This window comes from Jaculus jaculus, chromosome 1, assembly GCF_020740685.1.
Source record: "Jaculus jaculus isolate mJacJac1 chromosome 1, mJacJac1.mat.Y.cur, whole genome shotgun sequence".
In the NCBI taxonomy this organism is placed as follows: Eukaryota; Metazoa; Chordata; class Mammalia; order Rodentia; family Dipodidae; genus Jaculus; species Jaculus jaculus.
The window spans coordinates 211,710,257-211,782,345 of NC_059102.1; the positions used below are offsets into that span (position 1 = coordinate 211,710,257).

The 72,089-nt window shown below is 40.6% G+C and overlaps 1 pseudogene; it reads right to left on the bottom strand.

Moving 5' to 3' along the window:
• Positions 1-31,417: 31,417 nt before the first annotated feature.
• On the bottom strand, positions 31,418-32,316 carry LOC101607187 (annotated as a pseudogene).
• Positions 32,317-72,089: the final 39,773 nt, after the last annotated feature.

Sequence of the window (72,089 nt, forward strand, 5' to 3'; positions counted from 1 at the left end):
GGGAGTGGAGAAGACCTCAGATAGAGCAGCTGTAAAAAGACAAGGTGTCCTTGGGCACACTGAGTGCGGAGGAGGTATCATAGTGACTATAATGATCCCCTGTGGTCTCTCAAGATTACAAGGAAAAGAAGCCAAGGATATAGACCAGGAAATATGACTGAAATTCTGGCTAGGGGCAATTCCCTATGATGTGCCCCACTTGCTCGGAACAAGAGAGTATAGAAATGTTGTGGTCTCTAGATCAACGCCTCCACCAATCTAGTGCAAAACCAAGCCCTCCTTAGCTTTCCTGGAGCCCACATTCAGCTATGTGGTCACACTGCAAGATGAAACAGGAAATGAGAAAGCAAAGGGGTCTCTTCTCCAATTGCAGAGAGCTTAATGCAATCATTCTCCCTGTAATGACTAGAGTATTAGCCTCTAAATACATGGGTCCCTGTCTTATTCTGGGAACCTACAATTGAGGCCTTGTTTGAAAAGATGCATGTCTATCTATTCTCTATCTACCTATTTATCTATGTATCTATCATCTATCTATGATGATATTGAGATGAGGCCATCTTGGATTATCTTGAAGATCCTCAAATCTGTAGGTAGGAATCCTTACAGATGTACCAGAGAGGCATATAGAAAAGACATGAAGAAAAGAAGGCAGAATGATGAGGTTTTGCTTTACAAGATTGATTTTATTTTTATCCAGGAGTGGTGAGGCCAACAGGGTTGCCATTAAAAAAGATAGTTTAAGTCAGGCACGGTGGTACACATCTTTAATTCCAGCACTCAGGAGGCAGAGGGAGGAGGATCACTGAGGATCACATTGAGGCCATCCAGAGACTACATAGTGAATTCCAGGTCAGCCTGAGCTACAGTGAGACCCTACCTTGAAAAAAGGACAAAAAGGGATAGTTTATTACCTAATGTTTCCAAGCAGAAAAGGCATGCTAGCACATTTCAGAGATGGCCAGAGGAGAAACCATAGTTGTTTGGAGGTAGAGGGAAGATCTGTTGAAGAGAACATTGGCCATATGAATAATTCCAGTAGTCTTTGGGCCATGGGGATTATCTTTGTTGTCTGGTACTAGAGGAATGGTAGTATTGGAGCAAGTTAGAACTTGGATGCTCTGAATACTGAATTGTATGTAAAAGGCACATTTGTCGGGGGAGGGAGCTGATAAGCCTAGAAGAGGCAGCCCTTACTAATCAACAAGGCCTCAAATGTCAAAGTATCAAACATGGAAACTAGAAAATATGGCTAATACACTCATCTGGCCGTGGAAGCAAAGACAGATCTCGGGCCAGGAGGAAGTAGTGGACACAGGAAAAACTTCTTGGGGAGTAAGGCCCTGCAGATGTGGTGGTTTCAGATCTCTGACCTTTAGAACCAATGTAATTGTACTTTGCTCATATTCACACAGCCATTACCATGTTGTGCCCCTCCTCTCCTCCCCAGCTAGCTTCCTTATGCCCTCTAAATAGTTCCCCTTATGCTTTCATGTTGTATTTAGTCATGGTTCTCTAGAGGAACAGAACCAATAGAATGAACTGTATTTAAAGGGAATTCATTGGATTAGTTCATGGCAGTCCAACAATAGCAGTTTGCAGGCCTAAGATTCAAGGCACCTGGTAGCTGCTCAGTCAATGAGACTGGATGTCTCAGCAGTCCCAATCCAGCACTGAAGGCCTGGAGGTGTTCTGGAGAGATGCTGCTCTTCAGTCCTCACTGGAAAGCAGCAAGCAGCTAGAAGCACCAGCAGCCAAGTGGATAGGCTATATAAACACACAAATAAATCAGCATACCAGTGCAGTTATGCTGCTACCCAAATCCACATGTGGGAAGTCTATCCTGACCATGAACCTTGACTAATTGTAGAATAGGAAAGAAGGTTTGACACTCCTTTTTATAAATGCTAAAGACTGCCACAAAAGGGGGAAAAAAATGAAGATGGTTTTTGAAGTTGACAGGATTGCCTGAGAACTACAAGTATGGCAATGTAACCCTGATTGCATCTTTTAAAACTACAGCTTTTCAGAAGGCCCTGTGCAATTTATGGGAAACTTGAGACTTGTTAATGGAATTTCTCCTGTAATAAATTGTCTCAAGGGAAATTCAATTAATTTAAATTCAATCCCACCAACATTAAATTTCTTTTTAAATTGTATAGAATTTTAAATAATTTTACAGCCAGACATATTAAGCAGAGAAAATATTTGTAACACAAGACAGGCAAAACTAGAATTATTTATGCATTATTTACAAATATTCAAAGCTTCTCATTTATACTATTTTGCTAGTCATAGATTCAATAGTACCAAAGCTAGCTCTTTCTATACTTTGAAGTAGATTTTCTTAAATTATGAAATGTTTCTAATATTTATTTAGAATTCCTAGTCTTGAAAGTAACAATATCTTTAAAATTAATTTTATTGACTTCTACCAAAGAACACTCATATATTTCAACTAAAATGTTAACTTTCTCTTAAAGAATTCCTTGAAAATAATGCTTTTTTGATAAAAATATAATTGGGGTTCTATGTATCTGTAAAATATGTATTAGCAGGAGAGATTGCTCAGTGGTTAAGATACTTGCCTGCAAAGCCTAAAGATCTGGGTTCAGTTCCCCACTGCCCAGATAAAGCCAGATGCACAAAATGGCACATGTGTCCGAAGTTCATTTGCAGTGACTGGAGGTCCTAGTGCGCCCATTATCTCTGTCTGTCTTTTCTCCATTTCTCTCTGCTTGCTCATTAATAAACATATTTACAAATATATATAGTAATAGTTCTCTATATTTATAAGATAGCTAAAATATTTCCAAATGTACACTGAAAATACAAGGTATGTATTCTTTTGTTCTGAAGCAAGATTAACTTTCATAAATGCAAGAACATTGGCATGTTTATTTATAATTTGTATATTGTGTGAGCAAATCTTTATGGGGAAGCAGTGACAAGATAAAATAAAAGAGGGTAAAGCAATTTAGACTTTGAAGGTTCTCACAATCTATTAAGACATAGGTTATTAAATTACAACATATGGGCTGGAGAAATGGTTTAGCTGTTAAGGCACTTGCCTGCAAAGCCTAAGAGCGCATTTTGAATCTCCACGTCCCACTTAAGCCAGACGCAGTGAGGCAAGCATGCAATGTTGCACATGTGCCACAAGGGGGTGCACGCTTCTGGAGTTCTTTCACAGCAGCTGAAATGCCCAGGTGTCCATTCTCTCTCTCTCTCTCTCTCTCTCTGTCTCTCTCTCTCTCTCAAAAATAAAATAATAAAAAATTGTAGCATACTGTGATTCTACTACCTGCACGTTTTTCACATCACTCCCTCCATTTCATCTTCCTGGCTTTCCTGACACAAATACTCACTTTGCACAGCTGACCTGTTCTATCATAGCTTGGTTACTTCTGTGCCTCTCATCAGTTCTGTCATCTTAGCTCCAACCACCAGTGGGCAGAAGGAGTGATTGAAAGGGAAACTGATTGCCTTACTCCCAAACTTTCGAATCACTTAACAGCAGAGCTATTCTAATGGGGATTACAAAAAGGGGAGGGGGCTTGGGAGATGATTCAGCTGAGAAAGGCATTGGCTTCCAAAAGCTTTCAGCCAGGGTTAATTTTCCCAGTACCCACATAAGAACCAGATGTACATAGAGGCACAAGCATCTGTAGTTTGTTTTAAGTGGCAAGAGTTTTCTCTCTCAGTCTCTCTGGCTCTCTTTTTGTCTGTTTGTCTTTCTCTCTCCTCACAAATAAATTATTAAAAAATATTTTAAAACCTCAAGTGAGACGTAGAAGAAAATATTTGAACTTTCATGGTTTTATTTTATTTGACAAAGTGAAAAAATCATGAATAGTTTGTATAGATAATATGTATGCAATTTAAAAAATACTTGTAAAAATAAATTCACATATTAAGGTGACTCAAAACAAATTTGTTTTTGTTAAATGTGTATTTGTGTGTGATGCATATGCATGTATAGCATATGGAGGCACATGTGTGTAGGTGTGAGTACATATATGTGATCATGTCTGTGGAAGCCAGAGGTTGATGCTAGGTGTTTTCTTCAATCACTCTCCAATTTATTTACTGATGCACCTATTCTCAGTTGGGCTAGTCTAGTTAGCCAGTTTGCCCCAATTATATCCCATGTGGTGGTTTGAATGTAAAATGTCTCCCATAGTCTCACATGTTCATTATTAAGCCTTATATTTAATCTCCAGCTGCTGGAACCATTGGGAGGTGAAGCCTTGTTGGAGGAGATGTGTCATTACTAGGAGCAGGCCTTAAGGTTTTACAGCCCAGTCTGTTTTGTTTCTGCTAATGTAGAGATGGAATGTCCAGCATTAGTTCTTGCTACATTTTCCCCATGTTGATGAAATTTATCCTCAAACTACAGGCTGGAAATAAACCCTTTTCCTTCTGTAAGCTGCTTCTGATCAGGTGTTTTGTCCCAACAATGAGAAGGTAACTGCTAGGCCCTGTCTCTGCCTCTTAACTGCTGGGACTATAAATGGGCTGCCGTACCTACCCGGTATCTACATGAGTGCTGGTGATTCAAACTTTAGTCTTTATGCTTGTATGACAAGTGCTTAATTCATTGAACAATCTTAGCCCCTCCAAAAGTTTTACTACATGAATATATAATTTAAAAAATGTGTGGAGGCAACTATCATAAAAAATAAAGCCTGAGGCAGGCATGGTGGCACATGCCTTTAATCCCAGCACTAGGGAGGCAGAGATAGGAGGATCTCCATGAGTTCAAGGCCACTCTGAAACTACATAGTGAATTCCAAGTCAGTCTGGGCTAGAGTGAGACCCTACCTCAAAAAACAAAAAATAAAATAAATAAATAAATAAAATAAAAATAAATATTGAATTATTTAATGTAGCCAGAAAGCAAACTCCCATTTCTACTTCCTGCTACTCCACACAAGGTTTTCAAAACTGCTGACACCAATTTGTTTTGAGTCTCTTGATGACACATTATCTATTTAATACTCCTTGCTTTTGCTTATGTCATCTATTTCCTTTCTTCATTTATCTACATATATCACACTCTATCTCCTTAAAAGTTTCATTCAGGGTACTGGAGAGATGGCTTAGCAGTTAAGGTGCTTGCCTGCAAAGCCTAAGAACCCAAGTTCTATTTCCCAGTACCCCGATAAGCCAGATGCACAAGGTGGCACATGCATTTGGAGTTCATATGCAATGGCTAGAGGCCCTGGAGAGCCCATTGTCTCTCTCCCTGCCTCTTTCTCTCTCAAATAAATAAATAAAATATTTTTTAAAAAAGTTTCATTCCGCAAATGCTCATATGGCTCCCCAGTTCTCCCCACAGTGACAAAGTACTGTCATCACGTGCATGCCATGCTATGATAAATATTTCTGAATGCGTTCTATGTTTTTATATGTCTGTCTCTTCCATTTGTATGATAAATTCTGTGGTCAAAAATTTGGGGGATGTTTAAATTTGGATATTTATCTTTGGATATTTAAGACCTTGCAAAGTATCTGTTAGTAGATTGAGGCTCAGTAAATGTTTGCTGTGGTATTATAAAGATATAATACATAAAAAACAGTACCTATTGTAAACCCCATAATGTGAAATATGAAAAGAAGAAATGAAATCCTGTGTGCTTGGCTCTGCTGTTTTGTGGAAGCAGTAGAGAAACAATGCCAATTATAGAATGCTTGCGGGTTTACTCTGCTCCCAATCTAACAAGTATATCATTATTGCTTCACAGCCAGTGGTATAAAAGGACACAAGACTCTGAGGTCAACAATAGACTGCATTACTCATGGCCCAGCAGCAGCAGGAACTGCCAGCTCACACCAACTGCCCATGTTCCCAGTGTTCTACAGCAGTGAGTGGAGTTGGCCACAGGGATGCTAGGTGCACAATAGATTTTCTTCATAGGAAACCCTATATTTTATTATTGTTCCTGATAAGAAACATTATCTGAATTTTCTCATACAGCAAGTAATCTTGCCTCCACCTGAGAAGGAAATACTGTGTCTAATCTTTAAGGCCATTCACAATACAAATAAACTTGAGAAAATCTAGAACAAAAGCTACCAGAGTTCAGCCATGTGGAAAGATGAAAGACGTGTAGAGAATCATTTCCCAAACACAAGTAATTAACTGCTCTAAAATACTCTGGAAGATTCTTGTGCAGGTGGCTTGGCCATAGATCTGAGATTCTACTTAAACTCTTCCCATCCTTCAATTTTATCTAAATTTTTATTGTTTAAATAGGACCTTTTGTGTGATCCCAAACTAAGTTTAGACATAAAACAAGGTTAATGTATATTTAGTAAACAATATTTTATCCTATCAAACCACATTTTTCAATACCCATATTATTTGTGTATAGATATTTATCCTTGACAACAGACAGGGCTCTTCAGGCCTCTCACCATGTCCTCTTCCCTTTAGTTATTTTTTATTTGTGAATCTAATTTTATAACATAGTTGTAAATTACTCACAAATTCATATGCATGATCCCTTCTTCAAGACTATTTTATGGGCTATGCAGGAATAAGAGTATCCCACCTTAGCATAAAGAATCATGGGAGGTAGTTGATAATATGTAAGTTCCCACACTTCTTATGGTAGTTTGAATGTATGGCCTCTTAAACTTAGGTGTTTTATCAAAATTGAGCTTGCATCTTCAGTCCCTAACAGGCAGATCCCTGCTACAGGGGGTGTGTCACTAAGAGCAGATCTTGGAGTCCATACCTAAAGTGTGTTTGGGGCTGATATGAGTCCAGCCCTACTAGGTGTGTTCAGAGCAGTTTAAGCTCTGGCTGTTCTCGCTTGCTGATGTCTGTGTTTGCTTACTGCAATTATTTCTCCCTACTTGGATCTAAGGAAGTGAACCAGCTTCTTCTGCCATTGATGGTGTTTCCCTGGAATTTGTAACCCTGAAATAAACCCCTGTCTTCCCATATGCTGTGCCTGGTTAGATGTTTGTCCCAGTAATGCAAAGCTGACTACAACACCTCTAAGTTCAAAATTTCCACATATTTAGTGAGGTCTATGCTTTAAATAGTATTTTAATCTAATTCTTAATTAGCCTTGTAGTTATGAGATTGTATGATTATTAATTTTTAAAAACAATTTACTAGCTGGTCGTGGTAGTGCATGCCTTTAATCCCAGCACTCGGGAGGCAGAGGTACAAGGATTGCTGTGAGTTCAAGGCCACCCTGAGACGACAGTGAATTCCAGGTCAGCCTGGGCTAGAATGAGATCCTACCTAAAAAAAAAAAAAAAAAAAAAAAAAAAAAAAATTACTGTTGCCAGTGGAATAAATCAACAGGTTAGCTTTAGTGGAGAAGACACAAGTAGTAATAAAAAAGCTTGAAGTCTTTGGTAGAAAGGATGGCATTCAATTCATGTTTAAAATACCATATTGTTGGCACAAATTTTATATTCAGTAATAAATGCCCTGAGAAAACTTGGAACTTCTGGATTGAATCACAGGACTGAGGTCATGTTGAGCATTCTGACGAAGAGGCCACACATGTAAATGTTACCCTAGAAGGCAGGACCTGTGAGTACGTGTAGTCCTAGATGATAAAGGAAGAGCAGGTGCTGAACAGAATGCATTGAGTGAAGAAAGGGAGCCTGTGATGAGGCAGAGGAATAACAACAGAACTGAGAGAAAAGATGTGACATGTGGTTCTATAGTTGTCAAGAGAGAAGCTACAATGAAGGATGTGTGATAGCAGCCTGTGGTGACTCACACCTACAATGCCAGCATCTGGCAGTCTGAGACAGAAAGATCATGGATTTAAAGCCAGGCTGAGTAAAATGGCAAGGCTCTGTCTCAAAAAAGCAGAACAGGCTGGAGAGATGACTCAGCTGTCAAGGTGCTTGTCTATGCAGCCTAAGGATTCTGATTCATTTCCTCAGTACCCATGTGAGCCAGATACATAAGGTGGTGCATGAGTATGGAGTTCATTGGCAATGGCTGCAGACCCTGGTACACCCATTCTTCCCCTATCTCTTCCCCCCTTATCTCTTCATCCCTCTTTCTCTCTCTCAAATAAAGAACTAAAAAGTAAAAATAATTTTTTAAAAGTGGGGAGAGAAGCAGAGGTAGGACGATCGTCGTGAGTTCAAGGCCACCCTGAGACTACATAGTGAATTCCAGGTCAGCCGGGGCTAGAGTGAGACCCTACCTCAAAAAACCAAAAAAAAAAAAAAGAAAAAAGAAAAAAAGAAAAAAGAAAAGAAAAAAGTGGGGAGATAGTAAAAAAATAGAAAAAAAGTATTCTGTTATTTAGACCATACAAGACATTTATCAGCACATTTTAAAATTACATTTAGTTATACTAAGATAAACAGATGTTAGAAAAAGATAGAGGCATTTCTTTTTTTTCATTTTTATTTACTTATTTGAGAGCGACAGACAGAGAGAGAATGAATCAGAGAGAGAAAGTGAAAAAGAGAGAGAATGGGTGCTTCAGAGCCTCCAGCCACTGCAAATGAACTCCAGATGCATGTGCCACCTTATGTATTTCGTTAACATGGGTACTGGGGAATCAAGCTTCGAACCAGCATCCTTAGGCTTCACAGGCAAGGGCTTAATTGCTTAGCCATCTCTCCAGCCCAAGATAGGGATTTTTCAAATTTACATTCCCATTTCACAGTTTTGGAAACAGAAACAAAGTTGAAATTTAAGTTAATTGTTCATGCATCTAGATAAAAATGTCAGCGATAGGGCTGGAGAGATGGCTTAGCGGTTAACTGTTTGCCTGTGAAGCCTAAGGACCCCGGTTCGAGGCTCGGTTCCCCAGGTCCCACGTTAGCCAGATGCACAAGGGGGCGCACGCGTCTGGAGTTCGTTTGCAGTGGCTGGAAGCCCTGGTGTGCCCATTCTCTCTCTCTCCCTCTATCTGTCTTTCTCTCTGTGTCTGTCGCTCTCAAATAAATAAATAAAAATGCTTAAAAAAAATGTCAGCGATAGGACCACAAATTAGGAAGTATACCTCCAGAGATAGACACTTGATTCACTGGTCTATGTCAGACCTGGTGGTGTTCTCCTGTAATCCCAGTACCAGAGGACTGAGGCAAGAGGATCATCAATTTGAGATGAGCCTAGGTATGCTGGTTTGATTCAGGTGCCCCCCATAAACTTAGATGTTCTGAATGCTAGCTTTCCACCTGATGATTTTAGAATTAATGCCTCCATGAGAGAGTGTATTGTTGGGTGTGGGCTTATGGGTGTTATAGCCATCTTCCCCTTGCCAGTGTTTGGCACACTCTCCTTATGTTAGCCAGGGGGTGATGACCACCCTCTGCTCATGCTGTCATTTTCCACTACCATCATGGAGCTTCCCTTTGAGCCTGTAAGCCAAGTAAACCTCTTTTTTTTTTTTTTTTTCCCACAAGCTGCTCATGGTCAGGTGATTTCTACCAGCAATACAAACTGGTCTGCAATAGTAAAGTGGTTCTGAGGAGTGGGATTGCTGCTAGACACCTGACTGTGTGGCTTTGACCTTTTGGAGCTGATTTACAAGAGAAATGTAGAAGCTCTTGAAGCCTTGGCCTAAGAGATGCCTTGCAGTGCTATAAGTACAGCTTGATGGACTATTTTTGTCATAGTTGAGTAGCTTTCCCTGTTCTTCAATTGTGTGGCACAGTTTTAGGAAGATTGGTTTGAGTTCTTCCATGAAGGTTTGATAAAATTCGGCTGGGAATCCATCTGGTCCTGGACTCTTCTTTTTTGGGAGGTTTTTTATTACTTTTTCGATCTCCATGAGTGTGATGGTTTCATTGAGGTGGTTGATCTGCTCTGAGTTTAGCTTTGGTAGATGATATGCATCCAGGAATTTATCCATCTCCTCCACATTTTCCAGTTTTGTGGAGTAGAGGTTTTTGAAATAAGTCCTGATGATTCTGCCGATTTCACTCATGTCTGTTGTGATCTCTCCTTTTTCATTTTGAATTTTGTTAATTGGAGTCTCTCCTTTTTTTGCTTGATCAAATTGGCCAGAGGTTTGTCAATCTTGTTTATTTTTTCAAAGAACCAGCTCTTTGTTTTCTCAACTGCCTTAATTGTTTCCTTGGTTTCAAATTCATTAATTTCTGCTCTGATTTTAATTATTTCTTTCCTTCTGGAGCTCTTTGGGTTGGATTTTTCTTGTTTTTCCAATGCCTTTAAGTGGATGGTTAGGCTATTGATTTGGGATCTTTCTGTCTTTTTTATGAAGGCATTGAGTGCTATGAATTTTCCCCTGAGGACTGCCTTCATTGTGTCCCATAAGTTTTGGTATGATGTGTTCTCATTGTCATTCAATTCCAGAAACTTTGCAATTTCATTTTTTATTTCATCCACTATTCATTTATTGTTTAAGAGTGTGCTATTCACTTTCCAGTTGCCATTGGGATTCTTGTTGGGTTTTTTGTTGTTGATTTCTAGGAATATAGCATTATGATCTGATATCATGCAGAGAATTATGTCGATTTTCCTAAATATGTGGAGGCAGTCTTTGTGACCCAGTATATGGTCTATTTTAGAGAATGTTCCATGGGCTGCTGAGAAGAATGTGTAGTCTGTGGAGTTGGGATGGAAAGTTCTGTAGATGTCTGTTAGGTTTAAGTGCTCTATGGTTTTGTTGAGCTCTCTTACTTCCCTGTTGAGCTTCTGTTTGGATGATGAAAGACCTGAATGCAGTAAGAACTATGGACTGTGATGTTTGGCTTATGAGGGTGAGAAAGAGCTTTTCTTATACTGGGCTAGCAGTTTGTGTGGGAAGCTTGCTGTTTTGCCTGGGTCCTGAGAAGTTGTGCAGGGTTGCTTTGCATAGAAATGAAATGGTGTGAACAGAGGGATATGGCATAGAAAAAAATGAAATCTTTTGGCCTAAATTGCTGCCCATTCACCTGCAAGTTGTTTGAGAGAATACAACATTTGAGATTCAGCCAGCTGACCTGCACTGGGGCAACAGGAAGAATATAGACTCCTTTAAAGGGGCTGAATGCTCAAGGAGCATCCTGTTCTTCAAAGTCTGCTTTTTTCTCCCCTAGATTAACAAACTGGCACCCTACCTGGTATTGTGGAATATAAGAAATGCTGGAAAGGGGGTCATTGAATTAGCAAAACGGTATTGTTTTGGTAATGGCCATGAGCAATCAGAAGCAGGTTTGCTTGATGCCTACATGGAGACCCCACAGGGCCATGAGGATGAACTATGGATTGCAGTGGAGACCCAGTGAAGATGCTGGATCATGAGATGGCTGCTAAGGAAAGCTGCCAGCCCAATGAAGTTTTCCAGGAATGTGAGTAGCCTAGCTTGAGGGGCAGAATTGGAACTCCAGAGGCTTGTTGCTGGTTAGAATTATCAGACTTGGAGATTTGTCACTAGTGCTAGAGTTGTTGGACTTGATACTACAGAGTTTGATGTTTGCCCTGGTTGTTTTAAATTTTGTATTGGTTGAATATTCCTTCACTATGACCAATGCCATCTTTCACAGTGTGAATATTTATTCTGTGCCATTATGGGTTTTTGAGGCTATTTTTTGGTATTATGATTCAGTTAAAAGATCTTGGACTATGGGGATGTATGAATATCATTGGAATTGATAAAAACTATGGGTACTTTTAAAGTTAGATGAATGCATTGCATTTTACATCATGTATGGTTATCAGTTTATGGGGGCCTAGGGCGGAATGTGGTAGTTTGATTCAGGTGTCCCCCATAAACTTAGGTGTTCTGAATGCTAGCTTTCCAGCTGATGGAGATTTGGGAATTAATGCCCCGTGGATGGAGTGTATTGTTGGGGGCAGGCTTATGGGTGTTATAGCCAGCTTCCCCTTGTCAGTGTTTAGCACACTCTCCTGTTGCTATGGTCCACCTTAGGTTGGCCAAGGTGTGATAACCACCCTCTGCTCATGCCATCATTTCCCCTGCCATCATGGAGCTTTCCCTCGAGCCTGTAAGAGAAAATAAATTTTCCCAGAAGCTGCTCTTGGTTTGGTGATTTCTACCAGCAATGTGAACCGGACTGAAACACTAGGCAAACATAGTCACTTCAACATGAATTTGGACCACATTGAGAGACTGTCTCAAAGGGAAAAGAAAAGTAAGAAAATCTACTTGTCTAGACAGCTAATGTTTTTCTGAGAAGCTGGGTAAAGCTGAGCTTTAAGGGGAACTAGTAGTTTGTGGAAGTCATCCACACTTGGGGCTTCTGCAACAGATGTAACAGGGTAGACTGTTTCATCAAGTTTGTGGCAAGTAGAAAAGAGAAATGTGAATACAATTTTGGATTACAGATTGCTGAATATGCTTTAAGATAATCAAGGATCAGTTGGGCATGGTGACACACATCTTTAATCCTAGAATTTAGGAGGCAGATAGGAGGATTGCCTTGAGTTTAAGGCCACCTTCACACTCACAGAGTGAATTCCAGGTTAGCCTGGGCTAGAGCAAGACCCTAAATTGAATAACCAAAAAAAATAATAAGAAGAAGAAGAAAGAAAGAAAGAAAAATAAAGAAATGGAAGTGTGAAAGTGCAAAGATGAGTTGGAGGAGTTAGCTATAGAAAGTTTTCAAAATTATAAAAGGGAGATTAGAATCCATAGGTGGAGGAGTTCACCTTTAAATGCAGAACTAGTTTCTCTTCCTATCAGTAAGTGGAATACAGAGAATAAATAAAGGGAGTATTCAAATCAAGCAAACATTTTAAAATGTGAAGAAACTAAAAGACTTTATAGGGAATGCCTTTTGTTCTCAGTATTTAAAATCTAAATCATCATTTGCTCTCTAAGACACATATACACTTAGATAAACTAGACAGAGGAGAGATAAACAGAAATATATAGCTACACACATACATAAATACATGATAGACATATAGATGCATATTTAAATACATAGATAGAAAAACAGACATGCAGATAGGCACAAATATATGTAAATACACAATATGCTATCAATTATGAAGTACTACTGACGATCTTTAATTTTAGGAAAAGTATGGCCTTTAGACTCAGTAATTAAGATAATTCAGGGTCAGAGCGATGGTTGAGTGGTTAAGGAGCTTACCTGCAAAGCCTAAGGACCCAGGTTCAATTCCCCAGTGCTCATGTAAGTCAGATACACAAAGTGGCACATGAGTGTGGAGTTTGTTTGTAGTGGCTAGAGGCTCTGATGTGCTCATTCATTCTATCTGCTGCTCTCAATAAATAAATATTTTAAAAAATAATTCAATTAAATAGTTTATTTCTCTCTGTTTGTACTTTAAATTTATTACCTCTAACACTTTGCTATAAAGCAAGTTTAGTTTCTAGGTTAAAAGGTGCCCAACAACCAATGTCAGCCATTAGCTTCTTTTATTTCTTCTGGTACAATTGAGGTTTCACCCATAACACATTGACTAGGACCTTGAAAGTGTTCAGGTAATGAAATTTTAAGTCAAATTTCCTCTGTCATACTGAATCATATAATTTTCCCCTTAAATTATCCAGTTAGATCAAGTGACAGTATTCTTATTCTTTAATGAAAGAAAAACTTTTTCCTAACATCTTTCTGTTTATTTCAAAAGAAGATCATCCTAAAGCTATTTGAAATAATTATGTACACACAGGTACAGGAAATGTATCCCCCTCCCTCACAATGGTGTGCCAAGGCCTTTGAAACCTTACTATCAAAGTTTATTCTTTCATTCTCTTTGCACAAACATAGTTTCCTACTTGGCACCCTCTGTACTATAAGATACCCACACAGTGTAAAGGAACCCATATCTGTAATTTGGAACCAAATCAGAATCCTATGAAGACAAAGATTTTGTTCACCAATGTCAAGCTCCCTTAGTCTTTGGCTAAAATATGGGCTATATACATCAAATTATCCCTAAATTAATAATGCTTATGCCATTTAAACTATGTTGACTTCAGTCTTCATTGGGAAATCTTTCTCAGAAGGTAGCAAGACCAGAGGAGATAAGCTACTCCTCACACTTCAGCCAGCCATAGCTGAAACCACAGAGGAATTGGGGAGATGAGCAAGAGTGCTACTTCCATGCTGAACCTGATAATCAGCACCAGGGTGAAGGATACAGGCACTGAGGATTCTCAACACTTACCAAAATCCAGAGGCTCTTAAGAGCTCATCACTGAAGTAGACCTAAAACTCACCCACCATGGCTCAGAGAATTTTGCTGAAAGGATGTGGAAAGATTGTAAGAGCCACAGATTGAGACATCATGCCCGGAGGCATTTGCTCCCCGCAAAAAATAACTATTTGGTGTTCCTACAAGGTGTAACCCACCCCATGGGGAATTCCTGTAACCCCACTAAGGAGGGTCCTCAGCAGAATGGGGCCAGGGACAAGGGAAAAGAGGGAAACAACACATTATGTACCCATACGGAATATGTTGTTAATATTTTTTAAATGTCAAAAGCAAAAAAAAAGTAAGTGATTCTATGGAAAGTGTTTTCACAGCTGAAGAAAGGTTATTGAAAACTAAAATGATCTTTGCCATGCTGAACCTCTTGAGGAAAGAAGACAGCTACAAAAGCGTTGGAGGAAAAGTATATGCTGTGTGCCACAATGAAATGATTCCCTGACTGAATTATTATGTAATTTTTCTTGTCTTGATGGTCACTGGTTGCGGCGAGCCCCTGACCCGCAGGAGAAGCACGACCACCAGACAAAGATCCTTCTCGATCACACTTTATTGGAGAGCCTCTTGGTTAACAGAAAAGTTGATGGCGAGGGGCGAGGGGCGCAGGAGTGTAGCTGCTTTTATAGGGCAGAATACTATGGGACGCCTGCTGATTGGCTGCCATAGGCTCACCCACCCACAGGAGCCACAGGATAGGCTCAGGACAAGGTGCATCAAGCGCATGCACAACCTCAAGGGAGGTTGCTGCCTAAATGAGGAAGTATTTACCTCAAGACTGGCGGAAAGCCAGCATCATCTTGTAATGGCGTCTGCATTGGCTCCCTACAGTTCCCCCTTTTTTATTAACTTATGGCATAGCTCAGAAAAATAGCCACCTTCCCGATCAGGTCCGCACCTCATGATGTGTTGACCGATCAAGGGAAGAAGTTCAACCTCCCCTTCCACAGTGCAATGGGACAGATCCCCTGAGAGTGCAAAGGCGGCAGTCAAACGAAAGCTACCAGATCCCTGCCCATCCTCGTGCAATGGGTACTCTGAGACCCTGAGGGTGCAAGGGCCAGGGGAGCTATATGCCTTTTAAAGCTGACAGCCAAATTTGGGGGGAGGAACCACTTTCCAAGGCAGCAAGCGCTTGAGAAATGACCACCTTGTCCCTCTTGGTTTGGGTACGCAGGCAGCAAATCAACCAGAGGCAAGGTACGCATCCTCCCAGGCAGCACACTAGGAACATTCCCATTCCTACCCCTTCCTTAAAATGACAGATAGCAGGAAGCATTGGTGCAATTACTAAAAGAGAAGTTACTAAGAACGAACAGAAACGGTGGATGAACACACACCAGCACAGGGGCAAAGGAAGTATTTCTCCCACAGCCATGTCCAATATCATTAACACCCCCAGATGTATTGAGGCGCTTCCAAGATGCCCCTTCATCTTGTGTCCCTTCCTCTTCCACTTGATTCATGGATTCCAGGCACAGGAGGAAGATTATCCACAAGACCTTCATCATCTCCGCCCTGATGAACATCACTGTCTCCTGGACCCTCCTCCGGAGATCGCTTGACTGTCCTCACCAGCCGGGCTGGAACCCAATGAGGGGAATCCTGTTCCTGTGGAAAAACACAAACAGCTCCCCTGGATCTTATCACAACAAGATCCGGTCCTTTCCATTTATTATCTAAGACATCCTTCCACAACACCATCTCACTAGATGATTGAATCACATGTTGACTGTGCCTGTCAGCTGCAGATTTATTATTATTATCCAAGATTAAAAAATTAAGGGTAAAAAGGGCTAAAGACACTCTTTCCTTGGGAGTTGCATTTTCCGTTATACCCCCTTTTTGTTTAAATAAAAGAGCTTTTAGATTTTTATTGGCTCTTTCTACTATACCTTGACCTTGTGGGTTGTAAGGAAGGCCAGTGGTATGTGTAACCTGCATTTGGGCACAGAAGGCTCGAAAGCCACCAGATGAGTACGCTGGGCCATTATCAGTTTTTAGGCGGTGTGGCTTTCCCCAAGCAGCCCAGGCCTCTAGGCAGTGAGTTTTTACATGAGAGACCTTCTCACCTGCCAATGGTGAGGCAAAAATAATACCTGAGCACGTGTCCACTGAGACATGTAGGTATTATAATCTTCCAAACTCTGTAAGATGTGTCACATCCATTTGCCAAAGGTCTCCAGGACGTAGGCCTCGAGGGTTAACGCCCACATGTGGGGAGGGTAAAAAGGTGACACAAGACTGACAAGATTTTACAATGTCTCGTGCTTCATTTCTGGAAATAGAAAATTTTTTCTCAAGGTGTTTGTAGGAACATGATATAATCTGTGGAATTCAGTAGCTGAAGCTTTTGTATCTTCCAGAGAAATCATGGCGAGCCTACTGGCCCGGTCCACGAGGTCATTAGCCTGTGATAAGGGGCCAGGCAGAAGTTAAAAGAAGTAGAGAATGTCTGAAAGACCTCCAAAACAATTAGGCATTCAACAATTTGAGGGGAATCAGGTCTAAACATTCTTACTATAGGCTCCGAGCCCTGTACCAAGTAGGCCCCACGACCAGACTTTGAACCATCAGTAAAGATGGCAGGGGCTGATGTAATAGGCTCCTGAACAGTGATTTTAGGAAAGTAAACCAGATTATTTTCAACAAAGGACAAAATAGGGCTCTTTGGATAATGATTATCTATGACATTTGGGAAAGCACACATGAGAATGCTCCAATCATCCACAGTGCCAGACAAAACTTCTACCTGTTCCTTAGTATAGGGGATGATGAGTTTGTCAGGCAACTTTGCAAAGTGTATTAAACAATACTTAAGCCCAAAAAAAGCCTGTCGAGCTACCAGCTGCGGAAAATATTGGAGAGTGCGGGCTCCCAAGGAGTTTTTTTCCTTTTTTTTTTTTTTTCTCTTGAAGCCATAATAGAAGCCCCTCCTAGCGGAGGCCAGCCGCGACCAGGTTTTTGTTTTAATGAAGCGGCATGTGTCCCCAGGGAGGTTTTTGTTTTAATGAAGCGGCATGTGTCCCCAGGGGTGTTATGGGGTGGGGGTGAGGAAGGCTCTATTGACTGTAAAGGCCTACACCCTTGGCCTTTAGGCCCCTTTGTCTGTTCTCTTTTATAACAGGCGGTGGCCTCCTTTAGTCTTTCCTCTTCCCCTTTAAATAATTCTTCTTCTTCCTCCTCTGCAGAATCGGAGCTAGCCTCCTTATCTGTGTCAAGTACATTTGCATGTGTAAGCTCCTCAATGGGAGGATAGAGCCTGTTAAAGGCTCCTTTTTCCCCCTCAGGGGGGGGCCAATTATAGATTTTACCTGTTTCTCTGAGCTCATCTTGTAAACTTTTTTCTTTGTTTAATCCCTTCTTTTTTATTTTTTTTCTTTTTCTAGGCCTAGTTTTTGACTCCCCATTTGAATCTGACTCAGAAAGGCTATCCTGATGCCTTGAGAGAACTTCCCGTCCCCTTCTAATAAGTTCCATGTGGTTTTCTTTACTTAAGCAAGAGTGAATCAGCCGCCAAAACGGCAGTGTACCCTTACCAATTCTGTCCTCTTGTTTTGCTGCCTCCAATTCTCTACCTAATTTCTCCCAAGTAGGGAGAGAAAGGTCCCCCAAGACCGCAAACCAGGGCGCAATTGTATCTAGGTCTTTAACAATCTTTTTAATTGTTGCAGAGGAGACCCTAATGTCCCTCTGCTTAAGCACTTCCTTTATCGGCTGGACAAAGTCAACAGTCACAAAACTCGCACCCTGAGAATTGCCTCTGTTGCGCTCACAGCAAACGACAAAGACAAAAAACCACACAGGAATGAAAATAAGAAGGACCAGGTAGGGATCTAAGTAAAAAAAAACATTATGACTGGGGATGACTTACCGACGTCTTCCTATCCGACGTCTTCCTCTCCGTGTGTCAAGTTCTGGATCCTCTTCGGCCCCTCGCCCGGTGACCACAAAACACCCGGCGTTCCCGGGTTTTGGCACCACTTTGCGGTGAGCCCCTGACCCGCAGGAGAAGCACAACCACCAGACAAAGATCCTTCTCGATCACACTTTATTGGAGAGCCTCTTGGTTAACAGAAAAGTTGATGGTGAGGGGCGAGGGGCGCAGGAGTGTAGCTGCTTTTATAGGGCAGAATACTATGGGACGCCTGCTGATTGGCTGCCATAGGCTCACCCACCCACAGGAGCCACAGGATAGGCTCAGGACAAGGTGCATCAAGCACATGCACAACCTCAAGGGAGGTTGCTGCCTAAATGAGGAAGTATTTACCTCAAGACTGGCGGAAAGCCAGCATCATCTTGTAATGGCGTCTGCATTGGCTCCCTACAACTTGTGCCATGAAATTGCTGGGTAGACCTAGTAGACAACTGTTGCTTGAAAATAGAAGAGCCCAAATCTCTGTGTGTAGCCAAAGGACCAGGAGAAGCACTGCAACAGTTTCTGGGAAATGGTCACTTGCAACGAGTTTGCAGTTACTGATTTGTTATTGATTTTTAACACTTTACTGACAGTTGTCATATATGTACATAATGTATTTTGATCATAATTTCTTCCCATTGTCTTCTTTTGACCCCTTTCTCTCTCCCTCATCCCCTTTCCATGGAACCCTTTCTTCCTTCCAACTAGTGCCTCCTTCTATTTTGATGTCTTTAAAAGTCATCTTTTGAAAATTTTATATATATTTCATTTTGATCCCCCACTTACCTTCTCTCTTCCTCTTTCTACTCCCACTAAAACTTGTCTTCCTTTGCCAGATTCTTACCCTACTTTCATGCCTTGTGTATTTTGTTTTATTTTATTTTACTTTTTTTGGGGGGGTTTGGTTTCAACCAGGATTGGCTCCATAATCATGACTTCGCTATTCCACACAACAAAGGGAATAGCAGGTATTGGTCACACTGTCTAAACAGGATTCCATTGCAGGGATGGTTTCCTCTCAGAGACCAAAAACAGAATAGAACCCCTTCCTCCCCTGGCAATCCTCTTCCTCCTCTGAAGGTTGGAACATTATTTATCTCCTGCCTTATATCCTATAAATCTACAGTTTCATGAAAATGCTGGCAAGAAATTATCTCATGTAATCACATGACAGACCTACATGGGGTTTTGAATCTGAAACTCTGCACAGGAGTGAAATCATTTCAAGCTGTCACCAATAAAAAGCCTAGAACAGAACAAAATGAAAATTGAACTATAAAAATGAAACTCCACAAGATCCAGAATCATAGTGAACTTTTAGGCTAGAACAGTACCTGAGGTAGGAGAACAAGATCATAGAAAACTTTCTGTGCCTGTGAGAGACCAAAGAGCAGATTTCGCACTGTTGTAGGGACTGAGTGACAGTCTTAGGAAAGAGCTGCTCATCCACAGGATAGAAGCAAGGGCCATTCAGCCTTCATGGCAAATAACAGACTTGCAGCAGCTAAACACAGGTAGTGTCATGAAATGCAGGGCAGGGAAGCTAGACAGATCTAGAAGATTCCCTACTATGGCCAATTCAATGGCCTCTGCTGAAGAAATAGCTCCTTCTGCATGCTTTGGAGAAGTCACTGTGATGGCATGCCTGTTTTCATGCTTATTTGCCTGTGTGCTTGCCCACCATTGAGAAGGAGTTAAGAAGTGCTTTCTAAAAGGCATGAGAGAAACTAGAGTATTAACTAAGAGGAGTTTATTCAGAGTGTTAGTTGCATGGACGGTTCTGAAGGGAAGAAAATAGATTACACCACTTTATAAATTAAAAAATAAAAGGTAAAAAATGAGTATACATCGAAGTGCTGGGTAGTAGCAGTTACATGCACAGCACCAAATAAGATGTCTCTCTCACACCCTCCTGAGTTCAGGGAACATTGCAGAAGAGATGGCAGAAAGAATGTAAGAGCCAGAGGAAGAAAAATGTCATGCCAGCTCTTTTGGATATGAGGTGCCTGTTGCATTCATGACTTCACTGTGGCTGTTGTTTACCTTCACAACACTGGATTCATCAGCATGTCACCATGGCTGATGGAAGAACACAAAACAAAAAAAAAAAAGAGAGAGAGAGAGAGAGAAAGAGAGAGAGAGAGAGAGAGAGAAATCAAAATAGAAGATGAAAAGAAGAGGTTCAGTGGAAGGGGTAGGGGACAAAAGAAAGTAATGAGGAGATTATGATCAAAATACATTATGTACATATATGAAAATTGTCAATAAAAATGTACAAAAGAAATTAGTCTGGTATACAAGTTCCTTGTTAGGAGAAAATATGAAGAGACCAACATATACTGTGGGATTTGAGTTCTAGAGTACAGAATGATAATGTGTGAGGAATATCTCTGGCTCTCCCTTATTGCTGTGCTTAATTATCACCCTCCTTCTCCTCCTCCTGACCATGAAAAGTTTAACATCCCCCAGACTGAGCCTCTGGAATAGTGTATCTATACTCCATGTGGATGGATGCCAGTGTTTAGATTATCCCTTCCTGTCTCCCTCCCTCCCTTCCTTCTTTCTTTCCTTCCTTATTCCTTCCTTTCTTTTAGATTTTTGAGATTAGGGTCTCATGTATCCTGGGCTGGCCTTTAACTTCCAGTGCTCCTGAGTCTATTTCTGAGTGGTAAAATTGTAGATTAAAACCATAGAACAACTTGTCTGTCAGTATCTTAGCTACTCTATACATTCTATATATTTGAAATGGTATACCTTGGGCGTCACTTTTGTTGTTGTCAGAAAGGTATATTAAAAGGTCAAAGTGGGCTGGAGAGATGGCATAGTGGTTAAGCACTTGACTGTGAAGCCTAAGGACCCCGATTCAAGGCTCAATTCCCCAGGACCCACGTTAGCCAGATGCACAAGGGGGTGCATGCGTCTGGAGTTCGTTTGCAGTGGCTGAGGGCCCTGGCGGGCCCATTCTCTCTCTCTCTCTTTCTCTTTCTCTCTCTGCCTCTTTCCCTCTGTTTGTCATTCTCAAATAAATAAATAATTGAATAATAAAAAATATTTTTAAAAAAAGGTCAAAGTGACTCAGGAACTGTAGTAGTGGGGCTAGAGTGACGGCTTGGCAGTTAAGGTATATGCTTGCAAAGCCTGATGACCTGCATTCAATTCCACAGTACCCACATAAAGCCATGTACACAAAGTGGCCCATGTGTCTAGAATTTGTTTGCAGCAGCAAGAAGTCCTAGATCACCCATTTTCATATTCTGTCTCCCTCCCTCTGTATATTTCTCTCTGTGCTTACAAATAACTTTAAAAAAAAGAGAAACTGTACTAGCATCCATAACATAGTCTTTGGCTGAAGGACCATACAGAGACACAGTACGAGAAAATATGGCTAATCAGATGGGAAGCAGCTGTTTCAGAATTATAGAAAGTGGTCAATAGAGTTAATCCAGCATCATTGTTATTCAGGTTCATGTATGAACCAATGACACCATGATACTCCTGCTCCAAGCACTCCCTCTCCTTCCACTGCACAGACCATTACAAGTATTGATGTGTATGAATTTTGTCGAGATGCCTAAGTTTTAAAACATATTTTATTTATTTATTTAAGAGAGAGAGGTAGATAGAGAAAATGGGCTCACCAGGGCCTCTAGCCATAGCAAGCAAACTCCACATGCATATGCCATCTTGTGCATCTCGCTTACATGGGTACTGGAGAACTGAACCTCAGTTCTTAGGCTTTGCAGGCAAGCGCCTTAATCACTAAACTATCTTTCCAGCCCAAGATGCCTTAATTTTAGGTCCATCTTTCCACTGTGGCTTTCCTTGATTCCTGAGTATTAGAAATGCCATTCATTGTTCATTTACTCATTCTTTCAGGATATATTTGTTAAATGCCAGCTCTGATCTCCACACTGTTATGGGAGCTGGGAGAACAGCAACAACGAAAACAGAAACAGCAGGAAACAGATGTCAGCTCATTTCCCAAATTCATAAAACTCCCCATGACATCCACTTCAATGTGTGATTGCATCTGAATCTTGACTGTAACCAGAGGACATTTGTTATGTCCTTTCTGGCAGAGGGTGAATCCCATAACCACCCCACAGTATCCACCTCCTAATCCGTGAATCTGTGAGAATTATTTTGCTTGGTGGAATGAGTAAACAGGCTCCACTATGTGATGTTTGACTTCTGATAGCCCTTATGCCAAATTCCATCTTAACCCACGGTTTCACTGTCTAGTTTAGAGTTTCTTAATTTTTTTCATTCATAAGCTCTTTCACATGAGAAATTTCTATATGACACTAGGCATGTATATATATATATATTTCATATATATATTATACAAAAACATATATATAATATATATACATATATATATATTATACAAATCAAACATTTGCTGATAATAAAGCATAAAGAATTTTGTTTAAAATAATTCTTTGGTCTGTGTATAATTTTTCCATCTATTTAAAAATACTATGGATGGATAAAGTGGTTTGTTAATTTTTACACAAATAATTGAGTCTTGGAGTACTATTTGACACTTCTTGGTACAAAGCAGCTTAAAAAAAATTCAGTTGGTTAATATTTCCATTTTATGACCCTCAATACTGAGAATGTCATTTTGCATAAAAACATAGTACAATATGGCAAAAGTATGTTTAGGCCATTTCAGAAATTGTTGAAAATTTTGTACTAATTCCAAACAAATATTAATTTAATAACTGTTAATATTTGGGGGTGAGTGTGGGCACATGTGCACCACAGCACACATGTGGAGGTCAGAGGACCCACTCAGGTGTCAGTCCTCACCTTTCACTTTGTGTGAGGATGCATGTTTGCATATTTTATTTTTATAGTTCTGTACACCAGAACATCTGGCCCAGAAGCTTCTCCTGTCCCTGCTTCTCATCTCACTCTACAACAACTGGGATTACAGTCATGCACCGCCATATCTGGCTTTACATGAGTTCTGGAGATCCTAACTCAGGTCCTCACACTTGCACAGCGAGTGCTTGTCCACTCAGCCATTGCCCAAACCCTCATTTCATGGTTTTTTTTTTTTTTTCTTTTCTTTTTCATGAAACCCATTTATCAACTTAAGCAGCAAATTTTTTAAATTTTTTTTGGTTATTTTTATTTATTTATTTGAGAGCAACAGAGGAAGAAAGAAAGAGGCAGACAGAGAGAGAGAGAGAGAGAGAGAGAGAGAGAGAGAGAATGGGCGCGCCAGGACCTCCAGCCACTGCAAAAGAACTCCAGACACATACGTCCTCCTGTGTGCATCTGGCTAATGTGGGACCTCGGGAATCAAGCCTGGAACTGGGATCCTTAGGCTTCACAGGCAAGCGCCTAACTGCTAAGCCAACTCTCCAGCCCAAGCAGCAATTTTTAAAATCAAGCATTCTAACGTAATACAATTCAAAGATATACTGATTTGATACATGTTGAGGAATAATAGTAGGAAAAGAATGTCTCTGCTTTCCACAGTTAACTCTTACATTTCTGTAAAAATCTGCATGTACCATAAAAACACTGCAACCCATAATGTACAATAGTCTCATTCTAGGCAGCTTTCTTTAGCACCGTGTGGCACAACAGAAGGCTCACTGCAGTGCCACGTTACGTTCTCAGAGCCAAGGCTACAGTGAAGTCTCATGATATAACAAAGACAAGTGCTGCCGAAACATCTCTGATTTACTTCCTGTATGAATTTGTTTTGTTTATTTTTATTTATTTATTTGAGAGCAACAGACACAGAGAGAGAAAGAGGCGGGGGGGGGGGGGGCACTCCACAGCCTCTAGGCACTGCAAGCGAACTCCAGAAGCCTGCGCCCCCTTGTGCATCTGGCTAATGTGGGCCCTGGGGAATTGAGACTCAGTGCTTAACTGCTAAGCCATGTCTCCAGGACCCATGTTTTAATTTTTAAAATTTTTAATAGTGTGCATATACTGCCCATATTACTGATTTTCATAAGAACATTTTCATACAAATATATAATGTGTTTGGACTATGTCCTCCCCAGCTCCTCTGCTCTCTCCTTCCTCTCCCTTACCCACCCAGGTAGACCCCTTTGTTCCTCTGGACAGCTTTGCTTCTATTTTCATGACATATATACATACATGATTTCATTTATCTATATTAAACATAGGATCCAGGAATTTTTTTAAAAAATCATGAGGGCTGGAGAGATGGCTTAGCGGTTAAGCGCTTGCCTGTGAAGCCTAAGAACCCCGGTTTGAGGCTCGGTTCCCCAGGTCCCACGTTAGCCAGATGCACAAGGGGGCGCATGCGTCTGGAGTTCATTTGCAGAGGCTGGAAGCCCTGGCGCGCCCATTCTCTCTCTCCCTCTATCTGTCTTTCTCTCTATGTCTGTCACTCTCAAATAAATAAATAAATAATGAACAACAACAACAACAAAAAAATCATGAGATATGTGTCTGAGTCTGGCTTAACTCCCTTAATAGAATAATCTCCAAGTGCAGTCATTTTCCTTTATGACATAATTCTTTTTGGAAGAATAAAATTCCATTGTATATGTAAATTACACTTTCTTCATCCATCCTTTGTTGACAAATACCTAATGTAAGACCAGAATGTAGCTATTAGGGATAATGCTGTAATAATCATTGATGTTCATGTATCTCTGTCATATGGTAATTTGTAGTCTTTTGGTAAATATCTTGGAGTGGTAGTGCTGAGTCATATGGTAAATTTTTCAGTTCCTCTAGGAGCCTTAATACTAATTTGCATAGTGGCTGAACTGGTTTACCACAGTGAAGTGGTAATGAAGTGAATGAAGGGTACTTTTTGTCTATATTCTACCTAATCAGCATTTGTTGTTATTTATTTTTGTAATGCCATTCTGAATAGGGTAAGATAGAAGAATCTCAATGTAGTTTTAATTTATATTTCCCTGATGGTTAGTGATAATGAACATTTTTTCATGCTTATAAACCACTTGACTTTGAATTAACTTTTATTTGTTGCACATTCAGAAACCTCTTCTGTTGCCAAAATTTCCATGGCTCCCACTTCATTTATGTACCCTGTAGCAGACAGCTTCAGGTTCACTGGGATGAATTTCCAGACCAGGCGCAGTTATGGAGGAAGGGATATTTATTGAAGCCTACAAATCCAGGAGAAGTTCCATAATGGCAGAAGAAGCTGGCCTGCCTTCACAGGCCCAAGCAGACAGAGAGAAGCACAAGCCTAAAGGTCAAAAGCCACAGCACACTTCAGGAGCTCCAGCTAAGCACATTTTGCATATCTTTAGATTGAAATCAGAAACCCACCACCATGCCTTAAGATCACCCAGTGACATTGCCTCCAGCCAGGTAGCCAGCAGATGCAAACTACAAACAACTGAATTTATTGGGGGCCATTATTCTATTCAAACCACTACATTCCGCCCCTGGGCCCCCAATAGATTTATAACCACCACACATTGTAAATTGTACTCAGTTCAATTCAAAGGTCCCCCAGTCTTAACCAATTTAAGATATTAAGACCTGTCAAATCAAACAAGTTAAACACTTCTAACATATAAAGGCACAGAGTAATCATTTTCAACTGGTTATAAGGCATAGCAAGGAGAGACTAAAACAATGTAAAATCAACCACCATCAACAAACATCAAACTTATGCAGTTGAAGTCTAAGACTGACAGTCTCCAGATTTTCCGATTCCAACCCTCCAGCTGAGCAGAGTAGCCAGGGAACACTTCCATCCCAGGTCAACCATGCACTCTATGGTAGCCCTTGCACAGTCCTGGTATATACAAAACATCTTCACATCTTCATGCAAACCACAGTACATCTTCCAAAGGCTCTTTCAGCCTATCAGGGCATCATACCCTGCCTCATGCTGCTTCTCAGCAGCAGCTCTGGAACTCTGTGCAATTCATGACCACTCCTCACATTTTCCAAAGGCTCGTTCAGCCCATCAGGGCATCAGGCCCTACCTCACATCAGGCCCTACCTCATGCTGCATCTCAGCAGCTGCTCCTGGAACCTTGTGCAACTCACAAGCATTCCTTGCATTTTTCATGCTTCTGAATCCAATACTAGGTGTGCAAGGCACAGCCATATTCTTAATTCACAGACAAGATAAATCATAGCCTTGAAAAGCACATTCCTTCTCCAATCAACTCTTTCCAAAAGTGTTTGCATTTCTATGATAGTCTTTCCTCAGGCATCCTTCCCATGGTCCTTTAAGATTGCTAATGTGTTTGACAATAGCAGCCTTAGTAATCTAAAGCCAGCCTCTGTGCCAGTAAATTTAACTTGCTTAAAGTTTTCAAGCTTAAATTCTTAAGCCTTTCAGTCCACTATCTCTAGCCAAGCATATCAGTCCATTACAAATTTAACCTTGATCAAACTCTCTGGGCCTGGGCATCGGGATGCAGCCAGCCCTTATGCCAATAGCCCAGTTCCAACAAAGTCCTCTGCAGTCTTTCCTTCCCCTCAGAAAGCTTGTAAGTCAAGCAGCGAAGTTCAATGTTGTCTGCACTTAGCGTTAGACTCTCATCAGAATAGTCCATAAAACTTAGCTTATCACTCCAGAAGACATCTTCAGTTGCAAGCACCAAGTCCATGCCTATTCTTCCAAAACAAAGGTTCCAAAAGATCAACATCCACATAGTTAGGTTCATCTCAGCCCACTCCTCAGTATCAAATTCTGTGGCAGACAGCTTCAGGTTCACTGAGATGAACTTCCAGACTAGGCACAGTTATGGAGGAAGGAATATTTATTGAAGCCTACAGATCCAGGGGAAGTTCCATAATGGCAGAAGAATCTGGCCTGCCTTCACAGGCCCAAGCAGACAGAGAGAAACACAAGCCTAAAGGTCAAAAGCCACAGCACACTTCAGGAACTCCAGCTAAGCACACTTTGCATATCTTTAGATTGAAATCATAAACCCATCACCACACCTTAAGATCACCCAGTGACATTGCCTCCAGCCAGGTAGCCAGCAGATGCAAACTACAAAGAACTGAATATATTGGGGGCCATCTATTCTATTCAAACCAGCACATGCCCTCATGAGAGTTCATGACACAGCAGTCTATCTTAAGTCTCATCTATCAAAATTACTCAATCACAATCACACTCAATTCATTTGTTCCCCTTTGCTATGCCACTCCTGCCTAACAAAACCACGGCAATGATTAAATACAACCCATGCCCCTTCTTGTCAACATGGTTGACCATGAACTTCTAAGGAAATGGGATGAGTCCTTAGGATATATGTCTAGGAGTGCTATCGCTGGGTCATATGGTAGATCAATCTTTAGCTGTTTTAGGAACCTCCACACTGATTTCCACAATGGCTGGACCAGATTGCATTCCCAACAACAGTGTAGAAGGTTTCCTCATTTTCCACATCCCCACCAGCACTTATGATCATTTGTTTTCATGATGGTAGCCAATCTGACAGGAGTGAGATAGAATCTCAATGTAGTTTTAATCTGTATTTCCCAGATGACTAGTGACATAGAACATTTTTTTAGATGTTTATATGTCGTTTGTATTTCTTCCTTTGAGAACACTCTATTTATCTCCATAGCCCATTTTATGATTGGCTTGTTTGATTTGATTCCTTATTATTTAACTTTTTGAGTTCTTTGTATATCCTAGATATTAATCCTTTATCAGATATATAGCTGGCGAAGATTTTTTTCCCATTCTGTAGGTTGCCTCTTTGTTTTTCACTGTGTCCTTTGCAGTGCAAAATCTTTGTAATTTCACTAGGTCCCAGTGATTAATCTGTGGTTTTATTACCTGAGCAATTGGGGTTGTATTCAGAAAGTCTTTGCCAAGACCAATATGTTGAAGGGTTTCCCCTACTTTTTCTTCTAGCAGTTTTAGAGTTTCCAGTCTAATGTTAAGGTCTTTAATCCATTTGGGCTTAATTCTTGTGTATGGAGAGAGAGAAGAATCTATTTTCATCCTTCTACAGATACATATCCAGTTTTCCCAGCACCATTTGCTGAAGAGACTTTCTTTTCTCCAGTGAGTATTTTTGGCATTTTTATCAAATATCAGGTGGCTATTGCTACGTGGGCTTACATCTGGGTCCTCTATTCTGTTCAATTGATCTACACATCTGCTTTTGTGCCAGTACCACACTGTTTTTGTTACTATGGCTCTGTAGTATAGGTTAAAATCAGGTATGGTGATACCACCAGCCTTATTTTTTTGCTCAGTATTATTTTAGATATTTGAGGCTTTTTGCGATTCCAAATGAATTTTTGAATTGTTTTTTCTATTTCCATGAAGAATGCCTTTGGAATTTTGATGGGTATTGCATTAAATGTGTAGATTGCTTTTGGTAAGATTGCCATTTTCACAATATTGATTCTTCCAATCCAGGAACAAAGGATGTTTTTCCACTTCCTAGTGTCTTCTGCAATTTTTTGCTTTAGTGTTCTAAAGTTCTCATTTTAGAGATTCTTTACTCCCTTGGTTAGGTTTATTCCAAGGTACTGCATTTTTTTTTTTTTTTTTTATGTAATGGTGAATGGGAGTGATTCTCTGATTTCATCTTCTGGTCTTTGTTGTTAGCATATAGGAATGCTACTGATTTCTGTGTATTTATTTTGTATCCTGCTACATGGCTATATGTGTTTATCAGCTCTAACAGTTTGCTGGTGGAGTCTTTAGGGTCCTTTATATATAGAATTGTGTCATCTGTAAGTAAAGATAACTTGATCTCTTCCTTTCCAATTTTTATCCCTTTTATGTGTGTCTCTTGCCTTATTGCTATGGCTAAGGCTTCCTGAACTATATTAAATAAAAATGGGGACAGTGGACACCCTTGTCTTGTTCCTGATTTTAGTGGAAAAGTTTCCAGTTTTCCCCCATTTAGTAATATGTTGGCTGTAGGCTTGTCATAAATAGTCTTTATTATACTGAGGTATGTTCCTTCTATTCCCAGTCTCTGTAGGACTTTTATCATGAAGGGATGTTGGATTTTTTCAAATGCTTTCTCTGCATCTAATTAGATGATCATGTGATTTTTGTCCTTCAATCCATTTATATAATGTATTATTATAGATTATTATAGATTTGCATATATTGAACAATCCTTGCATCTTTAGGATAAAGCCTCCTTGGTCAGGTTGAATGATCTTTCTGATATATTCTTGTATTCTATTTGCCAATATTTTGTTGAGAATTTTTGCATCTATGTTCATGAGGGAGATTGGTCTGTAATTTTCTTTTTTTGTTGTATCTTTGTCTGGTTTTGGTATCAGCGTGTTGCTGGCTTCATAGAAGGAGTTTGGTAGAACTCCTTCTTTTTCTATTTCATGGAAAAGCTGAAGAAGCAATGGTGTTAGCTCTTCCTGGAAGGTCTGGTAAAATTCCGCAGTGAATCCATCTGGGCCTAGTCTTTTTTTTAGTTGGGAGATTTTTGATAACTGTTCGGATCTCCATGTTTGTTATAGGTCTATTTAAATGATTAATCTCATCTTGATTTAATTTAGGTAGGTCATATATATCAAGAAAATCATCCATTTCTTTCATATTTTCATACTTTGTGGAGTATATGCTTTTATCATATGTCCCTATGATTTTTTAAAATTTTTCTGGCATCTGTTGTGATGTTACCTTTTTCATCTCTAATTCTATTAATTTGTGTCTCTTCTCTCTTTCTTTTAGTCACATTTACTAAGGGTTTATCAATCTTGTTTATCCTTTCAAAGAACCAACTCTTTCTTTAATGAATTCTTGGATTGTTTTGTTTCTATTTCATTAATTTCTGCCCTAATCTTTATTATTTCTTCCTGTAACTGATTTTTGGTTTGCCTTGTTCTTCTTTTTCTAAGACTTTAAGGCAAAGCATAGGTTGTTTACTTGGGACCTTTCTAATTTCTTTCTTTCTTTCTTTTTGGCACTTTCAAGATCATGTTTATTACTTCAGATAAAAGGATAGGATACATATTAGGGAATCCCTTAAAATTTAATTCTAGAGTTATAATGCCATCGAGTATTGTTTCATCAAATGTTAACCAAAAATATTTCTAAACACCTGAAAGCTCCACTATTAACGTGAACTATGGTAATAAAAAATCTGACATTTAAGTTGTTCAATGTATAGAATTTACATTATGGAACCAAAGGTGCAGTAAGCAGTAATAAAGGGTAAAATTAAACTTCCAAAAGCAAAGGCTCAGAATCTTACAATGTGCTGATTATCATAATTGTATATAAAAATTAAAGCCCTGCAGAGCTCTCCGTCATGGAAGTCTTCATCATCCGTGTTGTAGTCATTATCCGCTACCATTTACATGCAGCATCTGCTAGGACTGAGATTTTATTTCCCCAACAAAGTAGAAGATAAATGACATTTCATAAAGACAATCTGAGGACAGAAAAAGAATAAACTGTACTCAAGATTAGTACTGGTCATAGCCTCTCCCCTACAGAAATCATGAAATCAGTAAAGACAGGGAAGAAAAAAAAGTGCACAAAGATATGCAAAGGCCAAGTACCGTAGGTGGCACAGCTCAAAGACATGGACTAACCAATCACCCGCAGCCCTTTTCCTCCTTCAGCGACAAGAGGTCAGTTTTGCCATCTAACAACAATGACTGAAGCAAGTGAGGGGCACCAAGTGTACAAACTAATTTTGAAAAATACTAAAGACATGGGCCAGAGAAGGGCAATTTATATGTAATTCAAACTATATACAGCACAACTGGAATGCAGCCCATCCCAAACTGGGTTTGTGAAACAATTGGACCTTATGATTTAACAGTTAAAATTATAACAAGTGTAATAAAACAACAGCTTTACATGGGAAGCAACATCCAAGGGGCATTTTGTATTAAGTATTTAATGTGCTGCTTCAATTTAAAAATAATTTTGCTAAGTATACATCTCAACTGAGATCTATGTATAACATGTCCTAATAGATACAGATATTAACCTTTGGTGAGTTGAAGGCCATGTTGTGACTTATCTAAACTGTAGGCAGAATACCAGATGGGTAAGTATGCCCATGTGGGCAACTCAAGCCGAGGTCATCTGGAAGCTGTGCATGTGAGGTGACTGGAGCTACTTTGAAAGTTCAAGTATCCTAGAAACCCAAACCAGATTAGCAGTGAGGATGGCAACAGGGAATGAAATGCCAATGTGGCAGTACAATTGGTTTAAAACTAACAGGAAGGCTTCTTGTACCAGCAGAATCCTGCATACATACAAAACAGAAATAGCCACCCACCATTTCATACATAAAACAAAAGCAAATTAGAGTATGGGAAAGTACAAACTGCAGAAAACCAGGAGTCAGTAGAAGAAAAACTACAGGTTTACAGGAGAGAAAGGAAACTTTTCATTCTGACAGTTACTAGGTGAATGCCGTCACCACCGCCCACAGAACCTCTTTGGTGTTGGCCTTCAGACACTCTGCTTCTCGGTCTAAGTCGAGAAGTTGCCTACTCTTTTGGTGGCTAAATCATATTGCTTGTCCAGAAGAGGAGCAAAAACATTTTCCAGAACATCTGAAGCATGGGAGAGGTAAATGAGGTCCAGCAAGCACTTGTCCATGGGGTGGGGGTCATTTACCCATTTGTCTAGAACACCTTCTTGCACCTTCTTGATGAGATGCTGCTTAATGTTGTTATTGGTCAGAGGATGTGTCCTCTTGTCAAAGAGAAGGAAGTTCTGTTTCTCTGTTGTCAGTACACCCTTTTCTACCAGGTTCTTACCTAATCCTTCCCATACATTTCATAATTGATAATGCAGTTTTAGGGGATTCCATGTCTCACTACTATGTAGCTCAATCCAGTTCTGGACTGTTTCTGGAGGTTGAGTCTCCTTAACATGCTTTAGAGCTTCATCAAGAAGAACATCCCCTGTTGGAGCATCCGACTTAAAGATCACCTTTCTTCTTAAAAGACTTTGCTGTCTCATTCCACAAGCTTCTAGTTGTAACCTTCCTCTCAATGCTAATTCAATTAACATACAGCCATGTAATCCAGATGATATACAGTCATTCCAAAATGATGCATAACCCTCTCTGCCCCTGAGGTCCAGGAGCAGCACCTCCTCCATGAGCGTGAGCCGCCTCTCCTTGGAGTCACCCTTGTCATAGTCATCCTGCTCATGACAGTGGCTCTGTGCCTCATCCTCCCTGCTGCTGCTGCTGCCACCACTGCCGGCAGCCTGCTCCTTGTCGGCTGCGTGCTGTGAGGCCTCGGTGCGCAGCTGCACCAGGCCCGAGCTGCACTGTATCAGCGAGGTCATGGCGAGCAGGGAGCCAGGTGGGAGTGACCGAACCAGGACTGGGGGGGAGGCTTGGCCCGCTTCCTCCTCCCCTTCCTGCTTCATCGCCTGCAAAGCCGGCCTTCTGGGTTAAATCCCCGAGCTAGGGCGTTGACTGGCGGCTGCAGGTATAGAGGCACTCATGGAGAGACAGCGGTGGACAGGGGACAGCTATGGTGGAGACAGTCGCCTTCCTGCGGGTGGCCCGGGCCCCCAGCACCTCTAATTTCTTTTCTTTTCTTTTCTTTTCTTTTCTTTTCTTTTCTTTTCTTTTCTTTTCTTTTCTTTTCTTTTCTTTTCTTTCTTTCTTTATTTATTTGAGAGCGGCAGACACAGAGAGAAAGACAGAGGGAGAGAGAGAGAGAGAATGGGCGTGCCAGGGCTTCCAGCCTCTGCAAACGAACTCCAGACATGTGCGCCCCCTTGTGCATCTGGCTAACGTGGGTCCTGAGGAACCGAGCCTCGAACTGGGGTCCTTAGGCTTCACAGGCAAGTGCTTAAACGCTAAGCCATCTCTCCAGCCCTCCTCTAATTTCTTAATTCAGGCACTTAAAGTTTTAAATTTACCTATTAGAACTGCCTTCATTGTGTCCCAGAGATTTTAGTATTTTGTGTTCTCATTATCATTTGACTATATTTTTTTTGATTTCCTTCTTGATTTCTTCATTCACCCATTCATCATTTAGTAGTATATTGTTTAGTTTCCATGATATTGTGTATGCTCTATAGCCTTTCTTGCTACTGATTTGTCGTTTGATTCCATTGTGGTCAGATAGAATGCAAGGAATTATTTCAATTTTACTGAATTTTTTAAGATTTGCTTTGTGTCCAAATATATGGTCTATTTTAGAGAATGTTCTGTGCACTAATGAAAAGAATGTATATTCTGCAGCCTTTGGATGAAATGTCCTGTATATATCTGTTAGGTCGATTCCTTCTATGACCTCATTTAGTCCAGATGCCTCTCTGTTTATATTTTTCCTGGGATAAGCTGTCAATTGATGAGAGTGGAGTGTTGAAGTCACCCACTACCACTGTGTTTGGTGTTATCTGTGACCTTAGTTCTAATAGTGTTTGTTTGATGAATTTGGGAGCTGCCATGTTAGCTGCATATGTGTTTAGGATTGTAATGTTCTCCTGTTGGAGTGTGCCCTTAATCAATATAAAGTGACCTTCCTTATCTTTCTTGACTAACATTGGACTGAAGTCTACCTTGTCACATATTAGGATAGCAACCCCTGCTTGTTTTCTAGGCCCATTTGCTTGAAACACCATTTTCCAACCTTTCACCCTAAGATAATGTCCATCCTTTGTAGAAAGATGAGTTTCTTGGAGACAACAAATGTCTTGTTTGGGAGATTTTTTTTTTTTTTTTTAATATTCTGTACCTATGGAATCTTAACTTATCTCTTATTTCTGCCTCTATCTAGGGAAATATATCTACTTACTTATTGTAAGTGTTTACTTGGGTGCCATATTAATGTTTGTGTTGCCACAGAAATACCTGTGGCTGGATACTGTTTTATTCAAGAGAACATTCTGCTGTGTAGCTATTTTAAGTTCCAGTTTCCATTCTTTTCCATCTTCCAGGCCTCCCTTTTCTTAGGCTCATCCCCATATAACGACTGGGCACATTGAAAATAAGTATTGGAATAGAAGCATTAGTAACTGACATAAGGATGCCTGTCACTAGGTTCTTGCCAATGCCTTCTCACAACTACAGCATTCTAATTTTGCCTGTTTTCCTAAGGGCCACATCCACAATACTGTTTGAAGGTTCTGCCTATCTGTCTCTACTCCCTCCCATGCTCCTCGTCCTTCATACTTACTTAGATAGTCCTTCAACATCTAACCCCATTCGGTGGTGGCATGTTCCACATATACTTGACCCTGATTTTTTTCTTCTACTCACAACCACCTATAGTGTCAAGATGTGGCTCTTAAGACCTTTCTCATTATGCTTTCCTTATGCTTAACTTGTGCTTAATTCTGTAGAGGCCTCCTATTATTCTTATAACCACATCTGATGGTGTCTGCTACTATAATATGTGCAGAATAGTCCTAATGCATTTCTCATTCTTTGCACATCTTTCTTCAAGCAGAGGTTAATAATTTTCTCCTCATGTCCACATGGACAGTTATACTTCCACTAATGTTGAATGCCCCCAAATGCAACTCCATCTAAACAGGGTGGGTTACCCATAAATATCACTTCAAAAATAAATTTAGTATATTGAAAGGTACAAATATGCAAATACTTTTTCATTCAAAGAATCCATAAATACTCAATAAATGCAGAGTAGGTATACAAAATAAAAATATACATCTTTTAATATCAAAAATATTAGAAATTAGCACATCCAGAGAATTTTTTTTTCTCTGAGATACAAACTATGCTTCTCGTTTCTTCAAATCATAAAAAGCTAGATATTATTTCCACTAATCTATTTAACTATTTCTAAAATAAAAAATCCAATGTGCAAATGAACATAATTGAATCATGACTATTTGCTTTATATTGGAGTACATTTTATCAAACTCGCATGCTAACAGTCTGCCTAGTAGTACTTAGAGAGCACTATCAGAAACCAATCATTTTCTAGAACAGCATAAGTTATAAAGACAGAGATTTGATAAGAACATAAAAACACTCAAAAAAGAAATTGAGGAGGACTTGAGAAAATGGAAAGACCTCCCATGCTCCTGGATAGGCAGAATTAATATTATGAAGATGACAAAGTCAATATACATATTTAATGCAATTCCAATTAAAATCCCACAGTGCTTTTCACAGAGATAGAAAAAAATGATCTGAAAATTCATATGGAAAAGCAGAAGACCTCACATATCCAAACATATCCTCAGCAAAAGAAATATCTCTGGCATCACCATACCTGATCTAAAGCTATATTACAAAGTCATAGTAATAAAAACAGCATGGTACTGGCATAAAAACAGCAGTATAGACCAATGGAATAGACTTGAGGACCCAGACTTTGGGCCAAGCAACTATAGCTACTTGATATTCGACAAAGGCCTGAACAATATAGGCTGGAAAAAAGACAACATCTTCAACAAATGGTGCTGAACAAACTGGATAACCATATGCAGGAAACTGAATCTTGATCCACACATTTCATCATGCAATACACTCAAATCCAAATGGATCAAAGACCTCAAGATACAAGACCAGAAACTTGAGTCCTACTGGAAGAAAATTTAGGAAGTACTTTCCATGATATAGGAATGGAAAAAAGACTTCCTGAACAAAACCCCAGTAGCAAACAATCTTAAACAGTCACTCAACCAATGGGATCACATGAAACTGAAGAGTTTCTTTACAGACAAGCATACAATAAGCAAAGCCAATACATTACCCACAGAACGGGAGAAAATATTTGTGGGTTATCCAACTGATAGAGGCCTAATCTCTAGGATGTACAAAGAACTCAAAAATCTAAACAGTAAGAAGTCAAACACCCCACTCACAAAATGGGGTAGAGATGAACAGGCAGTTCACAGAGGAAGAAATACAAATGGCAAACACTCACTTAAGAAAATGTTCATCATCCCTAATCATCAGAGAAATGCAAATTAAAACAACTATGAGATTCTTCCTTACCCCAATAAGGATAGCAAACATCAAAAAAAAATCAAATGAAAATAAATGCTGGCAAGGATGTGGAGAAGTAGGAACACTTATTCACTGTTGGTGGGAATGTAGGATGGAGCAACCACTTTGGAAAGTAATATGGAGACTCCTGAAAAAGCTGACTAAAACCTTCAAACCACAGGCCAGAGAGTTTGCTCAACCATGTTTGTAGCGGCTCAATTCATAATAGCTAAGAGCTGGAATCAACCCAGATGTCCATCACTAGAAGAATGGATAACTAAGATGTGGTATACCTACATAATCAACTTTATTTTTGAAAATTGGGGATCTTTGACACGTGCCCTGGCCAAATCACCTTTGTCAACAGTGAGCTATGTAAGATCTATAAAAGCAGACAACTTGTACAGACACATAACTCATTGAATGTTAGTTCAACAGCTAGGGAAAAATTGAACTCGAGTATAGTAAGTAACTCCCACAAACCAGCTGCAAAGGTCACAGAACTGTACAGTCAGTTTTAGGCACTAATTTTCAGAAATAGCTTTTTATCACTATGATCATAGTACCTAACAGAAACAACTTAAGTAAGGAAAGAATTACTTGGGCTAATTTTTCAGAGGGTTTACATCTGCCATGGAAGGAGCAACTCCATCCATGAATATGCTCAGCAAAAGAAAGTTCTCTGTAATCATCACCATACCTAATCTAAAACTATATTACAAAGCCATAGTAAAAAAAAAAAAAAAATCAGCATGGCACTAGAATGAAAACAGAAATATAGACCATTGGAATGGAAGTGAGAATCCAGGCTTCAGGTCAAGTAACTATAGCTACTTGATTTTTGACAAAAGCCCCAATAACATGGACTGGAGAAAAGATAGCATCTTCAATAAATGGTGCTGGACAAAGTGGATAACCATATGCAGAAAAATGAAATTAGACCATTCATTTCTACATATGCAAAAATCTGGTCCAAATGGACTAAATACCTCAATACAAGACCTAAAACTCTTCAACTGATAGTAGAAAAAAAAAAAAAAAAAAAAAAAAAAAAAAAACAGGAGGCACTTTCCACAACATAGGAGTGGGGAAAAACATTCTGAACAAAAAGCTCAGTAGCCCAGGAAAGTAAACAATGACTCAACCAAGGGGATTTCATGAAGCAAAAAAGCTTTTGCACAGACAAACATACCATAAGGAAAGCCAATAGGCTACCCACTGAATGCAAGAAAATCTTCTCCAGCTATACCACTGACAGAAGCCTAATATCAAGTATGTACAAAGAACTCAAAAGCTAAACAATAAAAAGTCAAACAACCCACTCACAAAATGGGGCAGAGAACAGAATAGGGAGTTCTCAGAGAAAGAAATACAAATGGCTTACACACACTTAAGGAAATGTCCAACATCTCTAATCATCAGAAAAATGCAAGTTAAAACAACTATGAGACTCCACCTTCACCTGGTAAGGATAACAGACATTTAAAAAATAAAATGAAAACAAATGTTGGTGAGGCTGTGGAGAAATAGGAATACTCATTCACTGTTGGTGGGAATATAAGCTGGTACAACCACTATGGAAGTCAATATGGAAACTTCTAAAATGTTTGAATACAGGGCTGGAGAGATGGCTGAGCAATTAAGCGCTTGCCTGTGAAGCCTATAGACCCTGGTTCAAGGCTCAATTACCCAGGACCCACATTAGTCAAATGCACAAGGGGGCACATGCATCTGGAGTTCATTTTCAGTGGCTAGAGGCTCTGGCACACCCATTCTCTCTCTCTCTCTCTCTCTCTCTCTCTCTGTCTCTCTCTCTCTCTCTCTGTTTCTCTCTCTCTCTCTCTTTCTCTCTCTCTCTCTCTTTGCCTCTTTCTCTCTCTGTCACTCTCAAATAAATAAATAAAAATTAAAAATTTTAGAAAAGATTGAATATAGAGTTACCAACAAACCCAGTTATTTCCTGGCATTTACTCTAAAAGCTCCTTGCCTCAGTTCAGAGCTATTTGCTCAACCATGTTAATAGCTGCTCAATTCATAATAGTGAAGGGCTGGAATCAACCCAGGTGTCAATCATTGGATGAATGGATAACCAATATGTGTTATATCTACCCAATGGAATTCTACTCAGAAGTTAGAAAAAAATGAGACAAATTTACATAAAAATGACATAACTTAGAATAGATCAGACTTGGTGAAGTCACACAATCACAGAAACACTATCATCACACAGTCTTACTCATTTATGATTCCTAACCTGGATCAGTCCCAGTTCCTGACATACTTAGTAGTCATCTTAAGGCATGGACAATAGAGAAGGTAGAGCTTGAGGGGAGAGGGAGGGTGGGGGGCAAAAAATCGAACACAAATGGAACTGGTACCATAGTATCCTGGAAGATAGATTATAAGGGTGAACCTTCAACAGAACCTTAGCAGGGGCACCTGAATCGAAAGGTCCTGAAAAGGGTGAGATGAAGCCTAACCTTAAATTTCTCCTGTTTCTTTTTGTTCTTCTCTATTTTCTTTTGTTTTCTTATTTATTTTCCCTTGGTACTGGCCTATAACTATCAATACCAGGATGTGGTTAACACCCACAATGAGCTATTGATCAGAGAGACCTACAAGGTTTCCCACAACAAGACAGACTTCTGTCAGAGCACTTGATTACCCACCAGAGGTTAATGGTAGACCCTACTGCTGAAGATACCATATGCTATTGGTACAGAACATGGAGAGGACTGGATGGAATCTGGAAGAGAGCCAGTCCCCACAGAGTTAGATCATTTAGAGCTAGAAGGTGCTAGATGAGCTACTGGGAAAAGGTGGCCAACATTTGTCTGAGCAACTTGAGATCGAAGCTGCTCAGAAGCAAACAACCTGATGCAATGCTCATACAAGTGCAGTGGTGGCACACAGCTATGGTAGCTAACCACCTGCTCCTGGACTGGCTAACAGTTTTCTCAGTGGAAAGGAACCCATGTCTGGAATTGGGAAACAAGTCAGGATCATATTAAGGTCATGAGTTTGCTTTCCAATACCAAGCTCCCACTAATCTTAGGCTACAAGAGGTTCTACACCCATTAAGTTTTTCTCTAAACTAATACTGGTTATCCAATTTAACCTGTGATGGCCTCACTCTCCATTGGAGAATCTGCTGCCCTTTATCATACTACAGCAGGACCTGAGGAAAGAAATGACCCATTGCATGTCACCACAGCCCCAGTTGAAACCACAGAGGAATTGTGGAATTGAGCAAGAGTGTTTCTTTCTCAGTCAACCTGATATCAGCACAAGGGTGAAGGATATAGACACTGAGGACCCTCAATAGCTACCAAACCAGAGTTCCAGAGGCTCCTAAGAGGCCATTACTGAAATAGACTTAAAGCAAACCCAACATGACTCTGGGAATTTTGCAGAAGAGAGGCAGAAAGATTGTTGGAGGCACAAGTTGGGACATTATGCACAGAGACATTGCATCTCCCCCATAACTGACTGATTCTCCCACACAAAGCATGACACACAATCCCTATGGAAATGGCCTGCATCCCCAACTGAGAGGGTCCCTTTCTAAAAGGGGTAAGGATGAGGGAAAGCATGGTATATATGCTATTTACATAGTACGTATGTCCATAACTAACCAAAAAAGTTAAAAAGACAATGCATGAAAAAATAGAGGTATCACCTTCAAAAGCACAGCCAGAGTCTCCAACTTCTACCAGGTATGTCTCACCTCCAAATCCTCCACAGTCTCCCCAAAATACTATCACAAGCTGGGAACATGCATTCAAAACATGAGCCTATTCATTTCCAAATCATGCCAAATCCCATGAAAATGACCATGAGGAAGAATCCCGCATCATAACTCGCTTCTCAACTCCCAGTAAGTTAATAAGGTTGCAAACGTCACTGGAGGGCAGGAGAGATTGCTTAGTGGTTAAGGCACTTGCCTGTGAAGCCTAATGACCATGTTCAACTCTCCAGGTCCCACATAAGCCAGACACACAAGGTGACACAAGTACGCAGAGTTACACATGCACATAAGGTGGTGCACACATTTGTAGTTCAATTACAGTGGCTGGAGGCCCTGGAATGCCAATTCTCTCTCTCATGTTTTCACTCTTACTCTCTTGCATTAAAAAAATTAAAAGCTATTAGAGAAATTAGGGGAGGAGAGGATGTATCCTCTTCCTTACATTGTAGGTGTCAGTCATGAAGCCAAACATACTGGTGGAGGTGAGATGTTACATGGGGAAAACATGCAGCATTGATTTTTGTGTTGGACTAGATTCGATGATTAGTGAAATAAAAATACCTAACACTTAGAAAATTATTTTGTTATCTGTGACTTATGGGAAAAGTCATGTGAATTTTCCTCCAGGGGACAGATGAGAAATGGCTGTCTGATGAGATTAAAATGAACAATGAAGTTAATAAAATTGTTTTCTGGATTTTACCTAAATTTTGATTTGGTCATCATGATTATTTAACTACCAAGCATTGTGTGTGTGTGTGTGTGTGTGTGTGTGTGTGTGATAATCCCAGAAAAGGGAATATAAATTCTCTTCATACAGAACACCAACATACACACACTCAGGTAATCTTGGAGTAGCACTACAAGAAAAATCACAACTAATTCCCATACATAATCATGCAGACTATACCCAAGGAATATACACTGATATAAATTATATAAATGTACATATATTATACATGTATGATGATATTTACATTTCATAAAGAGTTTCTGAGAATATACAAAAGGTAGAAAAATAATTGAAGAAGTCTACAGAAATTCTCAAGCATCCCTTTAAAGAACTCTGACTCTGAAAAAAAATTTAAGTTCTCCTCTATTTATCCCAGGCTGGCCTTCAACTCATAATGATCCTACCTCAACCTCCCAAGTGCTAAGAGTATATGCTTATGCCACTGTGAATAGCTCGGAAAATTTTTATAATCAATAACTGTGTAAGCAAACCACCTTTTTGAGAATGAGGATAAAGCTTAGTGGCAGAGTGTTTGCTCAGCATGTGGTCTAGGGCTTAATCTCCCATATGGAAAGGCAGAATGAAAAGAACGGAAGGAGCTGGGAGTGGTGGCACATGCCTTTAATCACAACAGTCAGGAGGCAGAGGCAGGAGGATCACTGTGAGTTTGAGGCCAGCCTGAGAGTACATAGTGAAGTCCAGGTCAGCCTGGGCCAGAAGGAGACCCTACCTTGAAAAGAAAAACAAAAACAAAAACAAAAACAAAAAGAAGAAAGGAAGGAAGGAGCAAACAAATGAATGAACAAATGAACTAATCTTGCTGACAGACTCATACATTTTACCAGAAGTCAAGTGCTGAATTTCTCAAAACACTGACATTGAGATATATGGTGCTGAGAGTTGGAGACAGTTACCTAGAAGTTAAGTGCAGGTCCAAGGAACATATGCCCTTCATCCTATCTGTTCAAAGTTGCTATGAATGTTAAATAGTTCTAATAAATATAGCCCATTTTTAAATGTCCTGTAAATGCTATTGGTTTTGTAGGCCAAAGCTCAGGTCAGATAATACTCATATTCTCTAATTTTGGGTAGTGTTTATGGTTCACTTATTACCTGTGAGGATAAACACTCATTGGATACTTAAACATTGTTCTTAGATTTACAAGGTAAAAAAGATGTTAGATGTTCTAATTCAAAAAGATCCATTAAATCAGCAGACATCTTGAAAGGTCCCAAGGAATTTGAAAGAGTAGATATGTTGTTGAAATGCCTTCTAAATATTTATGTTTATTCCAATGACTAGTGCTTCTTCAGCTTTTTCCAGAGAAGCTTTTGCTCACAGTGGGAAGCAGTTAATGCAGAGAGTCATGACTCATGAATGTTCTGAGAGTGTGTGGCTATTGAAGCGTCAACCCTGAATAAGGCATCTATATAATCCACTCCAAGGCTCTGAAAGCACTGCTGAAGAGAGGACAGAAAGAATGCGTGAGCCAGAGGATAGGGTAGGGAAGAGTGCTTTGAAATGCTGACTTCTGGACATGACACAAATTCACAGAAGGTACAGTTAACCTGCACAAGATGAAGTCAGTCAACATTCTACCGGAGATGCAAGGGGGGTAGGAGAGACCCATGAGGCCCTTCTCTTCCTTGAGAAACTATTGGCAGTTCATGGCTGTTGAGTAAGAGGGAATCATTTTTTAAAGTGTGTAGCCACTAGTGAGTGAGTTGACCATGCTCCAAATATTAAGCTTCCCTCAATGTTCATATACGTAATTCTAATTAAATTCAGTAGAAAAAAATTAAAAGAATGTCCTTCAACCTAGTTTATCCTACACATTGTTAATTTGTCTGTCTGTCTGTCTGAGACAGGATCTCAATATGTTGCTTAGTTTGGTCATGAACTGTTGATCTTAAGTGATTTTCTTATCTCTAGTAGCTAGAACTACAAATGTGTGTCACCATTCCTGGCTGTGAATATATCCAATACCATCTTGTCAAAATTAAGAGATAAACTTTACCACACATCTTAAATAAGAATAATCCCTATGTCTGATTTGCTATTGGGGAAATAAATCAAGATTTAGGCAAATGATAAGTAAGTGAATCATCCAAGGTCATTGAAGTAGACAGTCTCCAAGATAGAAGTTGAGTGCACAGAATAAGCAATTGCAATAAATTCTATGTAAATAATTTCAAAAGTAGAAGCACACACAGATATCTCTTCAATAGCAATAGCTGACTGTTTCTTTGTTAGCTTAACAGATGAAGATGAGAGAGTTACCTGACTCTCACCTCCTGGCCAAGTAATAAATGAACTCAACCAAAAGGCAATGGTTAGTGTCTATCAGAAAAGAGCTATTAAAATTTTCAGGAAGGCTGTGTAGGAAAAAACCCCCACAGGGGGTCCCCACGCTCTGCCTGGATAAGGCGACACCCCAAATCACTCACTCACGAGAAGCGGTCTTGATGCAAACTGCAAGAGGATTTTATTCCAAGCGCACTGGGGCCCACAGTCGTACACCGCACAGGGGTAGAGGACTGCAGAGCCCTGAATGCAGGAACAGGACAGTTTTTATAGGGTTTCTAACAAAGCCTGTGCCTTAGACCAATCATTTTCTAATATTAGGAGCCCTGCAGGGTGTTAGCCAGTCAGTTGGTGCCACCCCATAGTTTCTAAGCCAATTAGTTTATGACCTTGGTGGTCAGCGTTTGCGCAGGTCCTTGGGTGGGAGTAGCAGAGTGTGGTATCAGTCTCCTGTGACCTTGGAGGTCAGCACTTGTGCAATTCCTTAGGTGGGGGTAACAGAGTATGGTATCAGCCTCCTATGACCTTGGTGGTCTGAGGCAGGCTGCTACAGCCTATGGTGCGAGTTACTAAGGCTTACAGTGTGGGCTATTAAGGCTTATGGTGTAGGCTATTTACAGAAACCAAATAAGTGGTTTACTTCATTACTCATTTCCCATCCTTGAGGGCTATCTCATGCCCTTTTACCTAGTTTAATATTAGGAGTGGGCTCTGATACAATGAGAAGAGGGATTCTTTACTTGCTTCTGACAGAGAGTAAAACCTGGAGTTTGAGGTATGCAGGTGGCCCGCTTAAGCTCCCTTTGGAGCGTGATAGTATTTCTGAGCTTCTGAATTCTTGGGCCTTTCATTTCCCACTTTTTCTCTTGTCAATAGTTCTAATCCTAGAACTTAGAAAGACTAGACATAATCTTCCTCTCTGCTGCCTTGAAGGCCCTTATATTGTTGTCTAAGTACCATGATCTGGACCGCACTCACTTGTTCTCTAACAAAAGTAAAAATCTTATTAAGTATGCAAGGCCCAACTGAAAGCATCAGGAGCAAAACCATTAGGGGTCCCATCAGGGTGGAAAGCAGAGTAGTTATCCAGGAGGACTTGTTAAACCATCCCTCAAACCATCCTTGGTCAGTTTCCCTCTCCCTTTGACGCTTTTTTAGTCTTTCCCTGAGCTTGCTCATGGAGTCTCTGATAGCTCCTGAGTGATCTACATAAAAGTAATATTTTTTTTTTTTTTAAGGCTGCACATAATCCGCCTTCTTTTAGGAACAGTAAGTCTAATCCTCTCCAGTTTTGTAAGACCACTTCAGATAAGGAGGTCAGGGACTCCTCTAGATTACTAACAGATTTCTTTAAAGCTTGGAGATCCTCATTTATGACAGCATGTAGTTCACCAAGCCCTCTTTCTAATTGTTGTGGTCCCGTGACCAGGGCTGTGGTCCCCGTCCCCACACCGGCAGCTATCCCTAAGCCAAGTATGACTGCTAGGGTAAGGGTTACAGGCTCCCTTTTGGATCGGGTGGGATGGTAGTCATATTCATCGATGACTACTTCCTCAGGATGGTCGTAAACCCGGGGGACAAGCTGGACCATTATACAGAAATTTTTGGATGGGTTAAAAACTGAAGTAGAAACACAGGGAGTCAGCCCAGTATCATATGCCCACCACCTGTTATACCCTGGCACTAAATATTGGTTGTCTGAAGTCTGTCTATAGGTCAGAGTAACATTACAAAGGTGTTGGTGGGATGGGGGGGCCTTTTTTTTTATATATGTCCCCCTTCCTGAGACCTCAGGGATAGTCAACTTGTTTTTGGTCCCCCATGAACACCGGCTATCATGTTCTTTAGTTATATTAAACTCTCCCATAGTCGCCATCCCCTCATAGTAGGGTGGTCCTGAGGATAAACAAAGCCAGCAAGTAGAGGTAATGTTGGGGTTGGTGGCATTTATGGCGAGGAAGGCCCCTTGGATTAGGCTAAAGAGCCTCTGTCCTGTCCCATGTGGGGCTTCCGAGAGTGGGCTAGTCAAAGGGGTTCTAGCAGTTATTATGTGATGGGTCTTAGTTGCCACTGTGGGTGGGAGCTTGGGTAATGTCATTTTAGGGGGTCCCTGTTTTATTAGAACTTTATTAGGTCTTACTGGTCTTGGGGTGGGAGGCTTTATCTTAAGTTGTATAGTAAAGGTTAGGCCCGTATCCCATCCTGTCATATAAAACCTGAGTCCCCAAGTTTTTTCTTTTATCCAGTCTTTGGACTCTCGACCTTGGGGGGTGAAAGAGATGCTGAGAGGAACTGCTTTTTTCCCCATATAATCCTTCCTGCACAGTAATCAGGTCCCAGGAGGAAGCTGGGTGCCAGTAGGTATTACCTGTAGTTTCACAACCCCAGTGTTTACAGTAGAACTCTTTTGTCCCTCCATAACTTCGTTTAGAAGTTCGGGGGCAGACATAAAATGGGGTATGCTGCATCTTACGTTGGGTTGGCCCAGAGCTGCACCCCGGGTTGTCTGACATATATTGACCTTGGGAGATGACCCCTTGTGTGAGTGCCTGCTTTGCCACATGAGAGTGGACTTCTCTAGAGACCTTCTCTGGGGTGAGCTCTGGGATATCCCAAAATTTTATCCCGGCTACCAGGGCACAGATGTCTGGGGTCAGGACAGGCCATCAAGTCCAGGGGGGCGCTTCCCTAGTTGTAGTCTATATTATATCCCCCATTTGAGAAAGCACTTGTCAAGTCAACTTTTGGGGGGCATGGGGATTGGAGGCATCACCTAGCTGGAGAAGGAGAAGCCACACGGCGAAGCCTGAGTTTAAGGGGATTGTCTGTCCTCTCGGCTTGCCATTTGGGGCCCGGTGGCGGAGCAGGCTTGACGTGAGATGCATGGATCCAGGCGGGTATTCCTTTAACTTTTACGGCCGTTGGAGTAGTCAGTAGGACGAGGTAGGGGCCCTTCCACCGAGTCTCAAGGTTTCCTGCGCGGTGACATCTGACAAAGACCAAATCTCCCACCTGGAAGCGATGTGGGACCTGTAAGTCTCCTTCTCCTGAGTAAGCCTCCCGGAGTCGCTTCCATGCTCGTTGTCTCACCCACTCGAGCGCCTTGAGCCTAGAGAACAGAGGCTGGGAAAGCGGCACATCAATACTATGTATAGAGGTTATTTCTACCAGTGGAGGAGGCCCCCCATATAGCAATTCATAGGGGGTCAGTCCAAATTGTCCAGGTGTGTTTCTAACCCTAAAGAGCACAAAGGGTAGGAGAGCTATCCAATCATTAGCGCCAGTCTCTGCGGTCAATTTGGTGAGGGTCTCTTTAATGGTTCTATTTATCCTTTCTACCTGTCCTGAGCTTTGGGGTCTGTATGCACAATGTAATTTCCAATCAATCCCCAATACTTTGGCCAGTCCCTGACTTACCTGGGCAACAAAGGCTGGACCGTTGTCTGATCCTATTACCTTGGGTATCCCAAATCTTGGGAAAATTTCTTCCAGTATTTTCTTAGCCATCACGGTTGAGGTTTTTTTTTTTTCTTGGTAGGATAAGCCTCTACCCATCCTGAAAAAGTGTCTACAAAAACTAGTAAATACTTATTACCATACTTAGCCAGTTTTACCTCGGTGAAGTCCACTTCCCAGTGAGCACCTGGGCTGTCTCCCCTTAGCCTCTTCCCAGGAGGCATTCTTGAGGGATTAGTATTGACCATCTGGCAAGGTACACAATGCTTGACTACTAAGCCAGCTATCTCTGGCAACCTCAGAATATGGTAAGGAGACGTCTGTAGCAGTTTTTGTAGATGTTTGGCTCCCAGATGGGTTAGGCGGTGTATTTGTTGAACGTACTGTAGTCCCTTTGCTTGAGGTAGAATCTCTTTTCCCTCTGAGGTAAAACAGGCCCCCTCTGGAGTTTCAGAGAACTGGCCCAACTTTCTGACTTCTTGCCAGTCACTTGGGGTATATCGTTGCTCACTTTTTTGGTTCTTTGGTTTCTCAATTATGGGCAGAAGGTTGACCCCCTGGGCAGCCTGCTTGGCCGCTTGGTCAGCCATCTGGTTTCCTTTTGAGATAAAATCTTTGGCTTTTTGGTGGCCAGGGCAATGCATAATGGCCAGTCTTTTGGGTAGATGTAGGGCTTCTAGCAAACTTAGAATTTTTTCTTTGTTTTTAATTTCTTTCCCTGCTGAGGTAAGTAGCCCTCTCTGTTTGTAGATGGCCCCGTGTATGTGTGCAGTAGCAAAAGCATACCTGCTGTCCGTGTAGATGTTTATAGACTTTCCTTCAGCTAGTCATAAGGCCTGTGTGAGGGCCATGAGCTCAGCCTTTTGTGCTGAAGTTCCTTCTGGCAGACTGCTGGCCCAGACTGTTTGTGTTCCGTCTACTATCGCCGCCCCAGCCATCCTCTTACCTTCTACAATGTAATTGTTTCCATCTGTGAACCAGGTTAATGTTCCTCCGGTCAGTGGGACATCTGTAAGATTCTTTCGGATCCCAGTTTCCTCAATCAGCAGTTGATGACAGTCATGAGTCACTGTCTCATCAGTTTCTTCAGGCAGAAGGGTAGCGGGGTTGAGGATGGCAGGAGAGGCAAACGTTATCCTGTCGGTGAGGAGCAGGCTCTACCGGGGATGAGTATAATCGATACTCATCATCTAGCTGGAGGGTCAACACGGTGATGGGTCAACCTCCAGCAGACACTTCTGGTTTTTCTGATTTGAAAGAAATTTGAACACCCATCTTGGTTAATAAGTCCCTTCCAAGGAGGGGCGCTGGACATTCAGGAATGACTAAGAATGAGTGGGTTACCCATCCCACTCCCAGGTCAACAGTTCTTCGGGTAGTCCATGAATATTGCCGTTGTCCAGTAGCACCCAGAACCTAGGATTTTTTATCTTTTAGCCCTCCCATTGGTTCCAAAAGCACTGAATGTTCAGCGCCAGTGTCCACGAGAAATCTGACTGGCTTCCCCTCCACCTTCAGAGTTACCCTGGGCTCGGGGAGGGGCTCCGAGCCCTGTCCTCCCTAGATTTCATCTTCTCCAAGGGTTAGGACCCTAGGTCTTTTGCTGTTCTTCTTAGGGCAGTCTCTTGCCTAGTGTCCTTTTTCCTTGCAATAGGCACATTGATCTCTATCAAGTTGGGTCCTGTTGCCCAGGTTCCCTATCTGCCTAGGGCCTGTTCTAAACTTGTGAAAATTTCTCTTCCTTTTTCCTTTTTCTCTACCACTGTGGCCAGGATCCTGGTCAGATTTTTCTCTTGTCGTCTATTGCGCCTATCCTTTCTTTTTTTCTCTTTCTCATGTCTCTCTTTACGTTCTTCTCTCTCTCTTTCTCTCCTTTGCTCCTTTTTCTCTTCTGTCTCCCTTTTGTAATATACCTTTTCTGCCTCTTTTACTAAATCACGTAGCTCAACTTCCTGTAATCCCTCCAATCTCTGAAGTTTCCTTCTGATATCAGGAGCTGACTGTCCTATGAAAGCTAATGTTATTGAGCCTTTTTGAATCTCAGAGGTGGGGTCAAAGGGTGTGAACCTCCTAAATGCTTTCATGAGCCTCTCAAGAAACATTGAGGGAGACTTCGTTGGCCCCTGCATCACCTCTCTTACCTTGGCCAAATTGGTGGGCCTTCTGGAGGCACCTCGGAGACCCGCCACCAGAGCCTGGCGATAGATTTTTAAGCTCTCCCTACCTTCAGCCGTATTGTGGTCCCAAACAGGGCGAGTCAGAGGGAACCCCATGTCTATCTCATGCTGCAGCTGCGTGGGCCACCCATTGGCCCCAGGGACATTTTTTTTTTTTTTTGGCCTCTATTAAAATTTTCTCTCGTTCCTCGGTTGTGAAGAGAGTCTGCAACAGCTGTTGGCAATCATCCCAGGTGGGCTGATGAGAAAACATAAGAGATTCTATCAGCCTCGTGAAGCGTTGGGGTTCCTCTGAAAAAAGGGGGATGGTTAGCTTTCCAGTTATAAAGATCTGCAGAGGAAAAAGGCCAATATTGGAGGGGTTGTAGTTGGCCCCCCAGCATGGGAGGATCTGCCTCGTGTAGCGGCAGTGTTACAATTCCATTTGCTCCCTCTGGGGTAGCATCTCTCCGGCTCTGCGTCCTTGCAGTTGGCCCTCCCATTTCTAGGAGCTCGGGAGGGGCAGGCTGAGTCTCCGGCTAAGCCCGGACAAGCTTGGGGGCGGAGGCTCTGGGAGGAAGGGGGGCGGAGGCTTGGGAAGGGTGGAGGGCGGAGTTTCAGGAGGGGCAAGGGGCGGAGCAGTCACGCTGGAGCGTGGAGCTTCGGGAGGGGCGAGAGGCGGAGGCATGGGAGGGGCAAGAGGCGGAGGTGTGGGAAGGGTGGAGGGCGGAACTTCGGGAGGGGCGAGGGGCGGAGCAGTCACGCTGGAGCGTGGAGCTTCGGGAGGGGCGAGAGGCGGAGGCATGGGAGGGGCAAGAGGCGGAGGTGTGGGAAGGGTGGAGGGCGGAACTTCGGGAGGGGCGAGGGGCGGAGCAGTCACGCTGGAGCGTGGAGCTTCGGGAGGGGCGAGAGGCGGAGGCATGGGAGGGGCAAGAGGCGGAGGTGTGGGAAGGGTGGAGGGCGGAACTTCGGGAGGGGCGAGGGGCGGAGCAGTCACGCTGGAGCGTGGAGCTTCGGGAGGGGCGAGAGGCGGAGGCATGGGAGGGGCAAGAGGCGGAGGTGTGGGAAGGGTGGAGGGCGGAACTTCGGGAGGGGCGAGGGGCGGAGCAGTCACGCCAGAGCGTGGAGCTTCGGGAGGGGCGAGAAGCCCTCTCTCAGCTCCCGGGACTAGATAAGGGGGGGGAGGGGCAGGCTGAGTCTCCGGCCAAGCCGGAGGAGGTTCCTCGATCTCAGGGTAGATGTGAGGGGGAGGAGAGGGTTTTTTTTTTTTTTTTTTTTCATTTTGCATTCTCAAGACTCAGGACTCTGGAGCTTGAGTTCCTGGGTTTATTCAGCCACGGCCTGACCCACGGCGGGGGGTTGTCCATCAAATCCTTCCAGGTGAGGATATAAGCCTCTTGGTTGGGACGGGAGCCTGGTCCACTCTGAAAAAAAAATATCTTTAACGGCCAGAATAGTCTCAGAATTAAAGGTTCCTTCTGGTGGCCATCCGACCTCATAAGTTGGCCACTCAGAGGCACAAAACGTTTGCCAGGGTCTCCTTCTAACCTCAACTGACAAATTATGGGCCCTAGTTTTAACTTCAGTCCAGTGGTCAAGAGTCAAGCTAAGGGGCATCGTCACCGTCTGTCCCATCTTAGAACTATAGACAAAGACACAAAGAACAACAACAACAACACACACAACTGAGACCAACAAATCCAGATACCAGCGACCCGTCCGCGTCTTCCACAAGCAGGCAAAAGAATCGGACGGCCGCGGAGGAGGAAGCCTCCGCTCTAATAACAGCACCCGGTCTTCTGACTGGGTATAAGAGACTGCCAGGCGTCCCTGGGTCTCCTCACCTCCCAGGGCGTCCCCCAGGGTGGCAGCCTGTGATCCTCCTAGCACGTCTGCTGATCACGGTCCTCTGGTCCTTTACGGCCCTAGAGGACGGCTGCAAATCAGACTGAGCCAAAAGCGCGCGTCCCAGAAACCAGAGGCTCAGAACACAAACACCGGCCGGCACAAAGCGCGCGTCCCAGAAACCAGATACTCAGAACACAAACACCGGCCGGCACACACTCACTCCAGAAGGGGCCCCCTTACCTCCAAGTCGGTTCTCGGGTGTGTGTGGGGGGCCTTCACATCCCGGGCGAGCCCCCAATGTAGGAAAAAAACCCCCACAGGGGGTCCCCACGCTCTGCCTGGATAAGGCGACACCCCAAATCACTCACTCACGAGAAGCGGTCTTGATGCAAACTGCAAGAGGATTTTATTCCAAGCGTGCTGGGGCCCACAGTCGTACACCGCACAGGGGTAGAGGACTGCAGAGCCCTGAATGCAGGAACAGGACAGTTTTTATAGGGTTTCTAACAAAGCCTGTGCCTTAGACCAATCATTTTCTAATATTAGGAGCCCCGCAGGGTGTTAGCCAGTCAGTTGGTGCCACCCCATAGTTTCTAAGCCAATTAGTTTATGACCTTGGTGGTCAGCGTTTGCGCAGGTCCTTGGGTGGGAGTAGCAGAGTGTGGTATCAGTCTCCTGTGACCTTGGAGGTCAGCACTTGTGCAATTCCTTAGGTGGGGGTAACAGAGTATGGTATCAGCCTCCTATGACCTTGGTGGTCTGAGGCAGGCTGCTACAGCCTATGGTGCGAGTTACTAAGGCTTACAGTGTGGGCTATTAAGGCTTATGGTGTAGGCTATTTACAGAAACCAAATAAGTGGTTTACTTCATTACTCATTTCCCATCCTTGAGGGCTATCTCATGCCCTTTTACCTAGTTTAATATTAGGAGTGGGCTCTGATACAATGAGAAGAGGGATTCTTTACTTGCTTCTGACAGAGAGTAAAACCTGGAGTTTGAGGTATGCAGGTGGCCCGCTTAAGCTCCCTTTGGAGCGTGATAGTATTTCTGAGCTTCTGAATTCTTGGGCCTTTCAGCTGGAGAGATGGCACTTGTGTGCAAAGCTAAAGGACCCAGGTTCAATTGTCCAGTACCCACATAAGCTAGATGCACAAGGTGGTGAATGCATCTGGAGTTTGCAGTTACCCACTGCTTTGGCACACCCCTTCTCTCTCTCTCTTTCCTCTACCTCTTTCTGTCTCATCAATAAATAAGTAAAATATTTTAAAAATCCAACAAGAGTGAACTCAGCTTCACTGAGTTTGGCTTTTAGAGACTTTGGTTTTATTTTAGAATAAATCCTAACCTTGAACTACGGAAAGTCGTGCTGTGAAAATCAGGGCTCCTTTACAATACTACTTCTTCAGCAAATTGATAACTGTGTGGCAAAATGATATTATAGAAATAGAAAGTATGTTTATAATACTTAACTTGTAAAAAAGATGACTGGCCAGACACAGTTAAAACTCGAGCTGTGTTTTCACATATTTAGGGCAGTGGACAATGGGATCTATTACAAAGATAATTCTGAACACAAATACCATTTCTTCCTCAGTCATAAAGGCAGTGTGTTTCTTTGCCTTGAACTTTTTGTCAACTGCTGATTTTCATCTCTTTGGAGTTCTTGTTCAGCCTTTTATACCTGGAGACATTTCAAAAAAGAACAAAATTCAAAACTTATCGAGAAAATGTTATAGTACATAAAAACTACTTTTATCATCCTATCACCACCATGCTGCCACTGTAAGTAGATCTCAACCTTTAAACTTATACATATATGTTTCTACACCAGTACATTTAGTACTGGTCAATTCCAAATCCAAGAGATACATATGGGTGAAGAAAACAATTTTCTAATTTTGACTATTGTCGGGAGCCATTCTGAATGGCTGGACTTGTATCCATAGCTCTGGGCTTCTGGCAGCAAGACATTAACAAAACTATAGCAGCCTTCCTACAAGCAGTGTCAGGAAGCCGTCTGGCAGCAAGGCATTAGCAAAACTATAGCAGCCTACCTGTAAGCAAGATTAGGTATCTTCAGCCATTTGGCTGGTCCTTTGTACTTAGAAATGATTGAAATGCAAAAACTCTGTAACAGGAAGGTTTTTTGATAGGAACTTGTAAAGCTCATAAAATCTTTGTCTATGGAAAAACTATTTGTAAAAAGATATAAAAAGGAATGCTGTGAAATAAACCATGTCTTCAGTCCTGGCTTCGGCCCTGGACTGGAGTCCATTCTTTCACTCTTTCTTCTGTTTTTCCTTAATCCTCACTCCCCATCAGGCGTGAACCCTTTCAGCCGGCAGGCTCCGGCAGACTATTGGTTTATTTGTTTGTTAAAGACAGGGCTTTTATCTGTAGCCCTAAGCTACACTCAGAGTCCAGGATGCTCTTTCTGGTGCTGTTATAGAGCCCCTTACCACCAAACAATGCTTCTAATTTATAAATATTTTTTCTAACTTCAGAGTTGCTTCTGTAAAGCTCATAGAATCTTCATGCATTCATAAAATACTGAACTGGAAGCATATTAAGAGTGGCAAGTTCAGTAAGAAAGATATAAATGCCAAGGTAGGAAGAAAAAAAGCCTTAAAGTCAGAATGACCAGATGCTTCATGGGTAAAGGGACATGCTATCTATTGCACATCAGCAAAATCAGATGTGGATAAATGAAAACAAAAGTATCTCAGAGCAGGAAGCAGAGGTAGTGGGAAATAAATGACACAATGTCACGGAGCAGTGATGGTGTATTTCTTGCTCATTATTGTGTTAGGACACTGACAATAGAACTTGCTCCATAGGAAGCTTTGCTACCAACCTGTGAAATTAAAGAACATTGACTTCTGTACAGACTAGTTGCACTGTCAGCATATGAAAGAAACTTGCAGTTAACAGGCCAGAGCCATGATCTGGAAAAAAAAAAAATATATTGAAGTCCTTTAATGGATAGTGAAGAGCTGTGAACTTATTCAGTAGGCAGTCAGTAACTGGCAGTTTTTACACCAGTTGTTGAGAAGTTTTTGAGAAGTTGCATTAATTGAACCATGCTTTAAAACAATATAAGCTACCTTCCACGCATTAGATGAACAATAATATAAAGAAAAGCCAAATCTAGAACAGACCCAGGTGCAATGCAAAAAATGTTTCAACCTAGATGCATAGAGGTATATAAACAAGAAAAATGAATGTGATATATCTGATGAACTAGTGAAAAAAATTGACATTGATTTAGAGCAAAACAAATGAAAAGAAGATAAATGATTGTTAGAGTCAAAGCTATAAATCTACATTAGAACCAAAAATACAAGATAATAAAAGGTTTGACTTATTATATGCAGTTATTTCTTTTGAGGCAAACTATTATAATAGAACAATAAGAATGATGAAGTTGAAAATGACAATAAAAATCATGATAAAATTGCTCTATTTTAATATATGACCAGACACATTAAGTTACTTGCATATATATTATTAAAGTTACAATATATGGCTAAATTGGACATGCTTACATTTGGGTAAAATATAAGAGAGGAAGATAAATTTATAAAATTGACCAAATAAGTTATTTTCAGAGTAAAAATATTTATTAGAAGCCAAACAGGCATGTTCGCATATGATGATAATTCCAGTATTAAGGAAAAGGTAGCAGAAGGATCAGGAGTTCAAGGTTTTTCTTAGATACATAATAAGGTCAAATCCAATTCAGGTTACATGAGAGTCAGACTCAATAGAAATTAAAAAGAAAGAAGAAATAATAATCCATCACAACGAGGAGGAAAAATACATGAAGTAAACAGTAATGTCTTATGACCTGATTAAAAGCTATTTTTAATTGATTCAGAAAGAATCTGTTAAAGAAGTTTTTGCATGCATTAAAGAAGTCAATAAATACGAGACAGATTCCAGTAGGTGGGAGGGTTTAGGCATGGATAAAGTAAGGGAAGGGAAGGGAGAAGACACAAAACTAAAGATGGCATGAGTTAGTAATATCTAATTTCTTTGTTACATAGTTAAAAGATCTAACACTTCTTTTGGGCAGTTTGAATAAGCTGTACCCAGAAGTCATACATGGTTATAAGAAAATTTTAGGACTGGAGACATAGCTCAGCAGTTAAGGTGCTTGTCTGAAAAACCTAACAATCTGGGTTCAATTCCCCAGTATCCACCTTAAACCGGATGCACAAATTGGTGCACACATCTGGAGCTCCTGTGCAGCAGCTAAAGGCTGGTGCCCTGATGCCCCAAAGCACTACAGGTCACCAGAACGAGATGATAAGGCCCTATTCCTGAAGACTCCATATGATTGGACTGCAGGTCACTGAGAAATCAAGCTGGGGCTGAGTTGGAAGCCTCCTTCCTATTAACTAACTGTCAAGGTACTGGAAAGAACTATGCAGCCTGTTGGTCTTAACGAGCAGTGAACGCTGAAAGTCCTATAGCTGGCCAGCCAGACCACATATACCAACTGATGCTATGGTGGAATGTTTACTATGGAGTATACAAACTGTTCTCTGAATGGATTTGAGGCCTGCTCCATGAAAGGGAAAATCTACTCAAAACTCTATGGCTGGAAGGTCATAAACCCATGGGGATAATTCCTACTATTGCTTGGCTAAATCAACATATTATACCCACCAAAATGCCTTCTAAATATTTAAGTTTATGCCCATATATTAATGCTGTTCTCACACTTAGACAAGCTTCTCTTTTCAAAAATCTAAAAATCTAAATCAGATATAAATCATATATCTAAATTTACAATTTATCTATATTTACCATTTGATCCAGTTATATCACTCTTGGGCATATACCTTAAAACTGTGTACTTTACTGTAGAGATACTTGCTCAGCTGCCGCGGACTGACTCTCGGGGAGATCAGGACCGAGGGAGAACAAGGGCGAAGGCTCAAGGAGAACTCGGGATTTGGTGAGGAAATGACAGACAGACACACTCTAAGTTGAATATGCTGCTGCAATTTACTGAAAGTTTCATGAAGGTTTTATACAGATTGAACAGGGAAACTTAGCAAGCCAACAAGTGATCTCAGAAATCATTAATCTAAACATTTTTAAGTATTGTTTTATTCTAAGCATACATGTAATATTTATCAGGCAGGAACTGTACCCATTTTTTAAGAAGGACGTCTTGCATCATTGACCACAGCTTTACATGAATAGAAGCTTGGGGTAAGGGATGTAAGGTGAACAATAGGTTATTTATTTTTTATAAACCGAGCAGAGAGTCATCTCTTTTCACTTATTAGATTATTTATATAATCCTCATATTCATTATAAAAGTGTTTCTATCCAGAAGACCACCAATATTTTAAGGCTGGTTTAATGTTTTCCAGGAATTCTTTTCTTTCTTGTCTAGAATATAAGCACCAAGGCTTACGTGTCCTTGCTAAGCATTTCATAAATGGAAGAGAATGCCATAGCCTCCTATTCCTTCATAATTCATTCATCTATTACCGAATTCATCATATCCTCCCTCATAGGGGAGTGGATCTAGGTAGTTCCCAGCTCTGGGAGTCTACTATCAGCCCTTGATCAAGTACTGAACATATCCCCCAGGAAGTTTCCTGGTGGGAATGCCTAAGTTTTGTAACTCCTTTTCTGTAGAACTGTCATGCTTCTTATGAACATTACCGATTAACATTTCTACTTTCACTTTCTCAGGATCAGTATTGTTCTAAAACATCATAAACTGTTTCTACTTTACACCATCTAAAAACTGTTCTAGAGTTAATTTTTTATTCCTAGTAGAGTTATACATTTTCTCCATTGCCCTAATCATAGGAGGGGCACATTCAATACTCAAATTGTTTTTTGTACTCTGCTTGCGTGCATGACTAATAGTAAGTGTAGCGTAGAAACTAGCTGTTCTTTGACAAACAACTAGAAGGAAGCAGGAGAGAAACAGAGCGCAGAAAACAGCTCATTGGTGCCAGAAATTAGGTCATCGTGACTTCATGGGCAGCAGGAACCTTTACAGTAACCGACTGCCAAGGGGTCACCGGGGGCATCCCTCCGAAGAGTGCTGGCCCTCTGTCCTCAGCTCTCATCCAGTATAGAAGCATCTCTGCTTGCTACCCAGGCGAGGTCGCCGTGGACGTACCACTCAGCCATATTTGTTGCTACTCTATTCGCAATAGCTAGGAAATGGATTCAGATGCCTATCAGCTGACAAATAGATAATGAGGATGTAGTACGTACATACACACAAGGGAATTCTACACAGTGGAAAGGAAAACTGAATCTATGAAATTCACTGGAAAATGGTTGGATCTGAAAAAATAATTATACTGAGTGAAGTAACATTGGCTCAGAAATACAAACACTGTATATTCTCCTCATATGCAGATCCTAACTTGAAATAGTTAGATTTGTGTGTATGTTGAGTAAGTATCAATAGTAGTGGTGAAAAAGCTAGAACTGCTTTGGAGGAAGGAGAAGCATGGAAAGAATAAAGATAGGATAGACAAGAAAATAGGAAAAAGTGGGTGGAAAGGTGTAATGGGGGCAGAGAAAAGAAGGGACAGAAAGGGGAAGAACACAGAAAACTAAATTTATGAATAAGTACTATGGAAATCTAATTTATTTGAAATTAAAAGATATAATATTATTTTTAAAAAGATTCTGCTGGCTTTTGCAGATGTGCCATGCTGAGTGGAGAAGCTTTATCCTAAAACCATAGGTTGCTCCAGATAAATCCCAGTGCTGGAAGTGAGTCTACCACATAGTGAGCTATTGAACATGCAGGTTCATGTGGCCCCAAAACAATGCAGGCTATTGCCAAGGCACTTGGTTATCCACCAGGACTAGATGGTTGGATTCTGTTTTTTTTTTTTTTTTTAATTTATTTATTTATTTATTTGAGAGCGACAGACACAGAGAGAAAGACAGATAGAGGGAGAGAGAGAGAATGGGAGTGCCAGGGCTTCCAGCCTCTGCAAACGAACTCCAGACGCATGCACCCCCTTGTGCATCTGGCTAACGTGGGACCTGGGGAACCGAGCCTCGAACCGGGGTCCTTAGGCTTCACAGGCAAGCACTTAACCACTAAGCCATCTCTCCAGCCCTGGATTCTGTTTTTAAAGAAACCATAGGTTGTGGTCATATGACACTGAGAAATCAAGCTGATGGAAGCTATCTCCTTGCTGGCCTAGCTACTAGAGTGCTTGTGTGCTCTAGGTGAGCTGTTAGGGAGGAAAAGTCATCTACAGTCTGCTCAAGTGGTGGATCCTGCAAACTACAAAATCACCTACCCAGGCAAAATGCACCCATTGGTGAAATAGCGGCACCTAAGTTACAGGAGATATTCAACTTCTCTTTGATTGGATATGAGGCCCACTGAATGGGAGAGAATTCACACCCTCTCTTGAGAACTGAGTCAAAAGCCTATGGCTTGTAGGTCATAGACCCCAGAAGAAAACTTACACTGTTTTTGTTGTTTCTCTTTTGCTAAACTGACAAGTAATTTCCATCAAACACCTTCTAAATGTATATTTATGATTTTTGATTAATGCCAATCTCAATTTTGGTGAGAGAACCTTCTTTTTACAGGGGTCAGTGAATTTCCAAAGATACCTAAGACTCAACAGAGACAAGAATAGGAGAAAGCCCAGTGCTCACCACTGGGCAAGCCAGCTCTATCAACACTGCCAAAACTTGAGGAACAATGCAAAGGAAGTGTTGAAATGAATATGAGTGCTAAGTACTGCTCTCACTGCTTGCCTGAGAACCTTCTCTGTGCCATTGGTGGTAGACCTTGAAGAGATTCCAAACTGATTAAGGCAGAAAATAAGAGACTATCTAAAGCTCAATACTAAAGGAGACTTTTATTATACCCTCCAAGTCTCCAGGAACATTGCAGGAAAAAAGGGGAGAAGGAATGTCAGAGCCACAGAATGCCATGGCAAGCTTGGGAGCAGTTGGTTCTCAACATGAACTAACTGTGCACTCATGACCCCATCGTGATTCCCTGTGCTCTGACAAGACTTGTGATATCTTGAGCCTTTAACATTTTACATGGAGGGTAGAGCAAAGCATAAGGAACAAAAGCAAAAAACCTCAGGTAGGACTTCCTTGAGAAAGGAGGGTCTGCAATGCATGGGGGAGAGCAGACAAAACCAGACAATGGGATGGGAACTTCATCAAATATAGTATGATTATACATTAAAGCCCTACATTAAAAAAAAAAAAAAGGACTTCCGGTTAAGATGGCGACGTAGGTACCACGCCAAAGCAGTCTAGGGGGGAAAAAGACCAAAAAAACTCAGCAGAATACACACTTTTACTAAAAAGTGAGGTGTATAGGAAATTGAGGTGGCAGAGGAGAAGTGGAAGAGTTATAGAGCATCCAGAGCCTGCACAGGCGGGAAGGGCGGCTCCGGCAGCACGGCCAATTGCCGCAACCGCGGCGCAGCCGAAAACCGCCAGACTCTCGGCTCGAGCCGCAGGAGAAGCCAGGTGCGGAATTTTCCCCTCGCACCGCACTCTCCGCAACTCAGGAAATGTGAGGGGAGAGCGGCAGTGAGCAGCGGAGGAGAAGACCGCGAGGTAGAAGCACACGTGGAGCAGCGAGACAAACAGAGCAGCCACGGCTCCCTCCCCTCCCCTATCCCAACGCCTGAACCCAGCTCCAGCGAACACAGCAGCGGCCCGGGACCGGCCACGCCAACTTGGGCTGACGGCGGGACCCAAGCAGGAACAGAGTTCGGCAGCAACTTCAGCGGCTCCAGCACCGGTACCAGCGGCCCCAGCAGCAGCGGACCCAGGAGCGGCAGTGGCGGCAGATCCCGCAGCAGTGGCTTCGGGGGGAGCAGCGGCGGTGGACACGGCAGCAGCAGCTTCAGCAGCGGTGGTGGCTCCGGTGGTGGCAGCTATGACATCAGCAGAGGCAGCAGCAGCGGCTCGGTTTGCCGCATAGGAAAAGCAAGTGCCCAGCTCCAGAAATCAGAACAGAAGCCCGACGACCCAAGCAGCAACTTGACTGAGACCAAAATCACCCAAGGTAACTGGGATTGCACCAGGGAAGGGTCTCACTTGGTCACAAGCTGACTTGGATACCTCAACAAACCAGAAATCTAAACCTCTTTGTTGATAGAGGATCTGGCCATTATAATAACTACTCTTGCATACATACTCGGGGCTGTTTTTGATTGAATGTGTACAGTGTTTAGTTAAATTTTAGAATCTACCTGTATTTTATTCCACTTAGCCTGCTTGAATACTCCTATAGCAGGGAAACTCAACCCCTAAGAACATCTTTGTAGATACTCTGAGAGTCTTAAGAGCCACACCTAATACCTTAAGGTCCTACCCTGAAAATATATTACATCAAATCAATTGATACAGCTAAGAATACACAGCTAGCTAGAAAATCCAAGCATTAACTTAATCCAAGATGCAAAAACATATACATTATAACACAAGAAACACTAAAAAGCAAGACGATATAAATCCACCTAAAAGTATTAATGCATTAGAAATGTCCTCCAGTGAGAAAGAGTTAGAGGAAATACCTGAGAAAGAGTTTAAAAGAATAATTATAAATATGTTCAAAGAGGTCAAAGAACACATGAAAATAATCAAAGAAGAAATCAAAGAGGAAATCAAAGGAATCAAAGATGATGCAGGACACCAATTTAATGAAATAAAGAAGGCAATACAAGACATAAATAGGGAAATAGAAATAATAAAGAAAAACCAGTCAGAATTACTAGCAATGAAGAACACAGTTAATGAAATAAAAAACTCTGTAGAAAATCTCACCAGTAGGATGGATGAGGGAGAGGACAGAATATCTAAGCTAGAAGACCAGGTGGCAGACCTAATGCAGTCCAACAAAGAGAAAGACAAACTTATAGAAAAGTATGAGTGGGAATTTCAAGATATTTGGGACACTATGAAAAGATCCAATATAAGAATTCAGGGCATAGTAGAAGGAGAAGAAATCCACTCCAGAGGCATAGTAGGCATCTTCAACAAAATCATAGAGGAAAATTTCCCCCAAATTGGGAAAGAGGTGCCAATACAGATACAGGAAGCCTTTAGAACCCCAGCCAGACAAAACCCAGAAAGAACCTCTCCTCGCCACATTATAATCAAACTTCCAAACACACAAACCAAAGAAAAAATATTGAAAGCAGTTAGAGAGAAAAATCAAGTTACCTACAAAAGCAAGCCCATCAGGATTACAGCAGATTATTCAACACAAACTTTTAAAGCCAGAAGTGCTTGGAGTGATATATTCCAAGTTCTGAAAGATAACAACTGTCAACCAAGGTTACTTTATCCTGCAAAGTTATCCATTCAAATAGATGGAGAAATAAAGACATTCCATGACAAAAGCAGGTTAAAGGAGTATTTGAAGACAAAACCAGCTCTACAGAAAATACTTGATAGAATCCTCCATGCTGAACAAAAGGAAAAGCAAACATATAAGGAACCTAGAAAAAACCAGCTATACTCAAATACCAGTTAACAGAAGAGAGCACATGTAGAACCAGTAACACACACACACACACACACAAAAATGGCAAACATAAATACACACCTTTCAATAATATCTCTTAATATCAACGGTCTCAATGCCCCAACGAAAAGACATAGATTTGCATACTGGGTTAAAAAGCAGGATCCTACAATTTGTTGTCTCCAAGAAACTCACCTTTCTACAAAGGATAGACATTATCTTAGGGTGAAAGGTTGGAAGACGGTGTTTCAAGCAAATGGGCCTAGAAAACAAGCAGGGGTTGCTATCCTAATATCAGACAGGGTAGACTTTAGTCCGACGTTAGTCAAGAAAGATAAGGAAGGTCACTTTATATTAATTAAGGGCACACTCCAACAGGAGGACATTACAATCCTAAACATATATGCACCTAACATGGGGGCTCCCAAATTCGTCAAACAAACACTACTAGAACTAAGGTCACAGATAACACCAAACACAGTGGTGGTGGGTGACTTTAACACCCCACTCTCATCAATTGACAGGTCATCCAGGGAAAGAATAAACAGAGAGGCATCTGGACTAAATGAGGTCATAGAAGGAATGGACCTAACAGATATATACAGGACATTTCATCCAAAGGGTGCAGAATATACATTCTTTTCAGCAGCACATGGAACATTCTCTAAAATAGACCATATATTAGGACACAAAGCAAATCTTAACAAATTCAGGAAAATTGAAATAATTCCTTGCATTCTATCTGACCACAATGGAATTAAACTACAAATCAGTAGCAAGAAAGGCTATAGAGCATACAGAAAATCATGGAAACTAAACAATACACTACTAAATGATGAATGGGTCAATGAAGACATCAAGAAGGAAATCAAAAAATTTATAGAGTCAAATGATAATGAGAACAAAACATACCAAAATCTCTGGGACACAATGAAGGCAGTTCTAAGAGGTAAATTTATAGCCTTAAGTGCATATATTAAGAAATTAGAAAGGTCGCAAGTAAACGACCTAATGCTTCACCTTAAAGCCTTGGACAAAGAAGAACAAGGCAAACCAAAAATTAGTAGACGGGAAGAAATAATAAAGATTAGGGCAGAAATTAATGAAATAGAAACAAAAAGAACAATCCAAAGAATTAATGAAACAAAGAGTTGGTTCTTTGAAAGGATAAACAAGATTGATAAACCCTTAGCAAATCTGACCAAAAGAAAGAGAGAAGAGACACAAATTAATAAAATCAGAGATGAACAAGGTAACATCACCACAGATTCCAGAGAAATTCAAAAAATTATAGGGACATACTATAAAAGCATATACTCCACAAAGTATGAAAATCTGAAAGAAATGGATGATTTCCTTGATCTATATGACCTACCTAAATTAAATCAAAATGAGATTAATCACTTAAATAGACCTATAACAAACATGGAGATCCGAACAGTTATCAATAATCTCCCAACTAAAAAAAGCCCAGGCCCGGATGGATTCACTGCTGAATTTTACCAGACTTTTAAGGAAGAGCTAACACCATTGCTTCTTAAGCTTTTCCAGGAAATAGAAAAAGAAGGAATTCTACCAAACTCTTTCTATGAGGCCAGCATCACCCTGATACCAAAACCAGGCAAAGATAGAACAAAAAAAGAAAATTACAGACCAATCTCCCTCATGAACATAGATGCAAAAATTCTCAACAAAATATTGGCAAACAGAATACAAGAGTATATCAAAAAGATCATTCACCCTGACCAAGTAGGCTTTATCCCAGAGATGCAGGGATGGTTCAACATACGCAAATCTATAAATGTAATACATTACATAAACGGGTTGAAGGACAAAAATCACATCATCATCTCATTAGATGCAGAGAAAGCATTTGACAAAATCCAACATCCCTTCATGATAAAAGTCCTACAGAGACTAGGAATAGAAGGAACATATCTCAATATAATAAAGGCTATTTATGACAAGCCTACAGCCAACATATTACTAAATGGGGAAAAACTGGAAGCTTTTCCACTAAAATCAGGAACAAGACAAGGGTGTCCACTGTCCCCACTACTATTTAATATAGTTTTGGAAGTCTTAGCCATAGCAATAAGGCAAGAGACACACATAAAAGGGATACAAATTGGAAAGGAAGAAATCAAGTTATCATTATTTGCAGATGACATGATTCTATACATAAAGGACCCTAAAGACTCTGCTAGCAAGCTGTTAGAGCTGATCAAAACCTACAGCAATGTAGCAGGATACAAAATAAATACACAGAAATCAGTAGCCTTCATATATGCTAACAACAAACACACAGAGGATGAAATCAGAGAATCACTCCCATTCACAATTGCATCAAAAAAAATAAAATACCTTGGAATAAACCTAACCAAGGAAGTAAAGAATCTATACAATGAGAACTTTAAAACACTCAAGCGAGAAATTGCAGAAGACACTAGAAAGTGGAGAAACATCCCTCGTTGCTGGATTGGAAGAATCAATATCGTGAAAATGGCAATCTTACCTAAAGCAATCTACACATTTAATGCAATCCCTATCAAAATTCCAAAGGCTTTCTTCATGGAAATAGAAAAAACAATCCAAAAATTCATTTGGAATCACAAAAAACCTCGAATATCTAAAATAATACTGAGCAACAAAAAAGAGGCTGGTGGTATCACCATACCTGATTTTAACCTATACTACAGAGCCATAGTAACAAAAACAGCATGGTACTGGCACAAAAACAGACATGTAGATCAGTGGAACAGAATAGAGGACCCAGATGTAAGCCCAAGTAGCTATAGCCACCTGATATTCGATAAAAATGCCAAAAATACCCATTGGAGAAGAGACAGCCTCTTCAGCAAATGGTGTTTTGAAAACTGGATAAATATCTGCAGAAGGATGAAAATAGATTCTTCTCTCTCGCCATGCACAAGAATTAATTCCAAATGGATTAAAGACCTTAACATCAGACCGGAAACTTTGAAACTGCTAGAGTAAAAAGTAGGGGAAACCCTTCAACATATTGGTCTTGGCAATGATTTTCTGAATACAACCCCAATTGCTCAGGCAATAAAACCACAGATTAACCACTGGGACCTAATGAAATTAGAAAGATTTTGCACCGCAAAGGACACAGTGAAAAAAGCAAAGAGGCAACCTACAGAATGGGAAAAAATCTTCGCCAGCTACATATCTGATAGAGGATTAATATCTAGGATATACAAAGAACTCAAAAAGTTAAATAATAAGGAATCAAACAAGCCAATCAAAAAATGGGCTAAGGAGCTAAATAGAGAGTTCTCAAAGGAAGAAATACGAATGGCATATAAGCATCTAAAAAAATGTTCTACGCCACTAGTCATCAGGGAAATGCAGATTAAAACTACATTGAGATTCCATCTCACTCCTGTCAGATTGGCCACCATCATGAAAACAAATGATCATAAATGTTGGCGGGGATGTGGAAAAAAAGGAACCCTTCTGCACTGCTGGTGGGAATGCAATCTGGTCCAGCCATTGTGGAAAACAGTGTGGAGGTTCCTAAAGTAGCTAGAGATTGATCCACCATATGACCCAGCTATAGCGCTTCTAGGCATATATCCAAAGGACTCATCTCATTTCCTTAGAAGTACATGCTCAACCATGTTTATTGCTGCTCAATTTATAATAGCTGGGAAATGGAACCAGCCTAGATGTCCCTCAACAGATGAGTGGATAATGAAGATGTGGTACATTTATACAATGGAGTTCTACTCAGCGGTAAAGAAAAATGAGGTTATGAAATTTGCAGAAAAATGGATGGACCTGGAAAGTATTATACTAAGTCAGGTAACCCAGGCCCAGAAAGCCAAGCGCCACATGTTCTCTCTCATATGTGGATCCTAGCTACAGATGACTGGGCTTTTGCGTGAGAATGAAAATACTTAGTAGCAGAGGCCAGTAAGTTGAAAAGGAGACATAAAGGGTGGAGAAAGGAAGGGAGGAGGATACTTAATAGGTTGATATTGTATATATGTAATTATAATGATTGTAATGGGGAGGTAATTTGATGGAGAATGGAATTTCAAACGGGAAAGTGTGGGGGTGGGGAGGGAGGGAATTACCATGGGATATATTTTATAATCATGGAAAATGTTAATAAAAAAAAAATTTGAAAAGCAAATAAAGACTTAAAAATAATACATGAGCACCTTGAGAAAAAAAAAAAAAGTTTTTGATGCAAGTGCAAGGACATTCATTCAGTTCTGGTAGGTCAGTCATGAAGTGCTAACATGACCTGTAAAGTCTATAGTCTAGGGCATACAGCCCATATCAGGGTATAGGGATTAGGATTATAATGCTAACTCCTGGAACATAGTTTTGAAGGTGATTGTACATTGGGAAATATGTTTTTGACTGCCCCAACATATGATTATCCTTCTCAACTAGAACACAGTGTCCATTAGGACACAGAAATTCATTTCTTTAGTGTGTTCCCTCAGGCACATGAGCCAGACACTCAATGTATATTGCTTTACACATACATGCTTGAAGAATAGACCAAGATGATTTTGACCAACAAATAAATTAAAAAAATATAATGATTCAAATTTGGGTAAGATAAACATCCTAGCAAGTTAAATGCCTATGTTAAATTTAACTCATTGACAATTATGATAAGCAGATCAAACTACAAAACAATGCTCACACCCGGTTCTCCCCTGGGTCAAGAAGCAGTGTGCTGGAGGGCTATGATTCACTTGCTGTGTAATAATGAAACCAGCTACGATGTCACACTCAAAGATCCAAAGTTCACTCCAGCTTTCTTATAAGCAGTAAAATTATCATTTATAACTCATGCCCATGATCATCTTGATTTTCAGTTGAAAAGAGAACTGTAATGAACACATTCCAATGTGGTTTGAATGCAATCATTTCAGCATAATGTATTATTGATCTGTTTGTTGTAGTTAATGTCAGAAGTTTAAAACTACAAAAAGAAAATATGCCAAAGGAACAGATGGCTTTTTGTTTGCTTGTTGAGACAGGATCTGGCTATGTAGCAAATGCTTGTCTTGGACATGTGGTAACCTTCCTCAGTATGGTACTACATTACAGGCCACAATGCCTGGTTTCAGAAGGTTTTAAGTTTCAAGAGGGTCCATGAGATATCCGGATAGTCACAAGAAGCTCATATAAGAGAGCTAGAAAGAAAGCTTCCAGTGACCTCCATCAAAGACATATAACTCAGGTGTCGAGTTCTATGCTAACATAAGCATAAAGAGATTTTTGCTCTGTTTTGACAAGTACTGTGACTTCCCGTTTTTTATTCTACCATTAACAAAAGTGCATTCACTGGGAGGCAAGGGTTCTGAAATATTGATTTCCCCTCTCTGGCTATCATTAGAAAGCTCCAGAAGGAACTCACAGATAAAGCAGAACATGACTTGCACCCATTGATAAACAATTAGGAGGCCTTGATTGAAAAATTACCCTGAAGCACAGATTTACTTAATCAATTAGATTAATTAGAAGTATTTCACACAAGGTTGGTCAGTTCCAAAATGAAAGTTCTACTTTACAAGCTGAACAAATCATTTTGTTTTTTTTACAAAACAGATTTTTCTGCCAGATCACTATCTAACAAAAGACCAATAATTTAAAGACTAAACTTTGCCAAAATGAAGAATTCAATGTAATTGTCCTTAATATTTTACCTCCCAAAACAGTACATAAGAAATCCACCCATCTGGAACCAGACATAATAGCACAATCCTGAACTGGACATGATAGCACGGCCTGGGAGGCTGAGGCAGGAGTACAGTAAGGCAAGTTTGGGCTACATAGCGATGTACTATCTAAACTATATACGCAAATAAACAAATATACACATAAATAAATAAATAGAATCTGCTCGTGGATTTAGTCATTTACACATATCAAGTGTGTGTTTATGCAGGGGATGTACACATGTGCCACTTGCTAAAAATATTACATATTTTTCTTTATTTGTGTTTATATGAGAGAGAGAGAGAGAAAAAGAGAGAGACACGGGGGGAGAATGAGCATGCCAGAGCCTCTGGTGGCTACAAATTCCAGACATATGTGCAACTTCGTGCATTTGGCTTAACATAGGTCCTGGGAAATCAAACCCATGCTAATAGGCTTTGCAAGAAAGTACCTTTAGCCACCGAAAAATCTCTCCAGCCCCTATTAAGAAATTATTTTCTGAGGTAAGCCCAACTAACGGCCTTTTCTTTATTTGATGCGAGAGAGGGAAAGAATTGGAGAGCCAGAGCCTCTAACCACTTCAATTGAATTCCAGACATGTGTGCCCCCTTGTGAGCATGTGCAGTCTTGCATGATTGTGTCACTATGTGTCTATCTGGTTTATTTGGAACCTTGAGGGTGGAACATGAGTCCTTAGGCTTTGTGGGCAAGCACCTTAACCACTAGGCCATCTTTCCAGACCTCTTAGGAAAATAATGACATTAATTTATGCTGCAACAAACTTATGGATTCTGACTATGTTAAATGTTACTTAGCAATGTCTGACAATAAAATGTCAAGCATCTGTGTTCTTCACTATGGAAAGAAATACACAGTGTTTGGAATTTTAAAAATCTCTAATTTTGAAGTCATTACCTTATCTATAGGAACTACTGTTTTATAGACAGAATATTAATTACTGGCTTCCTATAAACATATTAGTGATACTTACTGAAGAGTCATCTCCTAAGTAACCCTCAAAGTCACATTAAATTAATGCCAAATGAAATAAGTTCTCATCCATTTCAGATGACTAGTAATCACTATTTTCAGTGTGCAGTGTTTTTCTATATGGTGTTACTTTGGGAAATGTTGGTGTAGAAATAGTTTCATCTGCAGAGCAGATAGGGAGCTGGAATGAGTGGAGTGTTAGAGAATAGGGAATTGAGGGTAAAAGAAGTTACTTTAGAATTATTCATGTGAAAAGTAATAAAGTTGGCAAAGTTCTTTGCTACTTGACCAATCAACAAACAGAAGTATGTCTTTATCTTCTGCTCTGTAGAAAACACTGTGAACGCAATTGAAGATCCATATTTAATTAAACCTCTCAGAGTATCATGAGACAGAACAACATATCAGAAACTGCTCTTACAGGGCTGTGATATAGATTCAAGCACTGTAGCCAGTAATCACATAACAGATAGGGAATATTAAGGACTGAGCAATGGAGAAAATTAGGCTGAACTCTGCATGAGAGTAAAAATTGTCAGATGTAGAAAGGAAAGATGTTGATAGAAAACAATAATCTGTGACAATTATGCTAGGCTTCAGAAATAGAACATGCTCTAGATCTTTAACAAGTGACACAAAAGACAGGGCTATTATACTAGAGGATTCAGTAGTCAATAGACAATTAAAAGCCAAATGATAATAATGGTAGTTCAGAATGTGATATTAAACAAGCAGAAATAACAAGAAGCATATCAGCATTTTTGCTTTATGTTCTAGGAAAATAACTGGGGAGGAAAGTAGCCCAAGATGACATTAGAATCAGGAAGGAATCTCTTGTGTTATCCAATGCGACTGTTGGTAAGAGTCTATAGTAAAGCAGTGACAGTTGATAGTAGCTCTGTTCAGAAACAACTTGAGGAGAAATGATATGACATTTTGCAACCAGATAGACATGTAAGTGACAAAGAACATAATAGAATGAAATGGAGTGCTTTAACATAGAAGAAAAAATGGAAAACACTGTTGATTACTGAGGAAAGCAATATGGAGGCTCCTAAGAAAGGATGACTATAGAGTTACCAATAGACTCTGTTATTCCCTTACTGGGCACTTAACCTAAAAGCTCCATATTTCAGTTCAGAGATATTTGTTCAACCGTGTTTATGGGTGCTCAACTTATAATAGCTAAGAATTGGAATCAACTCAGATGCCCATAATTGGATGAATGGATAACCAAGATGTGGTATATTTACACAATGGAATTCTACTCAGCAGTTAGGAAAAATAACACAATTAAATTTGTATAAAAACAGTCAGTCTTGGAACATTTCAAACTCAGTGAACTCACCCAATCACAGAAAGACAATCATCACATGGTCTCACTCATCTGTGGCTCCTAACCTGGATCTGCCTGAGATGCTGACATACCTAATAGGCATAGAAAGGAGCAAACAATAAGGAGGGTATGTCTGGACATGTGGGTTATGCTGGGAGAGGTCACAAAACTGGACCCAAATGGAACTGGTGACATAAAATCATGTATCCTGGAAGACAGACTGGAAGGTTGAACCCTCATCAGGACCTTAAAGGGAACGCATGAGTCAAAGGACCCTGGAGAGGGTGAGATGAAGCCTAAACTTAATTTTCTCCTCTTTCTATTTTTATATTTTCTTTTTTTTTTCTTTCTTTTCCCTTGGTGCTGGCCTCCAATTCCTAGTACCAGGATGTGGTTAGCATCCACAATGAGCTATTAATCACAGAAACCCCAATGGCTTCCCAAAGGAAGAGTACTTGATTACCCACCAGAGGTTAATGGCAAGACACTACTGCTGAAGACACCACATGCTATCAGTACAGAGCATGTAGGGACCTGGCTGGAAACTAGAAGAGAGCCAGTCCCCAGACAGTTAGCCCATCTAGTGCCCAAAGGTGCTACATGAGCTAAAGGGAGAAAGTGGCCAATATCTGTCTGAATAACTTGAGGTTTAAGCTACTCAGAAGCAAGAAACCTGACATGATGCTCACACAAGTGCAATAGTGGCACACAGCCATGGTGAGTAACCAACTGCTCTTAGATTGGCTAACAGATCTGCTCAGTGGGTAGGAACCCATAACCATCACTGGGAAACAAGTCAGAATCATATCCAGATAACATATTCACTTTCCAAAATCAAGATCCCACCAATCTTAGGCTATAAGAGAGCCTACACCTATTAATTCTCTTTAAACTACCAATGGTTATCTAATTAAACATGTTCTGACTTCACTCTGTTGGAGAATCTGCTTTTCTTTTACACATGGACACAGGACCTGTGGAGAGAATCAGCCCATCACACTTCACCAGGGCCCCAGATGAAGGCATAGAGAAATTGTGGAAATGAGCAAGAGTGCTGCTTTATTGGTGAACCTGGTACTGGCACAAGGGTGAAGGAGATAGACACAGAGGACACTCAACTCCTACCAAATTAGAGAACCAGAAACACAAAGGGTCCCAAGTGCCCATTACTGAAGTAGATCTAAAACAAACATAACATGGCTCAGGGAAATTCATGGAAGAGGGGTAGAAAGATTGTTAGACCACAAGTTGGAACATTATTCACAGAGATATTGCCTCTTTCTCATAATTGATGGCTACCCCCCAATTCATGATCCAAAATCCTCATGGAGATGACCAATATCCCCAATAAGGAGCCTACCTTTGGAGAGGGGACAGGGATGAGGGTAAGGATGGTACAAACAAATGCTATTTACATAGTATATCCATATCTAATTTAAAAAAAAAACACTGTTGATAATAGTATTAACTGATTTCACTAACCAGGTAAAACAGTATTAACTGATTTCACTAACAAGGAAGTATAATAAATTCAGGTCATGATAAAAGTTTTTAAAATGGCTTTGTTTGGATGTTTATTACAGATCTAGCCAATTCATGATTAAAGAACTGAATCACAATGGAAAGATCAAGTTTGGGCACTTCACTTTTGAAGTAACTATGAAAAGATAGTTAATATCATAAAAGCAGATGATATTATGCTTAGAAAGTAAAAAGACCTGAAAGATCTTCCAAGAACAGGCCAAGGTCTTGTAAGAGCTAATGTACTATAAAACAAAACTAACTGGATAACAAAACTTTTATCAGAATACCTTGAAATCAGGGCTGGAGAGATAGCTTAGTGGTTAAGGTACTTGTCTAAAAAGCCAAAGGTCGGGCTGGAGAGATGGCTTAGTGATTAAGCGCTTGCCTGTGAAGCCTAAGGACCCTGGTTTGAGGCTCAATTCCCCAGGACCCACGTTAGCCAGATGCACAAGGGGGAGCATGCATCTGGAATTCGTCTGCAGTGGCTGGAAGCCTTGGCGCGCCCATTCTCTCTCTCTCCACCTCTTTCTCTGCCTGTCGTTTTCAAATAAATAAATAAAAATCAAAAAAAAAAAAAAAAGCCAAAGGTCTCAGGTCAGTACCCCAGAACCCAGTGCATAAGGTAGTGCATATTTCTAGAGTTGTTTGCAGTGGCTAGAAACCCTAGTGTACCCATTCTTTCCACCCATTTTCACCTCTCTTTCTTTCTCTCTCTAACTACCTCTTTCTCTGTCTTCTTCTCAAATAAAAAAAAAATAACTTGAAATCAATGACAAGAAAATCACATTAAAATGGAATTAAAAGCTAAGAGAAGAAGAAAAACTTCCCATCACATACAATCATTTAAATTAAGAAGAAGGACATTAATTGATTTAGTAACATGGAAGCCAGTTATACCATCCAGGACAACATGAATCTGGCTCTAATTTGTAGTAACTCCTTATAGTGTATTAGTTACTTTTCTCATTATTGTGACAAAATACTTTAAAAAATAACTTAATGAAAGAGGGGCTATTTTGACTTACAGTTTGAAGATACAGTCCATCATGGTGAGGAAATCATTGTCAGATGCAGTGTGAGACAGCTGTTGATATGTCAGGGAGCTAAGAGAGATGAATACAGTAATTTTACTCTTTTTCAATTCTTTTTATTTAGTCCCAGAATCGACTATGGTCGTCCTTTTTTCAGTTAAACCTCTCTGCAAATAATCTCACAGAATAGCACCAAAATTTTTATCTAAGGTAATATAAAATCCTATCGTTGACAATAAAGACTAATCATTACAGTTCCTAGTTATATTCATGTGCAAAGAAGAGTGGAGAGAGTCTAGCATATACATGTAAGTATACATATACACATAGCAATATATATATATATATATATATATATATATATATATATATATATATATATATATATTTTGCTATGTGTCTTCTACAAGTGTGCTTTTAAATAGTTAACTTGCTTACTTGATACCTGAACATTTGCTATGACTAGGGAAAGTGACCCTGTATTTCTGGGATCTAATTTATACTTCCAGCTTAAAAAATAATTTCACACCTTTCAAATTGGTATGTATTTTGCAGCTATAAAGGAGTCTACCTATGGAATAGGATAAAACCTTGAATAATTTTAGAACTTATGCTTCTATAAAGTTTGTGTCTATAAATTACTTATATTTAAAACTTACTTATGTAAATATGTCAAATTCATGAATTTAAATACAAAAGGAGGTTGAGTAACTACATAGGATTCAAAATGACCATCTGTCCTTCTGTCAGATGCCATGAAATTGAAACTATTCTGGATTCTGGGTTTCCT